The sequence below is a fragment of the Miscanthus floridulus genome, chromosome 11 (assembly GCF_019320115.1).
Source record: "Miscanthus floridulus cultivar M001 chromosome 11, ASM1932011v1, whole genome shotgun sequence".
Taxonomy (NCBI): Eukaryota; Viridiplantae; Streptophyta; class Magnoliopsida; order Poales; family Poaceae; genus Miscanthus; species Miscanthus floridulus.
In genome coordinates this window covers 87,674,885-87,745,710 of record NC_089590.1, presented here as the reverse complement: position 1 = coordinate 87,745,710, position 70,826 = coordinate 87,674,885, and the positions used below count along the sequence as shown (strand labels likewise).

The 70,826-nt window shown below is 44.8% G+C and overlaps 4 protein-coding genes and 1 long non-coding RNA gene across 8 annotated transcripts; 2 read left to right on the top strand and 3 right to left on the bottom strand.

The window, feature by feature from the left end:
* The first annotated feature begins 31,566 nt into the window (after positions 1–31,566).
* On the top strand, positions 31,567–39,321 carry LOC136491502 (uncharacterized). 3 transcript variants are annotated; one of them, XM_066487830.1, is made up of 20 exons: positions 31,567–31,854; positions 31,979–32,067; positions 32,673–32,782; positions 32,865–32,922; positions 33,188–33,276; positions 33,431–33,497; positions 33,582–33,644; positions 33,773–33,943; positions 34,061–34,154; positions 34,245–34,324; positions 34,414–34,486; positions 34,572–34,615; positions 34,749–34,816; positions 35,197–35,282; positions 35,365–35,522; positions 35,608–36,910; positions 37,317–37,603; positions 37,693–37,911; positions 37,996–38,152; positions 38,626–39,321. In XM_066487830.1, the coding sequence occupies exons 1-20, from the start codon at positions 31,743–31,745 to the stop codon at positions 38,934–38,936; spliced, it is 3,639 nt and encodes a 1,212-aa protein (XP_066343927.1). In that variant the 5' UTR covers positions 31,567–31,742; the 3' UTR covers positions 38,937–39,321. The 3 variants fall into 3 exon arrangements, with proteins under 3 accessions (XP_066343927.1, XP_066343929.1, XP_066343928.1); XM_066487832.1 differs by having other exon boundaries at positions 38,592–38,828; XM_066487831.1 differs by having other exon boundaries at positions 38,561–38,828.
* Positions 39,322–39,859: 538 nt separating this feature from the next.
* LOC136493767 (zinc finger BED domain-containing protein RICESLEEPER 2-like) lies at positions 39,860–43,383 on the top strand. Of its 2 annotated transcripts, none has more exons than XM_066489917.1 (4): positions 39,860–39,925; positions 40,208–40,537; positions 40,691–42,826; positions 42,955–43,383. In XM_066489917.1, the coding sequence occupies exons 2-3, from the start codon at positions 40,219–40,221 to the stop codon at positions 42,820–42,822; spliced, it is 2,451 nt and encodes an 816-aa protein (XP_066346014.1). In that variant the 5' UTR covers positions 39,860–39,925; positions 40,208–40,218; the 3' UTR covers positions 42,823–42,826; positions 42,955–43,383. The 2 variants fall into 2 exon arrangements, with proteins under 2 accessions (XP_066346014.1, XP_066346013.1); XM_066489916.1 differs by lacking the exon at positions 39,860–39,925 and adding an exon at positions 39,939–40,076.
* An 11-nt stretch (positions 43,384–43,394) lies between these two features.
* On the bottom strand, positions 43,395–44,224 carry LOC136493768 (NDR1/HIN1-like protein 10). Its single transcript, XM_066489918.1, has one exon. The coding sequence runs from the start codon at positions 44,142–44,144 to the stop codon at positions 43,485–43,487; it is 660 nt and encodes a 219-aa protein (XP_066346015.1). The 5' UTR covers positions 44,145–44,224; the 3' UTR covers positions 43,395–43,484.
* A 5,064-nt stretch (positions 44,225–49,288) lies between these two features.
* LOC136494098 (peroxidase 1-like) lies at positions 49,289–51,090 on the bottom strand. The gene is made up of 4 exons (XM_066490244.1): positions 50,833–51,090; positions 50,549–50,740; positions 50,087–50,255; positions 49,289–49,713 (listed from the first exon to the last, which is right to left on the bottom strand). The coding sequence occupies exons 1-4, from the start codon at positions 51,088–51,090 to the stop codon at positions 49,289–49,291; spliced, it is 1,044 nt and encodes a 347-aa protein (XP_066346341.1).
* A 12,117-nt stretch (positions 51,091–63,207) lies between these two features.
* LOC136492745 (uncharacterized) lies at positions 63,208–64,162 on the bottom strand. The gene is made up of 3 exons (XR_010768175.1): positions 63,781–64,162; positions 63,502–63,696; positions 63,208–63,374 (listed from the first exon to the last, which is right to left on the bottom strand). It is a non-coding gene; the product is annotated as an uncharacterized lncRNA (long non-coding RNA).
* Between the last annotated feature and the right edge of the window lie 6,664 nt (positions 64,163–70,826).

Here is a 70,826-nt window from a genome sequence, read left to right as displayed (position 1 = left end):
CTGAAACATGTATATGCAACATTCTCAATTATGTTTATTTCATACTTGATTGTTTGTGAATGGTAGTAGTGCAACATGTGAATGCAATATGAGTTTCTCATACCTTGAAACATGGCAACATAGTAGGAATATGACAAGTTAAAATTACAACAAAGTCATGAAACATGTGAAACATGGAATTGCAACATTAGGGTAAATTGAGTGTTTTGTTGTTTCATCACATGTGATCCTTAGAAGTTGGTGTAGCACTTGTGTAGAGTGGTTAATTATGGTCTAATAAACCTTAACTACACTTAGGGTAATTGATGGGACATTGTTCATGTGGACCAAAATGACTAAATTGCCCTCTAGGTGGAGGTTTGACTTAGGATGACCTATAGAGTGACTCTATTTGACTGATTAAAAAGTCTAACCTAGAGATCTTGCATGGATATGCACCCTTTACCAAAGTTGTAGCCAATTTATCAAGGAACAAAAGTATCAACATGACCATCTCATGAAAATGGCTAGAACATGTTCAAACAGGGCCCACAAGTTAGGTTTCCCTGCTGATTTTAGACTTAGAAAATTTTTCTAAGTCCTAATGCAGTTTCAGTTTGATTGAGCCAACTTTGGCTTGATACAACTCATGATCCATGGAGAATTAGCTATTGGTGTCTCAAGAATTGTTGGAGCCCTATCTTCACTCTACAACTTTCATGTACGTTTCTTCCACTAACTCGTCATGGTTTAAGAGATCAAACGTCGTCAAGTCTCGCTGTCAGTAGTCGCCATGGAGCACTGAATCGAAGTTTCAGAAAACCGTCAGTGAACGCCATGACCGACCGATTCAAAGTCTAGCCACCGCATGGCGTGCATGCTCTGTTAGCGCCTCCACGTCACGCGTCGTGCTCCCAGATGAAAGCCAGCACCTCGCTCACTCCCTCTTCATCTCACCATTCCCCCCTCTGCCGTTCTCTTCCATGCGAGCACGGTGACCGGGAAGCCGTGGCCGCCGCGAGCCAAATCACTCGAAACCGAGCGCCATTGTCCGATTCCCCTGAACCACAGCACCACTATGAGCCCCTCCATGTCCTCGACCTCACCGTAACCTCGTTTTCACCTCAGGTAGGGCTCATCGTGAAGGCGGCTCCACTAGGTCGCCATGACCGCCGCCGGCCGAGCTCGCACGTGGCTGTGCCGCTCGAGCCTCTTGCTATCCCTTTTTCCCTTGCTTTAGGTCCTGTTAGTGATGCTGATGCTCGTAGGGTAGACCACTAGGGCCGTGATGCCGTCGGCTTGCCGAAGCTGACCAACCCACGGCTATGCGCCGCCATGGCTATCGCCATTTCCCCTAGCTGCTGAAATTGTTGCAATTGATGGTACCCCTAGGTGCGCATGGGTGAGGTGAACACGCTGGTACCGGTGTCCTCGCCAGAGCTGCCACCGGCGATGAGCTACCGCCGTCGTTCTTCTCCCTCCCCTGTTTGTCTCTCTGACTGGCGGGCCCCGCTTGTCAGCTGACGCGCGCAGGCGGGAGCCAGTCGTGGGCCACGCTGAGTGCTGACGCGCGCGTCGCGGGCCGCCGTGTTTTTTCTGGGCCGGCCCAGCAGTAGCTGGTTAGGTTTTCCATTTTTGTTTTGTTTTATTCTTTTTCACAGATTTGGGTACAGATTCAAAAATGTATATCTCTTGGTTGGTAGATCCAAATGATGTGGTTCCAATTTTGTTGAGTTTCTGGTAATGTCTAGTTTACATTAAAAATATAATTTATGCCATGTTCTATTATGAAAAATAGAGTTGCTAATTATCTCTTTTAATCATGTGGGAAATAGGGGTAATTATATCTTTTTCTATGTAGCTCCAAATGGTATGAAATTTTTATGGTGTACTGCTCATATCATGAATAGCTTGTAGTTAAAATTTTCATATATTTTGGACATTGTATGTAGGAGTTAGGTAATTCTCTTGTTTGCATGGATGGATCTTGTGTGAATTTTCATAATTTTTCTATAGATCCAGTAAAGAAAAAATTTGGTGAGTGTTATTATTATGCTAGAATGATACTAGAAAAAATATGAAATCTGTTGCTTGACACTTTTTAATAGGGTTTCCTAATTATGCTAGAAATAGACCTGCCATCTGTTATTTTTGATACAGCAAGTTCTGCTTGTCCAATTGCTTTGAAAATTTTATGGTAGTCTATGTGAAGCATGAGGTAGCTACTGTAATTTTTGTAGATTTTTCTGTATAGTTTTACTATATGTTGCTTTAATCACCTAATTAACTAAATAAATTAGGAAAGGACATTAAATAATTTATTTAGAGGTTGGGACTATACTTTTTGATGTTTCTCTGGTATGTACAATAAGTTGGTAAACTTGGTTTGGTCCAATTATGTTTTTGTATCATCACTAAATAATTAATTTAGTAAACCTGTCATTTCTGGACAGATTCTATGTTTACTTTAATTCGATTTGGTTAACGTAAGAATCATGCTTTGATGTTTACAAATGATTTGTTGAGAATTTCATAAGCTTTTCAGAATGTCCTCTTGCAAGTCATTTGAATTTATAGAACTCTTGTTGTAATTGAATTAAGAAATTGCTCGTTTGCATGTGAAACCTTAACTTTTGATTTAAGTATGCCTTTACTATTCCTAAGCTTGTGGTAATGTTCCTAGGTGTTAGGCCTTTAACTGAAGATGAGCATATTTATCTTAGGTTATACAAGTTAGGTAAGTTGATCTTGTTCTTCGAGTTAAGTTAGATACATGTTTTAAAAGTGAATTGAATAGAGCTGTTCTTAATCGGTAAACGAGTGTCCAGTGATGTTTTCGTTAAATACTTACTGTTATCCATTCATCATGAGCATCATGTCATTCCTTATGCATCCATGATATTTATCTTATGCATCGGCATGCAATAGGAGTACCGGAAGGAGTGACACTGCTGGAATTCGAGGAACTGAGCGGGGAGCAACAGCAGCCAATACCGAAGGTTCAGGAGGTGCAGCCCTCGGGAGAAGTGCCAGACGAGGTCGCCGTTGAGTGACCGGATCACCGTTCGTGCAACTTTGTGAAAGGCAAGCCCCGGAGCATATTAAGCCTCCTAATTTCCGAAATGCAATTAAAGCATTATTGTTATATATATATATTATTGCATTAAGTTTAGGTGTTGGATGCAAACACTTGCTGCATTGGTTATCCAATCCTTGTCCAGATATTGATACCCTGAATCCTATGTAGCTCAGGCTCATGTAGTGCTTAGCCCTGCTTAAACATGGTAGAAGTCAGGTGATTTCCTGTCACCTGCGAGATATAGGGATATATATATGGCACAGTTGGCTATATTTGCTATCGTGGAAAAGAACATGTCTCAATTTGAAATGAAGACCGGGCGGAGGCTTGTCGGTTGGTAGTGACTCCGTCTGTGTCGCTTAGGACCGAATCTTGGAGCCTTTCTAGTTCATGTTGAACGCATGCCTCTCTCTTAGTTGGCCAGGTCCGGAGACCGACCACGAAGCCGAGTAGCTCACCTCAGGCCGGGAGTCGATAAGTATAAAGTGCGCCTCGGAAGGGAGCCGTAGGTGTGAGTCCAAGGGCAGGTGATTGAAAAGTCCTGATCATCCTGGTAGAAGGGTAATCCCTGAGAGTGCTGGCGCTGATCGAACCCGCGAATTTGGTTCGTGAGTTGTACCAAAGGTGACCCACGGCTACCCTTGCAAAGTATGCCAGGGTGAGAGTTAGGAATACCCCCTCGGTTGAGTTGTAATTCAATTTGAGTCGCCGTCTCTCATCGGTTAGTGAGAACTTGACAGGCATATCTCCAAAGTATATACACTAAATAATATAATGGTTCAGAAATGATGATATGATGATGACAACCTTATTATACCTGCTATGGTTAATATTGTTTGCTCCTAATAAGTGAGTGCTCTAGTACAGGTGCTAATCTAGTGGATAGGTAAATGATGATAAGCTTGATGCTAAGTTTTAATTGGTCACTATATTCATAAGCTCTTTTATGCAATTGTGTCAAGCTAGCCCACCTCAAAAGCCTTGCATGACCCTTAGTGTCCTTTATTTTTGGTTTTGACAGATAAGTCTAGCTGAGTACCTTCTCGTACTCAGAGTTTATCTCCCACCTGTTGCAGATGACTAGTTCTACTTTGGTTGCTACAAGTATTGCTTTCTTCCGGCTGGGGATGAAGACTAGACCATTGGGCGCGGTCTCTCCTAGTTCTCGTACCTAAAGATGCTTTTGGTGGGACATGACTAAGATCTGGCAATGTATTTGAAACTATGAAGTTATGTACTAAACTATGTTGCTTCCGTAAATTTGAACTTGGTTTGTAATATTTTATTTGAACTCTGATGGATGTAATCCGAATGCCACTTGTGAAATGTTGTAACGAATGACGTGTTGTGTTGAATCACTACGGTCTTGGTTTGTATGTCGAGAGTTGTTTGAAATCCGTCATGATTTCTGGACTACCGGGATTATGGGAGCTTAAGTACAGGAATTTGATCACTTCGGTGATTGTTTTTGTACTTACGTTCTTATAATTTGGTCAGTTCTATTACAGCTGGCATCAGAGTAAGATTCAACACTAAACATGTCATTTGTGTATTTAAAACAAAAGTATTTGTGAAAATTCTAAATTAAATACTAAGTATTGTCAGTGGTCATATCCTTTATGCCCAAATAAGGACTCTTAGGTGGCTTATTAAAGTACTAACTTGGGGGTTCCTACTTGTTTCTGTTTTGTTGTCCATACGTCGTGCTATTGTATGGATGTCATCCGCTTGGGTGGTAATGTATGGATCAAAATACCTCTACGCTCTGGTAAGTGGGAGTTGTGAGAGCATGACCGTCCAACCGTCGGTCTAGGGGAGAGTAGTTGTGGTTGCTCGCATACTTACATGTTCGATCATGTATCTATGAGAGTACTTAAGTGTGGGTGTCTCTGACGGGTAGCTGTCATACTAGAATATATACATCGGGGGATGTATGTATGAAAGTATTTAGTTTACTGCTTACTTTACATGCCTTTTGGGAAATTATTGGGCTGAAATGAAATTTGCTGCAGGTACACTAACAACATATCATTGTAGATTGACTAGCTACCGTATATGAGAGAACGTATGTATGCCACCATATATTTCGCTAGCCTTTAAATTTTTCTAGGTTTGTGAGGACGTACGGATCATGCATGCATCATGTTCAAGCATACATGGCATTCTTGCATTACTCCCTCCTTTAAAATTTGATGGTATCGACTAATTAAATTTCGTATCCCTTAAATGATTCTCCCCTTCCATTGCAACTTTTTGCTACAGATGGCGTGCACGAAACGCACTGCTCGCAAGTCCGCCAGAGGCAGGGCACCTCGTCACCAGTTAGCTCCTTGTGAGCCCCGCCCGGAGCCTACTAAGGAGGAAAGGCTGAGGGCAGAGCTGGCCTGGGTGACTGCTGAGAGGAGTGCAGCTCAGCAGCATTTGGAGCAAGTAACACAGGAATGGGATCACGAGACCCTAGAGGTTCAGAGGTTGATAGTTGCTCACCGCAACTGTGAACGTATGTTGATTCACGTGCTGAACCAGCGGAATGAAGCCTGGCACGAAGAGAATGTGTTGAGAGCACGACAGGTGGAGCTGGAGCAGCAGTTGGCAGTTGCAGAAGAGCACAATGACCATCTCCATGAGGAGGTTCACCTATTACACAATCAGCTTCACCCTCTCCTGCCCCCTGATGATGAGGATGAGATGGGCTCTAGTGTCATCATGGCTGAAGATGATGATGACATTGAGGTTAATGGACCTGAGGACGTTCCACCTGAAGAGGAGGAAGATGAGGAGCTAGAACCTGCTAGTGATGAAGATGGAGGAGAGATCTTCGACACTGACTCCAAGGACGATGCGTAGTTTAGCTTACTACTTAGCTAATGCACTAGAGCTAGTCTTTTGTTGATCCTCATGCATGAACGAGTAGCTTTGTAATAAGTTAATCTTTGGGATATAAATATCGAACCCTATGTTATCTTTGATGTAGGTTTGGAACCTCTATGGCTTGGATGTAACCTATCAAACGTGTTATGCTCCATGTATGTGAGCCTTTGATAAATTCCGTCTATGTGGTCTATAGATCTCGTTGTTGGTTAAGTTCATCGCATTAATGTGTCAATTGATGCGCTTGATGAGTTGTGTGATTGTGATGGATGATTGTGCCTTTGTTGATTGTATAAATTCATTCTCTCCAATGGAATCAGTTTGGCATAATTATACAATTCATCTACAAAATTTTTCACATCATCAGTGCTCATTGGCTATACATTTTGCAGATGGCTTATAACCTTCATCGCGGTCGTAGCCTTGGAGATGAGGAACATCCACCTCCTCCACCACCGCCCACACCAGCTGAGCTAATGCAGATAGTCATTGAAAGTCAGCGCATGCTAGCTGAGGCTATGCGCCAACTGGCTAACCACGATGATCGACATGTCCACCAGGGACTCGAGCCAAACCAGTATAGTAGCTTTATGGACTTCATGGACACAAAGCCTCCTATCTTTAGAGAGGTAGAAGAACCATTACAAGCTAATGAATGGTTGTGTACGATAGAGCAAATGTTTGGATTGCTCCGATTGATAGAAGGTATGAAGGCCTCGTATGTAGGACACTAGCTCCAAGGCCCTGCAGGCATCTGGTGGAACCATCATAGGACGACCTTCCCTGCAAACATCGAGGTTGTTTGGGACCAGTTCCAGGAAGCTTTCAGGGGACATTTTATCCCTCCTGGTCTCATGGCTATCAAGCATACCAAGTTTATGAAGCTAACTCAAGGCAACAAGAGTCTTAATGAATATCTCCAAGCATTTAACAACCTGGCGAGGTATGCTCCGGAGTTTGTTGATACTGATGCCAAAAAGATAGCTAGTTTCAAGAGGGAACTTTCCCCTAAACTGATGAAGTCTATGGGCAACTATAAGTGTGTCACCTTCAATGAGTTTATCAGTGACACCCTGACTCAGGAGAATAATGATAAGGTATATGCTGCTTCCAAGACCCGTAAAAGAAACTTTGAGGTAGGTGCTTCTCAGTCTAAGGCACCAGTGGTATCCAAAACCCAATATCATCCACCCAATGCTAATGTCCGGTACCGCCCACCTCAGAAGAAGAATCAAGCTAAAACTGGTTTCCACAAGGGGTACACGGTTTCCTTGCCAAAGAATACCTCTAGGCAGGGTAGCTCCAATGTCCCACCAGCTAACAGGCCATGCTAGAACTATAACAAGCCTAGTCACTGGGCTAGTAATTGTCCCTATCCCCCCAAGCAGAATGCTCAGGGAAACGTCCGTCAGGGGCGTGTTCGCTACACTACTATGGAGGAAATTCCTACTGGTTAAGTGGTCACCGCTGGTAAGTTTCTTGTTAATGATCACCCTATAGTTGTGCTCTTTGATTCGGGTGCTTCACATTCCTTTGTGAGTTCTACTTTTGCATTTAAGCATAAGATGAATGTGATTACAATTGTCAAGGGGGGTTATTGTATTAGTGCTGCTGGAAATAATATCATGACTAACCAAGTAGTTAAAGATGTAAAGATTGAGATTGGGGATCGAGAGTTCCTTGCGAATCTTGTAGTTCTGCCAAGGGTAGGAATCGATGTAATCCTTGGGATGAAGTGGATGAGCGAGAATGGAGTGTTGATCGATACATCAACCCGTGTGGTAATGTTGAGGGATCCTGTGGATAAGAAGGGTTTTCTAGTGCAGTTGCCTCGTGATATCGCTATCCACAATACAGCCAATGCTACCCTAGCCAAAGCCATTGAGGGTATACCAGTTGTCTATGAGTTTCCAGATGTCTTCCCTAATGACTTGCCTAGATTACCTCCGGACCGGGAAGTAGAATTCAAGATAGAACTCATTCCGGGTATGGCTCCTATTTCTCGAAGGCCCTATAGAATGCCGCCCAATGAGTTGGCTGAGCTGAAGATTCTGTTGAATGAGCTATTAAAGAAAGGTTTGATTCAGCCTAGTTCTTCTCCTTGGGGTTGTCCGGCTATCTTTGTGAAGAAGAAGGACGAGTCTCTGCGCATGTGCGTGGATTATTGCCCCCTTAATGCTGTTACTATCAAGAACAAATACCCTCTTCCTCGCATCGATATCCTGTTTGATCAACTCTCCAAAGCTAAGGTATTCTCTAAGATCGATTTGAGGTCTAGCTACCATCAGATCAAAATTCGTCCTAAAGATATACCTAAGACAACTTTCTCTACTCGTTATGACTTGTTCGAATATCTTGTCATGTCCTTTGGGTTGACAAATGCTTCGGCACACTTTATGTACCTGATAAATTCAGTATTCATGCCGGAGTTGGACAAGTTCATCGTCATGTTCATTGATGATATCCTTGTATATTCTCAGAATGAAGACGAACATGCTGAACATCTGAGAATTGTTTTAACTCGATTACGTGACAACCAGCTTTATGCTAAGTTCAGCAAGTGTGAATTCTGGTTGAATAAGGTACCTTTTCTAGGTCATGTGTTATCTAGAGATGGAATTTCGGTTGACCCTACTAAGGTGCAAGAAGTCCTAGAGTGGAAGGCACCTACTACAGTCACAGAAGTCCGAAGTTTCCTAGGTTTGGCTGGCCATTATCGTTGATTCATCCCGGATTTCTCAAAAATCGCCAAGCCCATGACTCAACTACTTTAAAAGGATGAGAAGTTTGTGTGGACTCTGAAGTGTGAAGAGGCTTTCCACACTTTGCGGACCTTACTAACTTCTGCTCCTGTATTGGCACAACCTAACATCGAGAAGCCTCTTGATGTCTATTGTGATGCATGTGGCACCAGTTTGGGGTGTGTTCTTATGCAGGAGGGCCGAGTCATTGCTTATGCTTTGTGCCAGCTTCGAAAGCATGAAATCAATTATCCTACCCATGACTTAGAGCTAGCCGCGGTAGTTCATGCCCTGAAGATTTGGAGACATTACTTGCTAGGTAATGTGTGTAACATCTATACTGACCATAAAAGTCTCAAGTACATCTTTACTCAACCCGAGTTGAACATGCGTCAACGACGATGGTTAGAATTAATCAAAGACTACAACCTTCAAGTGCACTATCATCCTGGCAAGGACAATGTGGTTGCTGATGCCTTAAGCAGAAAGGCCCATTGCAATTCCTTAGTTAGTGAAGACTTTCATCTGACACACCTCCTTCATCCTATAGTACTCTATAATATTACTGTGGATTGCTCTCTTAGAAGTCAAATTATCGAACTCCAGAAGACTGACATGGGTGTGTTTCACATCAAGCGGAAGATGAAAGAGCAGGAGACCAAGCACTTTAGGGTCGATGACAAAGGAATTCACTGGTTTGATGATAGGCTGGTAGTACCCAAAGACAAAGAACTTAGAAATCAAATTATGGCTGAAGCCCATTCTTCTAGATTGTCCATCCATCCTGGTAGTAGTAAAATGTATCAAGATCTCAAGCTGTATTATTGGTGGACCAAGATGAAGAAAGAAATCGTAGCCTACGTGGCAAGGTGTGATAACTGTTGCAGAGTCAAGGCTATTCACATGAAGCCTGGGTTATTGCAGCCACTCTCCATTCCTGGCTGGAAGTGGGAAGAAATTGTTATGGATTTCATTGTTGGGTTATCCACTACCAAAAAGGGTTGTGATTCCATCTGGGTTATCGTAGATCGTCTAACCAAATCCGCTCACTTTATTTCGGTCAAGTCTACCTACCACCCTCACAATTATGCTAATATTTATTTTCAACAAGTGGTATGTCTCCATGGTGTACCCAAATCCATTGTTTCAGATAGAGGACCGCAATTCACAGCTCACTTTTGGGAATGCTTACATTAGAATCTTGGCACTCATCTAATCCACAGTTCTGCCTATCATCCGCAAACATTGGGACAGACTGAGCGTGTTAATCAAATTCTTGAAGACATGCTTAGAGCTTGTCTTATCTCTTGCAAAGGCTCTTGGGAGGAATGGTTGCCTCTCGCTGAATTCTCTTATAACAACAGTTATCAAGAGAGTATCAAGATGGCTCCTTTTGAAGCACTATATGGCCACAAGTGTAGGACTCCTTTAAACTGGATAGAACCTAGAGAAAGAAGATTCTATGGTATTGATTTTGTAAAAGAAGCCGAAGAGCAAGTCTAAACTATACAGAAGAATATGACTGTCGCTTAGGCTAGACAAAAGAGCTATGTTGATAAGAGAAGAAAACCTATTGAGTTTGAAGTAGGTGACCATGTTTATCTAAAGGTATCCCCTATGAAAGGAGTAAAACATTTTGGAATTAAAAGGAAGCTTGAGCCTCGATATGTTGGACCTTACCAAATTATCGAGAAAAGTGGAAGAGTAGCCTATAAACTCGATCTACCACGTGAAATGGGAGCTATATTCTCGGTATTCCATGTGTCTCAGCTGAAGAAGTGTCTCCGTATTCCCGAGGAAAGAGTAGCAACGAGGAGAATCAAATTGAAATATGATCTTTCTTATGAGGAGAAGCCCGTGTAGGTTCTGGATACTCAAGAAAGGGTGACTCATAGGTGAGTAGTTAAGTTATACAAGGTAGTTCGGAGTAATCATAGTGATCGGGAGGCAACATGGGAGCGGGAAGATTATCTAAAGGAAAATTTTCCGACTTTCTATACTGAATGGTACGCTTTCCAAATCTCGGGATGAGATTTTTCTAAGGGGGGAGGGTTGTAACACCCTAGGTGTTTAGCTCCCACAAAATTGCATTTCATTTCATAAACATGTGCATCATCTATCTCATCATGCCATTGTACTGAAACATGTATATACAACATTCTCAATTATGTTTGTTTCATACTTGATTGCTTGTGAATGGTAGTAGTGCAACATGTGAATGCAACATGAGTTTCTCATACCTTGAAACATGGCAACATAGTAGGAATATGACAAGTTAAAATTACAACAAAGTCATGAAACATGTGAAACATGGAATTGCAACATTAGGGTAAATTGAGTGTTTTGTTGTTTCATCACATGTGATCCTTAGAAGTTGGTGTAGCACTTGTGTAGAGTGGTTAATTATGGTCTAATACACCTTAACTACACTTAGGGTAATTGATGGGACATTGTTCATGTGGACCAAAATGACTAAATTGCCCTCTAGGTGGAGGTTTGACTTAGGATGACCTATAGAGTGACTCTATTTGACTGATTAAAAAGTCCAACCTAGAGATCTTGCATGGATGTGCACCCTTTACCAAAGTTGTAGCCAATTTATCAAGGAACAAAAGTCTCAATATGACCATCTCATGAAAATGGCTAGAACATGTTCAAACAGGGCCCACAAGTCAGGTTTCCCTGCTGATTTCAGACTTAGAAAATTTTTCTAAGTCCTAATATAGTTTTAGTTTGATTGAGCCAACTTTGGCTTGATACAACTCATGATCCATGGAGAATTAGCTGTTGGTGTCTCAAGAATTGTTGGAGCCCTATCTTCACTCTACAACTTTCATGTACATTTCTTCCACTAACTCGTCACGGTTTAAGAGATCAAACGTCGTCAAGTCTCATTGTCAGTCGTTGCCATGGAGCACTGAATCGAAGTTTTAGAAAACCGTCAGTGAACGCCGTGGCCGACCGATTCAGAGTCTAGCCACTGCATGGCATGCATGCTCTGCTAGCGCCTCCACGTCGTGCGTCGTGCTCCAAGATGAAAGCTAGCGCCTCGCTCACTCCCTCTTCATCTCGCCATTTCCCCCTCTGTCGTTCTCTTCCACACGAGCACGGTGATTGGGAAGCCATGGCCGCCATGAGCCAAATCACTCGAAACCGAGTGCCATTGTCTGATTCCCCTGAACCATAGCACCACCGTGAGCCCCTCCACGTCCTCGACCTCACCGTAACCTCATTTTTGCCTCAGGTAGGGCTCACCGTGAAGGCGGCTCCACCGGGTCGCCATGACCGCCGCCGGCTGAGATCGCACGTGGCTGTGCCACTCGAGCCTCTTGCTGCCCCTTTTTTCCCTTGCTTTAGGTCCTGTTAGTGATGCTGATGCTCGTAGGGTAGACAACTAGGGCCGTGACGCCGTTGGCTCACCGGAGCTGGCCAACCCGCGGCCGTGCGCTGCCATGGCCGTTGCCATTTCCCCTAGCCGCTGAAATTGCTGCAATTGATGGTACCCCTAGGTGCGCATGGGTGAGGTGAACACACTGGTACCGGTGTCCTCGCCGGAGCTGTCACCGGCGATGAGCTACCACCGTCGTTCTTCTCCCTCCCCTGTTTGTCTCTCTGACTGGCGGGCCCCGCTTGTCAGCTGACACGCGCAGGCGAGAACCGGCCGTGGGCCACGCCGTGTTTCTGGGCCGCGCTGAGTGCTGATGCGCGCGTCGTGGGCCACTGTGTTTTTTCCGGGCCGGCCCAGCAGTAGCTGGTTAGGTTTTCCATTTTTGTTTTGTTTTATTCTTTTTCACAGATTTGGGTACAGATTCAAAAATGTATATCTCTTGGTTGGTAGATCCAAATGATGTGGTTCCAATTTTGTTGAGTTCCTGGTAATGTCTAGTTTACATTAAAAATATAATTTATGCCATGTTCTGTTATGAAAAATAGAGTTGCTAATTATCTCTTTTAATCATGTGGGAAATAGGGGTAATTATATTTTTTTCTGTGTAGCTCCAAATGATATGAAATTTTTATGGTGTACTGCACATATCATGAATAGCTTGTAGTTAAATTTTCATACATTTTGGGCACTGTATGTAGGAGTTAGATAATTCTCTTATTTGCATGGATGGATCTTGTGTGAATTTTCATAATTTTTCTATAGATCTAGTAAAGGAAAAATTTGGTGAGTGCAATTATTATGTTAGAAAGATACTAGAAAAAATGTAAAATCTGTTGCTTGACACTTTTTAATAGGGTTTCCTAATTATGCTAGAAATAGACCTACCATCTGTTATTTCTGATACAGCAAGTTCTGCTTGTCCAATTGCTTTGAAAATTTTATGGTAGTCTATGTGAAGCATGAGGTAGCTACTATAATTTTTGTAGATTTTTCTGTATAGTTTTACTATATGTTGCTTTAATCACCTAATTAACTAAATAAATTAGGAAAGGACATTAAATAATTTATTTAGAGGTTGGCACTATACTTTCTGATGTTCCTCTGGTATGTACAACAAGTTGGTAAACTTGGTTTGGTCCAATTATGCTTTTGCATCATCACTAAATAATTAATTTAGTAAACCTGTCATTTCTGGATAGATTCTATGTTTACTTTAATTTGATTTGGTTAACATAAGAATCATGCTTTGATGTTTACAAATGATTTGTAGATAATTTCATAAGCTTTCCAGAATGTCCTCTTGCAAGTCATTTGAATTTATAGAACTCTTGTTGTGATTGAATTAAGAAACTGCTCGTTTGCATGTGAAACCTTAACTTTTGATTTAAGTATGCCTTTACTATTCCTAAGCTTGTGGTAATGTTCCTAGGTGTTAGGCCTTTAACTGAAGATAAGCATCTTTATCTTAGGTTATACAAGTTAGGTAAGTTGATCTTGTTCTTCGAGTTAAGTTAGATACATATTTTAAAGTGATTTGAATAGAGCTGTTCTTAATCGGTAAACGAGTGTCCAGTGATGTTTTCATTAAATACTTACTGTTATCCATTCATCATGAGCATCATGTCATTCCTTATGCATCCATGATATTTATCTTGTGCATCGGCATGCAATAGGAGTACCGAAATGAGTGACACTGCTGGAATTCGAGGAACTGAGCGGGGAGCAGCAGCAGCCAACACCGGAGGTTCAGGAGGTGCAGCCCTCGGGAGAAGTGCGAGACGAGGTCGCCATTGAGTGCCCGGATCACCGTCCGTGCAACTTTGTGAAAGGCAAGCCCCAGAGCATATTAAGCCTCCTAATTTCCAAAATGCAATTAAAGTATTATTGTTACATATATATATTGTTGCATTAAGTTTAGGTGTTGGATGCAAACACTTGCTGCATTGGTTATCCAATCCTTGTCCAGATATTGATACCCTAAATCTTATGTAGCTCAGGCTTGTGTAGTGCTTAGCCCTACTTAAACGCGGTAAAAGTCAGGTGATTTCCTGTCACCTGCGAGATATAGGGATATACATATGGCACGGTTGGCTATATTTACTATCGTGGAAAAGAACCTGTCTCAATTTGAAATGAAGACCGGGTGGAGGCTTGCCGGTTGGTAGTGACTCCGTCTGTGTCGCTTAGGACCGAATCTTGGAACCTTTCCTGTTCATGTTGAACGCATGCCTCTCTCTTAGTTGGCCATGTCCAGAGACCGACCATGAAGCCGAGTTGTTCACCTTAGGTCGGGAGTTGATAAGTATAAAGTGCGCCTCGGAAGGGAGCCGTAGGCATGAGTCCAAGGGCAGGTGATTTAAAAGTCCTGATCGTCCTGGCAGAAGGGTAATCCCTGAGAGTGCTGGCGCTGATCGAACCCACGAATTTGGTTCCTGAGTTGTACCAAAGGTGACCCACGGCTACCCTTGCAAAGTATGCCAGTGTGAGAGTTAGGAATATCCCCTCAGCTGAGTTGTAATTCGATTCGAGTCGCCGTCTCTCACCGGTTAGTGAGAACTTGACGGGCTTATCTCCAAAGTAGATACACTAAATAACATAATGGTTCAGAAATGATGATATGATGATGACAGCCTTATTATACCTGCTATGGTTAATATTGTTTGCTCCTAATAAGTGAGTGCTCTGCTTAATGCTAAGTTTTAATTGGTCACTATATTCATAAGCTCTTTTATGCAACTATGTCAAGCTAGCCCACCTCATAAGCCTTGCAAGACCCTTGGTGTCCTTTATTTCTGGTTTTGACGGGTAAGTCTGGCTGAGTACCTTCTCGTACTTAAGGTTTATCTCCCACCTGTTGCAGATGACCAGTTCTACTTTGGTTGCTGCAAGTATTGCCTTCTCCTGGCTGGGGATGAAGACTAGACCGTTGGGCGCGGTCTCTCCTAGTTCTCGTACCTGAAGATGCTTTTGGTGGGACATGACTAAGATCTAGCAATGTATTTGAAACTATGAAGTTATGTACTAAACTATGTTGCTTCTGCAAATTTGAACTTGGTTTGTAATATTTTATTTGAACTCTGATGGATGTAATCCAAATGCCACTTGTGAAATATTGTAACGAATGATGTGGTGTGTTGAATCACTACGGTCTTGGTTTGTATGTCGGGAGTTGTTTAAAATCCGTCGTGATTTCTGGACTACCGGGATTATGGGAGCTTAAGTACAGGAATTTGATCACTTCGGTGATTGTTTTTATACTTACGTTCTTATAATTTGGTCGGTTCTGTTACAGTTTTCTTTGGAGGTTTTTCTTTTTTTCTTTTATGTTTATTTTGACTAAATCTTTGAAGCATGCCATATCATATTTCACTATGTAGATCTACTCATGTGGAGTCCAACATAAATAGATTTTCCATTTTATGAATTTTCTATGATTTACTATGATTTTTCAAAGATTCAGCCAAAATAAACATAAAAGTGAAAAAGAAAAACCATCGAGGGAAACAACATGAAGGTAGAGCGACCGGTTTTGGAAGATGAGGGAGGAACTATTTCTGGTTTTAGATTTGAGGAAGGAAAATCTGACTTTTGAGAAAGTTGGAGGAGGCAAAGTGGGCTTTTTCCTATATCTTCGGTCGTAGGCCTACAGGGAGCAGCACCACTAGTGACTTGGTGTGTCCAAGGCCCAATTACATAGCCTCACTATTGTGTTTAGGGCCCAATTACATAGTCTAGGTGTCGTGGGTTCGTAACTGCGGCAATCATCGTTGTTCGTCGGATGTCAGAAGTGTGGATCTCTAGTGGCTCGGGTACTCAACAACAGGAGAGAGACACGGCGATGTATTCTAGTTTGGGCTATCAAGGCCCTATGTCCATAAGTGAGGAGTTCTTCTTATATTCAGGAGTACCCAAATCAGGGGGTTACAATAAAGAAGAATGAGAGTTTGGTAGGTGATCGCTCGGTGCTATCCTATGGCTCGTTGGCGGTGAGGTTTCTTCCCAACGAGTAAGGGAATCAGCCCTCTATCTTGCTAGGTTTTTAGGGGAGGAACACTCTGCTGTTCCTCTCAATTTTCTTGGTGTATATAGCGTTTGATTCAAATAAAATCCATTAATAAATAGAACCATATATATATATAGCGTTTGATTCAAATTTAAATTCGAGCTTTGCTAAGAATTTTTCCTGCGCCTAGACGTTACAATTTGTGTAAATTAGTAAACCGTTAGATATATATATATATATATGTGTGTGTGTGTGTGTGTATATATGTATATAGAGATATAGGTATATACCAGTTACGTAAAGCAAAAGGCCAACCACGCGAGGAGATGAGAAACCCCATACTACAACAGTCAAACAGTTTGTCCCCCCTTGTTTGGTTGTTGAACCTTTATTTATCGGACAACACAGGATCCCGACAACTGAAGTTTTGATTATATTCTCACAAGTAATCTATCAAATATCAACGGTAGAAATATATAGCTATGGCAAGGACGCCAGGTGGCCCATGCAGTGCCAGTGCTGTGCAGTCTTGTCCGCAGTCTTGTCCATGGCCCACTCTTGTCCTCGCTGCTGCCATCCTTGTACGTGGTTTTTGTCCCTGCCGTGCCGTGTCCTTGACATTCTGTGGGCACACAGACATCGTTCCGGCCATGTTGTGCTAGGTCGCACCCGCTACTGTCTCCTACTCTCTCTCTGCTCTTTCTACTTCTTGAGGACGACAGGCCGCTGCTCTGACTTGCCCACGCCGCTCTCCACTGCCGAGTAGGCCGGGCCACGCCCCACGCAGCCGTGTCGGGCCTGTCCTGTTTTGCCTGCATCCGTCCGGGTTTTCCTCTCCATTCCTTTTTCTTCTCTGCTGTGCCGAGGAGGGAGCGTCCTAGCCCAGAAACTCCACTGCCCCACCGTTCCGGTTCTGCCGCTCCTTCGGTTCCCCTGCGTGCCCGCACCCATCCCTTTTCTCCTCCTCACGCGCGCAAGGCCACAGCGACCTCGCCACGGCTCCATCCGCTGATTCCAGCCTCCCCTGCTGCTCTGCTCACGGCGCCGCTTCTCCCTGGTGCTCCTCCACCGAGCCTCGGAGGCACCGTCTCGGTCACCTCATGTGGAAGCGCTATGCGCACGCGCCTTTCGGCCTGCTGCTGCTGAGGCGCCCTTGATTCGTGCTGCTCGCCCGCTGCTGTTGCCGCCTCAGGCTACCACCGCCGGAGCCGCTGTGTCTCGCTAGAGTCCACACCGAACCCGCAGAGCTCCTCGGCTGCTGCACCCGCGCGTCCCCTCTGCTCTCCCATGTGCCATGGCTGTAGCCGAGCCAGCCGAACCACGACCGCTCGAGCCCGCAGGCGGCTCCACCTCGCCTCACACCCCCACGGCTCCTCCTAAGCCCGCTACTGGCTGCCTTGTCCCGTGCCGTGCCTCGCGCCGTCCATCGCCATCACGGGCCGGCGTCTCCACGCCATGCTGGTGCTGCGTGGCAGCGGCTGTGCCACCTTGGCATGCTCCCCGCGTGGACGCCATGACCGCTCTATCGTCCGTTGTCGCGCCCGAGCCTCCTACGCCACCGCATGCAAGTCGCCGGCGTGTGGACAGCCGCAGTCGTGCTTTCCCCGGCTCCTCCGTGCCCTTGCCGCTGTCGTCAGCCACGGTCTTCGTCGTGCTCTGTTCGTGGAAGAAGAAAGCAAGGTGAGGAAGGGTGGAAATCCAAGGAATAGAAATACGCATGGTGTTTTCTGCAAAAATGTATGACTCCTCAAACAGTAATCTGGACCTTGGATTGATTATAGAAGAGCGTAGGGGCCACTTCGCAAAAATGCCGTTGCCGTTGTCTGGCCCTGGCTAGGTGGGCCGGCCTGCTCATCACACCGCGCTTGGGCCATTGGCCTGCCTGCCGCTGGCTGCTGCGCGCTGGGCTGGGCTGCTGCTTCCCCGCCTAGGCCGCCAGTACGCTGCTGGGCCACCTGCATCGCCTGTGCGCTGGGTCGTCTGCACCTGGGCCGCGCATACCGCGCCCCGCCTGGGCTGCCTGGATCGATTGGGCCGATTTGATAACCGCTGGGCCAGTAGTGGCCACCGGCCCTTTTCCAATTGTGAAATGTTTTTCTAAAATCGGTTTCTAGGTTGACTTGTAAAATCAATATAAAATTATGTAGGTGTCCAGAAATTATGAAACCAGTTTTATTAGTCTCCTAAAATCATGCTCTACATGTTAGTATATTTTGTTCACATAGTTGGATAATATTCTTAGGAAGCTATATAATTAATTAGAGATAATTAATGTTGTAAAATATAAACTTGTAGGAATTTCCATGATAAGTTAGTAATATTGTTGAATCTGAAAATTTTTATAGTAGACTCCTAGCAGTATTAGTTACCTGCCATATTTTTTGTAGCTCCGAAATAACTAGTTGCTAATTAGATAATGATGTCTTATTTCAAATAGTGATTAAATCGATAGAATAAAATATAGAAACACCGTTGGTTTATATAACTAAAATAATTATTGGGAAATAGTGTCTTATCCGACAACGTGTATATGTAGCCTAAGTACGGTCGTTATTAGAACTAGCTCGTTCACTTGATAGACGTAGAACGTATTTATATGAGTCACGATTGCAGTCAGTTGATCATACCCTTGCATTTCATTACATTGCATATCGTGATAGGGACGTCGATGGATCACGGAGTCATCGGGAGTTGCTAGAGAAATGGTGCTTTTGGAGATCATGTCGCCATGATGGAAAACTAACTTCTGTTTATATTTTACTCAGGCAAGCCCCGGTGCATAACCCCTACTTTTCTACAGTTTAAATTATATATGTGCATTAAGTTTTAAGGAGTTGAAGGAACCCTACTTGCATATATATCTTTATCCTATGAGTCTTACTAGTATGACAGGATCATGTAGATTGCTATGCTATAGGACTCCGATAGAAGTCGAGTGATTGCCTGTCACTCGCGAGAGATAGGAAATATATTATTGGATTACTATCACTTGGAAAATATGAAAATGGTGACCGGGCAGGGATATTGTTTGGGTATTGGTGGGTGTAAGAAGTTGTGTCACCGCGGAGGCGGATCATAGCTTGGTTACACCGTTTCTCCCTGTCTGGTCGATTAAGGACCGATCGTGCATATGACTCTAGGCAGGTCACAGACTTATTATCCCAAGCACATACTTGTGTATGGGCGCTTGGAAGACTTGTTGCTCTCTTGTCGCGGATCCGGCTCTTTCCGGACCGACTGTCTGGGTTTGTTTTTGGTGGAGGAGGTCCTTGCACCGCGCTGAGTCCGGGACTCAGGGGCGAGGGCTTGGAGTCCCAGTTTGGACGGAGACCTGGACACCCGGGACAGGAGAGTGATGGGTTGGTCCTGCTTGTGCCTAGGGTACAAGCAGGGTGTGTGTTTTCGGGGTACCCAGCTGGGGGCATTGATTCGCGAATCGCCGGGCTATTCGGTACAGCTTGTCTACAGTTTCGCATCGTAGTAAGAACTGAAAGATGAAAGATGGAAGATGGACAAAGGAAATCTGATTGCTTACCACCTGTTTGAAAGTAGCACAGGTGCTTATATAGAATGGTTAGTTAATAAAACCAATGCGGCTATTAATAAAAATCAAATATAAGGACGCACGCTTAGTAATGCTTTCTGCAAATGCAACCCACAAACCAGATAGCCTTGCATATCCTTGGAGTCTTTTCTTTTCTCCTATCGGGTAAGTCTTGCTGAGTACAATTGAGTACTCAGGGTTTTACTTCTCCTGTTGCAGGTGACAGGTGGACGCTTGAGCTGACCTTTGTGTGTGGATTCCTCCTGGTGGGCTCAGAGAGGATTTCCTTTACGCTGTGATCGTAGTTGTTATTTATAACTCTCACCAAATGCTTTTATAAATGGAAGTTTAATAATCTGTTGTCGTAGTTATATGTCGATACTTCATCATGTCATTAATAGAGGTTTATTTCCGCTGTAACTCTGTTCACATGCTTCTATTCCGCTGTTTAATTAAATTGTTTATAACTCTAATAATATGCTTTCATTCCGCTGTTATATTAATAAATATTATACTCTGCTGTTGTATTAAAAGTGATGTAAGAAATGGTTATGAATGATGTAAGCTTTATTCTCTCATTTGTAATTCTGGTGGTAAAAATGTGGATTTTCGGGTTCTCCCCTGGGGTGTGTTCGACGGAACCGAGTAATTTAGTGTTCTTCCTCGAGTGCTTAGTGTCTGATGGAAGACAAGCACTCTTGGGAGGCATTAAATTAGGTGGTTCTGCCATAGGTGGTATCAGAGCATAAATGAGGAAATAAAGCTTCGAAAACCTTTTCTAAACTAAAATTTAACAACCCATGGTTGCAAAAAGTTAGGACGTTTGTATGCGAAGTTATATAAGTAGCCCTATTACTATGGTTATGTATCCAGGATAGATGACACTCTGCTGACTTAGGTAGACTTAATCAAGTTTCTATAGGTACACTGACTCGAGCATAGTCCGATAGTATCGGCTAGTTATAGGGAGAGAACGAGGTGCCAAAAACTCTGAGAACGGTTGCCCTATATGTTGGCAACAGTGAAAGGACGTATAGGATGTGCATTCATGCATATTCTGTTTGTGCATTGTAGCGCTCGTATTGCTGGTAGATACAGCATCCATAGGTGTCACGCGTGTCGTGTTGTGCACAAATGACTCATTCCTGTTCTAGAGTTAGATCTGCACTGTGGCTTCGTGTTTCGCGTTCGCCCGTGGTTCACGCCGGTCGTGACCCATGTCTCCCCATACCCCTTTCTGCGCTCTTGTCGAACCCTTGCCCTGCAGTCGTACTAGTCAGTAATGGCATCGCACGTCGCTCGCCTCGAACATGCAGAAATTGGTCGATTCATCGTAGTGACCCCGCGCGGGAACCCTGGTGAACCTCGCTAGGACCACCGAACGCTCCGCCTTATAAGTAGAGCCTGATTTAGCCATTGGTACCACCACTCGGCGCACTTTAGCTCGCTTAGCTTTTCCTTGAGCCAGCTTTTCGCTCAGCCTTCCTTGCAACCACCGCCAAAGATGGCAGGAGCCTGGGTTAGTACCTACTGCCTGAACATTGAGGGTTTTCCCAAAATCCTGCATGCCACCCTGCAAAAGCTCGGAGTCAATGATCGCCCCGAGTATGAGGGCCGTGAGTATGAGGAGCATGGCACCGTGCGGTGTGAGGTTACCGTCTACATTGGGAAGAGTGAGGAGTTTCCTGACATCACTGAAGCCTGGAGTGTGACCGCAACCGGGTTTCGCTTCGTCGACACCTACTAGGTTGTGGCCCCACAAAGCCTTGCGGTACCTCTGCCAGATCTATGAGGAGCCCATTGCCCATACTCCCATGCGGTTCTTTCCTCTGGACAAGAATCGGCGGGCATGGAGGGCTTGCATGGAGGCTTTGCAAGGATGAGATGTGCAAGAGGACAGTCCCACCGTGGTGCACTTGACCACATACCTACTCGCTCTAGATGAGCAGTACGACCGTCAAGCCTTGGAGCTGAGGGCGTGCCTTCGGCACGCCGAGGAAGCCGAGATCTTCAACCGGATGCTCCAGGTGCAGCTCGCCGAAGCGCATGCCAGCGCTGCAGCTGCTGAGAGCCGAGAGGCTGCCATGGAGAAAGTTCTAAAGGAGGCCAAAGACCGACATGTTCATCAGCTACGGGTGGCCTATCTTGTCACCAGGGCCAAGCGGAGGACGCTGGCTGCTGAAAGGCAGGATGCCCCGATCTTAGAAGGGATCCCTATCCCCCCGCCAGAAAGAAGGAGAACTGGTGTTGCTGCACCACCAGCACCTCCACCCTCGGAAGTGTCAGAAGAAGAACCCTCGATTCCTCTCGCTCAGCCATTGCCCCGTGAGGATGTAGACTAGTTGCCTTGGTGTACCCGTAGTAGTAGTGTTTTTCGTTGCTATCCCCCTGTATTGTACTCTTGCTGTTGTTGTCATCCATAGTGTTGAGATCGCCCGACCATAGGTAAATGCTATGTCGTGAAAGGGAGCATGAGTGTTTGTACGTTGTACCCGTATAAGATTGTTGGAACGTGCATTTTAATTATTTTGCTGTGTTTGTTGCGTTCATTTACTTTAAAGCCTTGTTAGACGTGCTCCAAGTTTTCAAGGGCGATGTTAAGTGAGTTACAAGAGAAGTTGCCATTCAGATACCAGCAGATCAGCCGTGATTGGGTGTTATTGGACATTGTATCGACTAATTGTGGATGTCCCAACAGAACACTTGAATCTTTTTAAAAACAAATCCATTGTTGGATTTAAATTCCTTGTCCCTTGTTGTGGAGGAAAACCTTTGTTGTTGAATTTTTCCCTTGCGATACCCCTTACTCTGTGGTCTATGACCCCACTGCCTTCATGGCGTATAAGTTGGTAGTAGTTGCCTGGTTAAAAGCTTATGGTGCCGCGACGAAACCGAGGGCTCTCTGTGGAACAACTGCCACATGTGACACTGCTTGGCACGCGCTGGTATCGAGGTTGTTGACCAAGTACCTTTACCAAGTTACACCGCCGTACCGTTTTATTAAAAAAAATTCCTTGGAAATGTTCAGATGTTCAAACGGGAAATCCACAACGGGTTGATGCAGAGGTGTTCTCTCTAGTAACCAAGAGGAGATGGTTTGGAGAAAGAAAGTATGACATGATCTGGGTTTACAGAAAAGACGGATGTGGTTAAGGAAGGAAAGCAAAAGAAGAGTAGTAATGGAAGGGCTCCGCCGCTCGTGCAGGGAGCACACCATGTTTTCGACCTTATCTCCACAGCATGCACCGTCTGTGTATCCCATTCACTCCGCCTCTGTCGTCGGTGTGTTGCTTTCCCCTCTCTGGTTGCCTCTATAAATACCCTTGGTCCTTGCTCTTCTTCTTCATCCCCATTCCTCTCGCATTCCCAACAGCGCTACGAAATTCAGTTATCGTTGTGAAGCTAGGTTCGGCAGTCGGAGGTGATAGTGTGATCTGAGAAGAAGGAAGGATCCGATTCGTCGAAGAAGTTCAAGTTCCCTTTTTGGGTAGTCAATCTTAGGGTGCACGATGTTTTACTTCTCCGTCGACTGTTTCTGGATCTGTTGGTGCTACGTCATGTTTTGGATAATCATTATCTTGTTGTTTCTCCATTGTCCTCGTCTATCTCGACTTCTGGAGTAGGACTCGGTTGTACCAAGTTGCTCTTAACCATGTATCCCTAGATCCCCGTGTGGTTTAGTATTCAAAGTCGTGTAATCTTTCGTGTAGTCCCTGATCTACGGAATGTAATCGCGTTTCCCCTTTTCTACTTCCAATTTCGAATCTCGAGACGAGATTCTTTTTAAGAGGGGTTGGTTGTAACACCCCTGGTGTTACGAGCTTATTTAGCACCGCGATTTAGGCCTAAGTAAAATTTTCGTAACGAGTTTCTCGGAATTTTTAATTTAAAACGTATTCGACGCGATAAGCGAATCCTGTGCGACTTAGTTTCGTGGACTCAAACACACGCTCAAGTTAAATTACGCCGTACGTAGAAATATTCAGGACTATCCGATAACGATTCTAGCAAGTAAATGACGAGCGATTTGTTCTGTTAGATTAAGCAGGAAAAGCAACTTGTATAAATCAAATAAAATCCATTAATAAATAGAACCATATATATATATATATATGGTTATATATATATATATAGCGTTTGATTCAAATTTAAATTCGAGCTTTGCTAAGAATTTTTCCTGCGCCTAGACGTTACAATTTGTGTAAATTAGTAAACCGTTATATATATATACACACACACATATATATACATATATATATATATATGTGTGTGTGTATGTATGTATATAGAGATATAGGTATATACCAGTTACGTAAAGCAAAAGGCCAACCACGCGAGGAGATGAGAAACCCCATACTACAACAGTCAAACAGTTTGTCCCCCCTTGTTTGGTTGTTGAACCTTTATTTATCGGACAGCACAGGATCCCGACAACTGAAGTTTTGATTATATTCTCACAAGTAATCTATCAAATATCAACGATAGAAATATATAGCTATGGCAAGGACGCCAGGTGGCCCATGCAGTGCCAGTGTTGTGCAGTCTTGTCCGCAGTCTTGTCCATGGCCCACTCTCGTCCTCGCTGCTGCCATCCTTGTACGTGGTTTTTGTCCCTGCCGTGCCGTGTCCTTGACATTCTGTGGGCACATAGACATCGTTCCGGCCACGTTGTGCCAGGTCGCACCCGCTACTGTCTCCTACTCTCTCTCTGCTCTTTCTACTTCTTGAGGACGACAGGCCGTTGCTCTGACTTGCCCACGCCGCTCTCCACTGCCGAGCAGGCCGGGCCGCGCCCCACGCAGCCGTGTCGGGCCTGTCTTGTTTTGCCTGCATCCGTCCGGGTTTTCCTCTCCGTTCCTTTTTCTTCTCTGCTGTGCCGAGGAGGGAGCGTCCCAGCCCAGAAACTCCACTGCCCCGCCGTTCCGGTTCTGCCGCTCCTTCGGTTCCCCTGCGTGCCCGCGCCCATCCCTTTTCTCCTCCTCGCGCGCGCAAGGCCACAGCGACCTCGCCACGGCTCCATCCACCGATTCCAGCCTCCCCTGCTGCTCTGCTCATGGCGCCGCTTCTCCCTGGTGCTCCTCCACCGAGCCTCGAAGGCACCGTCTCGATCACCTCACGTGGAAGCGCTGTGCGCACGCGCCTTTTGGCCCACTCCTGCCGAGGCGCCCTTGATTCATGCTGCTCGCCCGCTGCCGTTGCCGCCTCAGGCTCCCACCACCGGAGCCGCTGTGTCTCGCTGGAGTCCACGCTGAACCCGCAGAGCTCCTCGGCTGCTGCACCCGCGCATCCCCTCTGCTCTCCCATGTGCCATGGCCGTAGCCGAGCCAGCCGAACCACGACCGCCCGAGCCTGCAGGTGGCTCCACCTCGCCTCGCACCCCCGCGGCTCCTCCTGAGCCCGCTACTGGCTGCCTTGTCCCGCGCCGTGCCTCGCGCCGTCCATCGCCATCACGGGCCGGCGTCTCCACGTCGTGCTGGTGCTGCATGGCAGTGGCCGCGCCACCTTGGCATGCTCCCCGCGTGGACGCCGTGACCGCTCTGTCGTCTGTTGCGGCGTCCGAGCCTCCTGCGCCACCGCACGCAAGTCGCCGGCGTGTGGACAGCCGCGGTCGTGCTTTCCCCGGCTCCTCCGCGCCCTTGCCGCTGTCGTCAGCCATGGTCTTCGTCGTGCTCTGTTCGTGGAAGAAGAAAGCAAGGTGAGGAAGGGCGGAAATCCAAGGAATAGAAATACGCATGGTGTTTTCTACAAAAATGTATGACTCCTCGAACAGTAATCTGGACCTTGGATTGATTATAGAAGAGCGTAGGGGCCACTTCGCAAAAACGCCGCTGCCGTTGTCTGGCCCTGGCTGGGTGGGCCGGCCTGCTCATCGCGCCGCGCTTGGGCCGTTGGCCTGCCTGCCGCTAGCTGCTGTGCGCTGGGCTAGGCTGCTGCTTCCCCGCCTGGGCCGCTAGTACGCTGCTGGGCCACCTGCATCGCCTGTGCGCTGGGTCGTCTGCACCTGGGCCGCGCATACTGCGCCCCGCCTGGGCTGCCCGGATCGGTTGGGCCGATTTGATAACCGCTGGGCCAGTAGTGGCCACCGGCCCTTTTCCAATTGTGAAATGTTTTTCTAAAATCGGTTTCTAGGTTAACTTGTAAAATCAATATAAAATTATGTAGGTGTCCAGAAATTATGAAACCAGTTTTGTTAGTCTCCTAAAATCATGCTCTACATGTTAGTATATTTTGTTCACATAGTTGGATAATATTCTTAGGAAGCTATATAATTAATTAGAGATAATTAATGTTGTAAAATATAAACTTGTAGGAATTTCTATGATAAGTTGGTAATATTGTTGAATCTGAAAATTTTTATAGTAGACTCCTAGCAGTATTAGTTACCTGCCATATTTTTTGTAGCTCTGGAATAACTAGTTGCTAATTAGATAATGATGTCTTATTTCAAATAGTGATTAAATCGATAGAATAAAATATAGAAACACCGTTGGTTTATATAACTAAAATAATTATTGGGAAATAGTGTCTTATCCGACAACGTGTATATGTAGCCTAAGTACGGTCGTCGTTAGAACTAGCTCGTTCACTTGATAGACGTAGAACGTATTTATATGAGTCACGATTGCAGTCAGTTGATCATACCCTTGCATTTCATTACATTGCATATCGTGATAGGGACGTCGATGGATCACGGAGTCATCGGGAGTTGCTGGAGAAATGGTGCTTTTGGAGATCATGTCGCCATGATGGAAAACTAACTTCTGTTTATATTTTACCCAAGCAAGCCCCGGTGCATAACCCCTACTTTTCTACAGTTTAAATTATATATGTGTATTAAGTTTTAAGGAGTTGAAGGAAACTCACTTGCATATATATCTTTATCCTATGAGTCTTACTAGTATGACAGGATCGTGTAGATTGCTATGCTACAGGACTCCGGTAGAAGTCGAGTGATTACCTATCACTCGCGAGAGATAGGAAATATATTATTGGATTACTATCACTTGGAAAATATGAAAATGGTGACCGGGCAGGGATATGGTTTGGGTATTGGTGGGTGTAAGAAGTTGTGTCGCCGCGGAGGCGGGTCATAGCTTGGTTACACCATTTCTCCCTGTCTGGTCGATTAAGGACCGATCGTGCATATGACTCTAGGCAGGTCACAGACTTATTATCCCGAGCACATACTTGTGTATGGGCGCTTGGAAGACTTGTTGCTCTCTTGTCGCGGATCCGGCTCTTTCCGGACCGACTGTCTGGGTTTGTTTTTGGTGGAGGAGGTCCTTGCACCGCGCTGAGTCCGGGACTCAGGGGCGGGGGCTTGGAGTCCCAGTTTGGATGGGGACCTGGACACCTAGGACAGAAGAGTGATGGGTTGGTCCTACTTGTGCCTGGGGTACAAGCGGGGGCATGTGTTTTTGGGGTACCCAGCTGGGGGCATTGATTCGCGAATCGCCGGGCTATCCGGTACGGCTTGTCTACGGTTTCGCATCGTAGTAAGAACTAAAAGATGAAAGATGGAAGATGGACAAAGGAAATCTGATTGCTTACCACCTGCTTAAAAGTAGCACAGGTGCTTATATAGAATGGTTAGTTAATGAACCAATGCGGCTATTAATAAAAATCAAATATAAGGACGCACGCTTAGTAATGCTTTCTACAAATGCAACCCACAAACCAGATAGCCTTGCATATCCTTGGAGTCTTTTCTTTTCTCCTATCGGGTAAGTCTTGCTGAGTACAATTGAGTACTCAGGGTTTTACTTCCCCTGTTGCAGGTGACAGGTGGACGCTTGAGCTGACCTTTGTGTGTGGATTCCTCCTAGTGGGCTCAGAGAGGATTTCCTTTATGCTGCGATCGTAGTTGTTATTTATAACTCTCACCAAATGCTTTTATAAATGGAAGTTTAATAATCTGTTGTCGTAGTTATATGTCGATACTTCATCATGTCATTAATAGAGGTTTATTTCCACTGTAACTCTGTTCACATGCTTCTATTCCGCTGTTCAATTAAATTGTTTATAACTCTAATAATATGCTTTCATTCCGCTGTTATATTAATAAATATTATACTCTGCTGTTGTATTAAAAGTGATGTAAGAAATGGTTACGAATGATATAAGCTTTATTCTCTCATTTGTGATTCTGGTGGTAAAAATGTGGATTTTTGGGTTCTCCCCTGGAGTGTGTCCGACGGAACCGAGTAATTTAGTGTTCTTCCTCGAGTGCTTAGTGTCTGATGGAAGACAAGCACTCTTGGGAGGCATTAAATTAGGTGGTTCTACCACAAGCTCTAGCTCAGGTTGGAGCCAGGCTAGAGTCAGGCTCGGGCTACCATTGTTCGGGAGCCTAAGGCCTGGCGAGCCCTCGACCCTAAGCAGTGGTCGTGGGTGTGCTCAAGCTCTACCCAACTCTGACCTAAGGGTGCGCACGAGCGTACCTAATGGGTATAGCCCTTGAGCCCCTAAACGATCCTAGGGGTTGTGGATCGGTCAGGGGATCTGTCAATCGAGAGCCTTTCTCTCGGGGATTTTACATACCCCTATGTTTGACTCTCGTCACTAGGGGCTTGCAAAATAATATTCGGAGCCTATTTGCAGCCTTGATGGCATTTTTGTAAATACAAATCTCACCATGGGGAAGAATAAGAACCTTCCCTCCCACCTCCCCTATAAAAAGAGGGAGAGGGGGAGGTGGAGAGGGGAACTCCTTCTTGCTCATCACTTGTTTGACTCCTTTCCTTCCTCTTTATCTTCGCTCTACTATTTTTGTATGCAAGTCGAGGCCACGTGCCGTGGAGAGTCGAACTTTGCACCCACTAGCTCTACATTCAATACCTAGCAAGTGCTTGTCATTGTAATGCCAAAGAATATGTAGCAATTTGAAATTAGAAATACACCATCCGTAAATATGGGAATACCTAGCATGTGCTTGTCATTGCAATGCCAAAGAATATGTAGCAATTTGAAATTAGAAATACACCATCGGTAAATATGAGTATATTTGGTAGTTAAAATTTTACCTTGCTCTTGATAACTGTGCTATTTTCATGGCACTGCATTTTAAAGAAATACATATGACAAAACCGAGTATCAGGAGCAAGCGTACTTAGTCTAAAACGTTTATTATGTTTCCACTTCCTTTGGGACTCGATATCCATTGACCACCTATAAATGAAAGGGGATGTCGTCAATTTGCATCTTTAGTTTATATGAAAATGGGAAGTTGTATTGCAACAAAATGTGACTGGATTGTTAATTCAAATCGCATTGGAGAGATTACATACCACTAGGGGTGTGGTAGGACGAGATGACTCTTACTCTATCATCGGCGACGGTCGGCGGAGAGGCTCGAGCTTAAATGTATGGTGACACAATTCTTGATGCCAACGATGGTGGGGATGGAGGACACTGGATGCGGGTGTGTGCTCCTCCTCTGCAGCCAGCTGATCGGTGAGGGCGATAATGGGATAACGCCGATGGGGATTATGCATCGTCACGCCAGGCCACGCAAGTACTGCTAGAGAAGACGTAGTCCTATCGATTATACACCGTGCGACCACCGCTGCTCCGGAACAAAGTTTTTGTCACCTGCAAAAGAGAAGTAAAGACACATGGGTCAGGAAAAGACATAGCATGTCAACTTGGGACGTCAGTTTATAGTATGTGCTAACCAACCAAAGACAACATGCAAAAGAGACCGAGATGGAGTAGCAACGTCGCCTGCACGTTGTCCTGCTCCTACCTTGTGCGTCCGGTGGTTTTTGGCCTCTGACTGACTCTATCTGCTCACGCCGGCTACTCTTGTGTCCTGACTCTCCCCAACTCGTCAACTCCATCTAAAAACTTTGCATCCTCCCCATCTAAAGCAGGCTCCGACAAATGTCCGTTTGCTGTTTCGTTTCCTGTCGTGGCCGCAGCAAAGACGCCGTTGCATAGGATACTTGGCTCGTTTCTGCACGCACCTGAAAGGTGTTTTGATAATCTGGCATACTATGTTTGTGAACTTTGAATATAGCACCGTTCTTAGTCAAAACTCAAAACTACCAAAAGCATAACAAAGTCTGGCACTTCTTTTAATGACTGGAGTGTCCTGCTATTTGTATGAACTTGATCACTTTTGTATAAAATATTCTTTTATTGAAAATATAATGGCACTTCTTTTATTGAAATTTAATGGCACTTCTTTTATACAAAATATACAAAAGTAATTATAACATAAAATAAACATAAAAATATTCTATTGAAATTTAATGGCACTTCTTTTATTTGTATAAACTTGATAAATTTTGAAATAGTTCGATTTGATACTACGCTAAATTTATAAAAAAAAAATTGACAAAAATGTCCAATCTAGCCAGGGAACAATGACTGGAGTGTCCTGCTAGTTACCAACCACCTGTTCCTTGGTCCTTGCACGGTCATAAAGAACACCAACACATTCAAAGTTTGAACCGAGCCAACATATAAGTAACACATGCATGGACAACATTGTGTGCTTAGCATAGATCATCATCATCATTGGGATTCTTGTTTCCACCAAGCAATTAATTAGGCACTGTGATTTGTTCTCTGCTTAGCATAGACCCATCTTAGTCACGTGCTCCAGGCCACAATCCCTCCCTGGTCGCCTGGTCCCACCCAAGCATGCGTTGGGCTGGTCTGTTCCCACCGGAAACAAACATCCAGATCTGCTTTCCCTGCTGCCGGCGTCCAGATCCGGTCCTCGGTCCTCCCCTCGCGCGCGGGTCCCGAATTTCGAGGCTGATTGATTCAGCAGCTTTACCGCGAGGTGAAGCTTCGTGCACAACCAGCGACTGGCATTATGCGTGCGTGATTCGTTCGTTGTAATTGCTTCGGAATTAACTTACTTTCAACCGAAGGTTCCGGTGCCGGTTAGATTTACTGCTCTCTTCGTCTAAAAAAGAATGCAAAATTCATGCCGATCAAAATAGCTTATGTTTGATCAAGTTTATAGTAAATAGTACTAATATTTATGTTTTTAAATAAATTTATTATAAAAATATATTCCATGACTAATCTAATGATACTAATTTTGCATCAGAAATGTTAGTATTAATATTTTTCATATAATTTTAGTCAAAGTTCAAACTGATTAACTTCTCGAGAAGCCAGAATTATATTCTTTCGTGGACGAAGGGAGCACTGGTAACATGGCCACGCGACAGCTTTGGTTCAATTTAAATAGGGTCGGGATTGATGCAATTAGTATAATGATGAAGCATGTGTGGAAAGTGACTTCTACAGTATGACCATGAGGCCAAGGTGTCCTCTGTGTCGGTAGAGTGAATCTGCCTTTGCGCTCACTCCCTCAGCTAATTACACTACAAATGATGCCTTCTGTATACAAAAAAAATTTGTCTTTCCAAGGTTAACTGTCCACGTGATTAAACAACCTAATTGGCACCCAATTGTTTGAGTTACATAGGTTATATATAACCAAATAGGAATCACTTCTTATGCTACTGATTGTTGCTACTTACTACCTCTGTATATATTTCTCAAACAATGCACTGCAAATCTGCAATCTACGTAAATAAATAAATCTAGCTAAATCATTACCACACAGTAGTAAAAAGTTACCGAATTGAATGACGTCATGTTCGCTTGTCTTATAAGTCGTATTTTTTTAGCCAACGAACATTATTTTTCTCTTACAACAAATCAGCCAACAATACTTTCAGTCATGACTTATCAGCCAAACAAACAGGACATGAGTAAACAGTTGATCCCCCGAGTACACAAAATACCAACCTTAACATGTACCCAAGATAGATCCACAAGTAAAGGACCACACCCATACAGATGTTCCAGTGGCAGTCCTACACGGCTACAACAGGAAGGAGATATAAAAGATTTCGAGTTCCTTAATTAAAACAAAAGAAGAAAAAATAAAGTAGAAAAAAAGCTTAAACCAAAAGAAAGTCTCAGTCTCAGACCTAAAAGGGCCCACCATCTCGTCTCACATCCTCGCAGTTCCACCCCATCCACCTCCCCTTCCCCCCTCTGCTTTCTCCATCTCGCCGGAATCTGGCCTCCGATCCGCCGGCTCGCCACCGCCGACCCGTCCCCCCGCCGCGCCGCTCCAGGGGAACCGTCCGGGGAGGCGGGGCAGGATGGAGTCGATCATAGCGCGGGCGCTGGAGTACACGCTCAAGTACTGGCTCAAGTCCTTCTCCCGCGACCAGTTCAAGCTCCAGGGCCGCACCGCGCAGCTCTCCAACCTCGGTGGGTTCCCTTCGCCCCGCTGAGGCTTTCCGTCCCGGATGCAGATTTCGTCTGTTTTTCTCTCTTTTTTTGTGATTCGGGTGCTGAGTTTTTGGTTCTGGGTGTGATTTGGCGGGGGTCCCAGATATCAATGGCGATGCGCTGCACGCGAGCCTGGGGCTGCCTCCCGCGCTCGCCGTCGACACAGCGCGTGTCGGGAAGCTCCAGATCACGGTAAGATAAGATGTCGCCACTCTCCCGCTCGTAACTCTCTGTATATCAGCTGCCTTGCTGTTTCTCTCTCGGGAGTCGGGGCTTATGGGCCGCATTGGTGGCAGATGCTTGCCCACGCTGCAGTCAAGTTGCCAACGTTTGATATGTTCCAGTGAATTTTGTTTCCCCCCTACTCTAGTTGTACTTCGTGGGCAGTAGAATGCGGTAATTGCGTTGAACTTGGGATTCTTACTGTCAGTCGCGATAGATTGTCTTCTCAGCTAAGCAAATTAGAGTTGTACAGTCGCGGTTGTGGTAACACGATGGTTCCATGAAGTTATTCTTTGTATTAGCTCCGCATTCATGTTACATTTGCTGCACTTGTGTTAATTTTTGACCTGCTTTCAGAATTATGGCATTTACGGCCGTAAAGGACGGGTTTGGCGTTTTTCTAGTTTGGATGTTTTACAGTTATAGTGGCCTGGGGGTCATCTCGGCTAGATTTTGACACTTGGCGCTCAATTTGCAGTGACTCCTGAGTTGCAGTTAACAACAGCCTCACAATGTGGTTAATAACCTTACTTTTGTTAGTTTTGGTAACGAAATTCTTTTGTTTACCACTGCAGTTACCATCTGTATCAAATGTGCAATTAGAGCCAATTGAGGTCAACATTGACAAGCTTGATCTCGTGCTTGTAGAGAAGGACGATTCTGAAAATATTTCCAGCCCTAGCAGGTGAATTTCATTTATTTATGTCGTGATTTACAACTATCGTGTGAGCAGTCCGTAATTGTACTTCTTTCTGTTATCTTTTTAGCACTGCATCATCTCCATCATCAGCAACTAAGAGCAGCGGATATGGTTACGCTGATAAGGTATGTTTCCTTGCGCTTGATGTTTAGCGCACACACTTTCCACATGTTTATGCATTCATTACCAATATTCTGATGTTTGCTCTGTGATAACTGGAATGCCAGCTCCATGATAACTGAAATTCAACTTATCCATTTTCTCTGTGATGATACCTCCTCTTCTATGATATTCTGCCGTTTTACTATTATTCCTGTTTTATACTATATAGATAACTTTGAACAATATATACTTGCAAGAACTGAACTTAATCTTCTATGTCGGGCTTAGATTGCAGATGGAATGACAGTGCAAGTAGGGATTGTTAACCTGCTACTGGAAACACATGGAGGGGCTCGCCGTCAAGGAGATGCAACATGGTATTTACCTATATTTCAGCATTTTGGTGCCCTTTTACTATATTCCTTTGCATATCTTGGTTCTTGTTTGTTTGTCTTAAATTTATTCCACCAAGTAGAGTTCGCTGCAATGTTTGTGCCTGGAAAAAGGAATGCTAATCCTTCTAACTATCAGGTCACCACCACTAGCAGCAATCACATTCCGTGATCTTGTATTGTACACAACAAATGAAAAATGGCAGGTACTCAATTGTGATTTTAAGAACTATAATTAATTTATTAAATGATTTATTTGCCATTGCCTGATTTCAGTGCCATGTTTACAGGTAGTAAACTTGAAAGAAGCAAGGGATTTCTCCAACAACAAAGGGTTCATTTATGTTTTTAAGGTTTGATGCCCCTTACTTGCTTCCAGAAGATTAATACCTGCTTTTACTGTTTCCTGATCTATTGCAAACTAAGACTGTCAAACTCAGAAAGGATTTCTGATCTCACGTATATCTATTAAAATTCACAGAAACTGGAGTGGCAATCATTGTCAGTTGATCTGTTGCCTCATCCGGACATGTTCACCGATGCAAGATTTAACTCTTCTAGTAGTCAAGATAACAAAAGAGACGATGATGGTGCAAAACGAATGTTCTTTGGTGGTGAAAGATTTTTGGAAGGAATATCTGGAGAGGCTAATGTAAGTGCTTTGAGTTTTATTTTTATAACATGTTGTGTAAAACTCTTTAACTTGTCCATTTTTACTGAACTTCCCTTTTCCGGGGCTTCTTGGCTCACACGTTGCTTTGAACGTCAGATCACGGTTCAACGGACAGAACAAAACAATCCACTTGGGCTTGAGGTTCAGCTGCATATTACTGAAGCTGTCTGTCCTGCCTTAAGTGAACCTGGTAACCAGTTCCTATCTATGAAGCTTGACCATTCTGTTCAGTACTTCAATTTCTATTTGCAAAAATTCAAACTTAAATTTTTTCGGACAGGCTTACGGGCCTTTCTTCGATTCATGACTGGGGTATCTGTGTGCCTAAACAGGGGAGACGTAGATCCAAAAGCTCAGCAGGTTTACTTCTGCGTGCTTTTGATATTGCGTTGCATGCAGTAATATAGGTTTCATCTTTATCCTTATTCCTTCCCTTATTTCTCTACCAGCTTGCAGAAGCAGCAGGATCTTCCTTGGTGTCCATTATCATAGATCACATATTCCTCTGCATTAAAGATACTGGTTAGTAGTAGGGCCAAAAACTTGAAATATGTTACCTTTTTGTCCTGCTATTGTGACTTGTTTGTTAAATCATTGGTGCAAACAGAGTTTCAACTTGAACTTCTCATGCAGTCTTTGTTCTTCTCACGGGTAATTTTCTCCAACCGCCGTTAGATTTTACAGTATAATTTGTTCACTGTTAATACTGTCTGCTGATGATATGCTTGATTTAGAATGCATGACCTCATAGAGGATTTAATTAAGATTTTTCTTTGTCTTAAAGGCGAGCGTTTCAGACGGCGAATGCTCAAAGAAATTGTCTTGCATAAAGGTCGGCGGGCTGTTTCTGAGGTACTATATCTGTCCTTGCTACTCAAGACTGCACAAGTCCTGATGTTTGTATCCATTCACTTTCAAATTGAGGCACTGTGACCCTTCATGTCTAAAGTATTAAATGTCATTAGACCAATATTATTTTGATTAATGCACAGCTGAGGTTCCTCACAGTGCTGAATATAGGATATTGGGACTGTCCATGTCAAAAGTATCAAATAGCATAAAACTGTCAATAGTAACAATGACTGTCACTTAGGTTACCCAAGGTACATATGATGTTGAAAACAGGATACTTCAAAAAATAATTTGAATTAATACAAGGGAATGTGGGATCTAAGCTATCAGAATGATTCAAGAACCTTTGCTGACCTCATGTACGGATATGTTAACTGCAGAGACACCTTTTCTCGTCCTCCATGCACATTGATACAGCCGTCTATGCAAGCAGTTTCACAAGAACCTCCACCTGTGCCTGACTTCGGTGAGTAAAGTATTTGTAATTCTTGTATCAGTAAGATATCCACATGAATATGGTTTGATTCTGATCTTGATGGTTTTATCAGGTCAAAATTTTTGCCCTCCTATCTATCCATTTGGCAATCAACTATTAGAATTCTCTGCTGGAGTTCCTTTGTTTTCCCTCTATTGTCTTCAGACCACTCCTTCTCCATCACCTCCAAAGTTTGCTTCAAAAACAGTCATCACATGCCAACCTCTTACGGTACGTCGCCTTTACATTACACTGAAGCATGTTTGTTTGGCCTTTTCTGCTTAATTAAATATTGCCTATGCTTTTTCATTCTTAGGTAACCCTCCAGGAGCAGTCGTGCTTAAGAATTGCCTCATTCTTGGCTGATGGAGTTGTACCTAATCGTGGTGCCATATTGCCTGAGTCTTCAATCAATAGCCTGACATTTTCACTTAAAGAGTTTGATCTCTCTGTTCCATTAGATGCTGAGGAAATCACAAGGTGCAGTGGAACCAAGAATACTAGCCCTCAATCATCATTTTCGGGTGCACGACTTCATGTGGAAGACCTATACTTCTGGCAGTCACCATCAGCTAAGTGCCCATTGCTAAACCTTGACAGAGATCCAGCTTGCTTCCTTCTGTGGGAATACCAACCTGTTGATGCGAGTCAGATGAAGTGGGCTACTCGGGCTTCTCACCTAAGCCTCTCACTTGAAACTTCTAGCACTTCAAATGGACAGAGGGCAGCTAGGGACTCAAATTTGTGGAAATGTATTGAACTAGATGATATCAGATTTGAGGCAGCTATGGTTACAGCAGATGGCAGCCCTTTGTTGGATGTACCGCCTCCAGAGGGTGTTGTAAGAATTGGCGTTGCTTTCCAACAGTTTATGTCCAACACCTCAGTTGAGCAATTGTTTTTTGTGTTAGGTTTCTATACTTACTTTGGTCAAGTTGCAGAGCGTATCTCAAAGGTCAGCAAAGGTAACAGGTCTGAGTCAGTCAAGTCATCTGCTGACAAGCCAGAGAATAAATTGCCAAGTGATACAGCTGTGAGTTTAACTATGAATAACCTCCAGCTCAATTTCTTGGAATCTTTGTCAGCAAGTGATCTACATATGCCCTTGGTTCAGTTTGGTGGAGCAGATCTGTTCCTGAAAGTTTCTCACCGCACTCTAGGTGGTGCCTTTGCAGTCACGACTAACTTGATGTGGAGAACTGTCTCAGTGAACTGTTTAGAAGGAGAAAGTGCTATGATTTGTGAGAATGGCACTGCAGTGACCGGTGAACACAGCATTCTGGTGCATGAAAATGGGCACCCGAAGATGAGAGCAGTATTTTGGGTTGATCATAGGAGCAAACACCAGGCTAAAGAAGCTCAGTTCCTTGATATAAACGTCACTCATGTAATGCCTTATGATATCCAGGATATGGAGTGCCATAGCTTGAATGTATCAGCTAAGGTATCTGGTGTTCGTCTTGGAGGTGGAATTTCTTACACTGAGTCTTTGCTGCATCGATTTGGCATCCTGGGTCCTGATGGTGGTCCAGGGGAAGGACTCTTGAGGGGTTTGAAGGATTTATCTTCAGGTCCACTTGCGAAGCTGTTTAAATCCTCTCACCTCACTGAAAAGGAAGGTAAATTGTTCGCAACTGTGACATTTACTTTGTTGTATAGTTCAGGGAAACAGCCTGTGTCATGATTTGAGACGTGATAATCAGATAGGTATATCCAACATTCCTTGGGCACCCATGATAATTCTAACTACATATTTTAGCATTAGCTGATACCAACTTCTCCACAATATGATCATGTTTAAATTCACAAAACTGATGATTTCAGATCAATAACCATTTTCATTTCCACCATCCATGGAATGTCTCACTTGCACCTCAGTCCAAGTAACTAGTACTATTGAAATAATGTATTATGAACAAAATGCTTTTTCCTTATTTTAGATGCAGGCCAAGTTCTCAATCTTTTGGTTTGCTGCATTTCCATTACATTAGTCATGGATTTCTTTTTCTTTCCTTAACATTACAGATGAAAGGTCCAAATCTGATGATCACAATTCAAAGTTTGATCTCGGGGTGCCAGATGATCTTGATGTATCAATTGAGCTTAGAAATTGGCTATTTGCACTTGAAGGAACTGAAGAAGTAGGAGATTGTTTTTCTCCTCGTGGAGGTGATCGTATCAGCAGAGAAGAAAAATGCTGGCATTCAACCTTCAGGAATATACATGTCTCTGGCAAGAGCAGTGACCGACTTAAGTTGGGAGGCGGAGGAAAGGTGTCGCCCAAAAAGGCTTTTCCAGTGGAACGCTTTACGGTACAACATACATGACTGTCATAATGTTGCATTTCAGCTTGGCACTTTCTCCTTTTGTTGTTCACTTGTTGGATGCTCTGTGTTTGCAGGCTGGAATTGAAGGTTTACAGGCAATAAAACCTCGTCTGAGAGATCAGCTCACTCGAAAAGGATCATCAAACAATCACCAAATGGCCAGTGAATTTAATAGTTCAAGTTCAGTTGGTGACCAAGGGGTTGATGTTGAAGCTACCATGGTCATCGGCGAAGACGAGATTGAGGGTGCCAAATGGACAATGGATAATGTCAAGTTTTCTGTCAAAGAACCGGTATGAACACATTTTAATCACTTGTCTAAACCTGTCACAGATTTGAATCTGCTTTCTGAACCGTTTATCCATTTGATCGTGCAGATCGAGGCAGTTGCAACAAAAGAAGAACTAGAGCACCTTGCGATGCTTTGCAGATCTGAAGCTGATGCAATGGGGAGGATCACTGCTGGAATTCTTCGTCTCCTTAAACTTGACAAATCTCTTGGGCAAGGAACTATAGAACAACTACGTAACCTAGGTATGGAGCTCCCCTCAAGTAATCTGGATGATACTGTTGTACATTCTCTGGGATTTAGATTTTTTTTCAGCTCATTTTTATCCCTCATAACTGTTCACTATTCATCTGAGGCTAGGCATGTAACACTGTTGCATTTATGTTGGTCTACTCTTCTCATCAAAAGAAAAATGATGCTTAGTGTGGTCTTGCAACCATGTCAAAACTTCAGGTTTTCAGAACATTGGCAGGACATGTTTCTTTTTATGCTGAAAAGAACCCTAGATATTGCAAAATAAGGTTTCTACCAAATTTCTGTTGCAAAGGCTAAGGAATTTTTTCATTGTTCTCAGTGCTGTAGCTTTCTCAATGTTTATTATTTCTATTTCTATTCTTTCACTCCCATTACATGTGCAACTTTTTACCGAGAAGAAAAAGGCTCTGCAACTATCCTTTCCTATAGGATCCAAATGTCCTTGCGAATTGTGCTATTACAGGAAGTGGAGGCATCGACAATATCTTTTCACCCAGGAGGCTCAGCAGGCAGAACAGTTTTGGTAGCATAGGCACTCCTCGGACTCCAACTATGCAAGCCATTGCGGACGTCATGGGTTCGAAAACCACACTGGAAGCAACCATTTCCTCATTGCAAGGCGAGATTTCCGAATCCAAGGCCAAATGTGTGGCACTGATTTCCCAGGCAAGCAACACTGAGGATCAAAACCGCGCCGAGGACATCAGGCAGCTTAGCGAAAAGCTCGAGAGCATGCAATCGTTGGTGATACGATTGAGAACTTTGATCAATTGATCCGAGTTGTACATGGGTTTTTGTGTACAGTACACAAGGTCGTCGTTCTGTCCAAACTTGGAAGTGGCAAATGCTGCTTCCTGGTGGTTGATTGAGTTATTCTTTTGTGTACATTTATATAATCTTTCTTTGGGTGGGGTTGTATAAAGGTAGAGGGGGTGGAATAATCGGTTGATAGGCAGCTGGAAGACAATTTTGTAGGAAGCTGGAAGTATGCTGTGTAGCACTGCATCATGATCAAACAGGTCATTAGGAAGAGTGCAGTGCCATTTGTATCATTGTATGGCTCTGTTCGGCTGGCAGAATTTTGGCTGAAGCTGGCTGAAAAACACGGTTCTGGCTGAATTGCTGTGAGAGAAAAATACCGTTCCGACTGAAAAAAGAAGCCGAATAAGCCAAATATGGGGTAAGCCAAACGGGGCCCACAGAACATTGCTTTTTGCACACAGAAACTTTTGTGCTTCCTGAGTCACTGAGTGTTCGTCTATGTATGCCACCTGCGTCAACTATCGAAGTGTCAAATATTCAGTTTATCCTTGTTCGCTTTATCCGGTAGTCAGGTCGATCCTTACGTTTTGTCAGCAGTAGTGTCTTAGTGACTGCATAACTTAAATATTTTTATTCATGTGGTTCATCCTTGATATATCGATCGGATTAATGAGCACCCTACAATATATTAGCATTTTTTTTCGAGAAGGCCCTACAGTATATTAGCAAATGCAAGGGAGAAAAGAAACCGAAAGGGCAAAAGAACAGTGAAAAGGCCGGCCTAATATGACCCAAAGCCCACACGACCGATTAGGTACTTGAAGTGGACTCGAGCCCAATCAAAGCCCCATCCAGATCGAATCGGCCCAATACCCGGCCCAATCTAACGGATGGGTTACCCTTGCCCACCCGCCCGCCCGCAGACCCAGCTCGATGCCCAAACCGTGCCCACCGGAGTCTCGATCCCCTCCCAGCGAGGACCCAAGGTTCTCCATCTCCAGGTGACCCTCTCCGCCTCGATCTCGTCGGATTTCCCATCTGATTTCTCGGTCGAGCGGCCTGTATGCGCGTGTTTGTGAACGATTTGGGCTTCCCGCCCGCCGCTTGTGATGCGACCCGTTAGTTTTTGGCGAATATTGCGGAGTGCTATGCGTACGCAGATCTTGCTCTTCCTCTAGCTGTCTAGTGTGTTTCGTTCGAGATTCCTTGCTCTGCTATGGCCGTTCTGTAGCTATCCGCATGCTGGCGATGATATTCACTTGCTTGATACTTGGATGTTGCAGTGTGTGCAGCTATGGAGCACCATATAATTCAGCAAGTCGGAGAGCATGAAGAGGAGGAGGAGGATGGCATGAGAGCAGAAGCGGCATTCGAGGGGGTGCACAGTCACAACACGTTCAGGTACAAGCACAAGAAGAGGTCCAAGGTGTGGGAGGAGTACAAGCCCGTCTTCTTGAACGGGAAGGTTCAGTTTGCAGAGTGCCTGTACTGCCGCAGCCGCATGAGCTGCAAGGACTCCAACGGAACGAGCCATCTCTGGCGGCACCAGAAGATCTGCCCGGCCAAGGAGGACGCGGCGTTTCGGCGGCTCAAGGATTCCTACTTCCCATGTGGTATGCGCTTTTGCCTATTCAGGATTCGTGCATTAGTTCCTAGATGATTCATGTTCTCCTGAGTGACTCGAGTCTATTAGTGCCGTGCTTGTTTCATTTCTTAAAGACGATTCACTTGTGGCATGCGTGTAACCATCCAGATTCTTTATGCAGTTTTGGTGAATCAGAGTGAACCGGTTACACCAAGTGATCCAGTGAATCAGATTATTTCAGAGACACTGGACGACATAAACTCAGTAATTCCCAACAGATTCAAGTCCAAGGTGTGGAGAGAGTTTTCACCAATCTATGTCGAGGGTAAACTCCAGGCTGCAGACTGTGTGCATTGCCGCAAACGCCTCAGTGCAAATAAGTTTGGGGGAAGAAGCCATCTGAGTCGACATCTGCTGACCTGTCAGGCACGAAGGGGCTACAGTAATCAGAAGGGAACGCTTTACCCTTCTAGTGCTCCTAATTTGAAGTCCACTGGGCAAGATGAGCTCTCACCTGCCTTGGCAAATGGGAAGGTTCAGATAGCAGAACACTCCAGCAAACTCTTCAGGTCTAGTATCTCTGCTGACACTTCCCCTATTGTCCGGCCCATTCAAGTTGTGCCGGCACATCAACCTCTGCCATCACAAGATTTTCCAAGCCTGAAGAAACAGAGAACCTCACTTACGACCACAACTAGTGAAATGAGGAAGGTTGACCAAGGAACAGCTTATCAAGAGCTAGCCAGAATGATAGTTTCGCATGGTTATCCGTTATCAATTGTAGAGCATGAAGAAATGAGAAGATTTGTAAAGAACCTCAACCCTATGGTTCATGCAGATGCAGTCTCACACAATGATATGGAAGGACATTGCTGTGCTCTATTTCAGAAGGAAAAGGCAAAACTTATGGATCAATTGACTCTTTCCTCCCGGCGTGTCTCTCTGTCAGCAAGCATCTGGACTCCTGATGGAGCCGAACCAACAGTAAATTACCTTTGTTTGACAGCACATTTTATTGATAACAACTGGAAAGTTCACCGAATGATAATCAAGTTTGGCATGTTTCGGTCCTCACCTACTGATGTGGAAAGGATGATACATTATAAGGAGGCTTGTGTGCCAGAGTCTGAATGTGGAGCATATAATGTCGTATGGGATGCCATTAGAGATTGGAATCTTGATCATAAGCTTTTGAGCTTGACTTCTGTTGGTGAGGTTAGGAATGATGTAAGTTCCTCGAAGCTGAAGGAAACACTTGTAGAGAAAAAATGCCTTCCTATCAGAGGCAAGCTATATAATGTTGCTTGTGTGGATGATGTCCTTAACACTATTGTTTCCAAAGTGCAACAAAATATCATTCACCTTGTCGGTGACATGGTAACACAGTTTTTTGTTGCACATACATCTTCATTGTTGAATCAACAACAGCTTATGGAAGTCATTTCACAGATGAGTTTAAAGTGTCCACAAGAAGATGCTAAGTGGTGGCACAAACTTTATTTCCGGCTTGAAGTTTTTTTTCATTTCAATAAGTCATTTCCTTCTGAAGAAGCAGCATCTCCAGAGGATGTCATAGTTGCTGAGTCTATTTGCAAGATTTTGAGGACGTTTTATCGTGTTATTGAAGTCATTTCTACCTCTAGTTCTCCGACAGCAAATATGTACTTCAATGAGATATGGAAAGTGAGAACAGTTTTGCAAGAAGAAGCATCAAGTGAGCACGCAGAAATCACTGTGATGGTTACAGAGATGCAGGAAACATTCAATGAGTACTGGCAAAATTCGTACTTGTGGTTATGCATACCTGTTATTCTAGACCCTAGATTCAAGTTCAGTTTCATTGAGTTCCGTCTGAAACGAGCTTTTGGATTACAGTCAGCAAGCTACTTATCTGACATACGCGAAACACTCCAGGAACTCTTCAATGAATACTGCAGTTCAGTGGATCAGCCGAATGGGTGTGTGCCAAAAAGCGAAGCTTTTGATATAGACTATAGTGACTCATTTGAAGATTGGGATCAGCACCTCAATGAGCAAGCGAGCAGGCAGAAATCCATGGAACTCGACAACTACCTCGAGGATGGTTTGGTTCCAAGGAAGGATGATTTTGATATCCTGAACTGGTGGATGTGTCACACCACAAAGTACCCAATGCTCGCAGCTATTGTGCAGGACATCCTGGTGATGCCAGCATCTGCTGTTCAATCGGCAGCAGCATTCACAAGCAGTGGACCAGTAATTCCAAAGCACCACAGCATGTTAAACGTCAAGACCATCGAGGCACTTGTTTGCACCCGAGATTGGATGAGATAAAGCAGTAAGATCATACTGTACTCTGTTTAATCCTAGATTTAAACATGATGTGCCGGCTTCGGAACTTCTATTCCTTACATCTTTGCCTATAAACATGAACGTGCTGCTGACCCAGAAAACTTGCCACCCCAGATTGTGTACCCTTGCTGGAGTGAACTCTGAACAACCAATGCCGGGATGCAGTTTTGTTCAGGGGATGGTCTCAACTCTCAACCAATGGGTGCACATGTCGATGATCCAGTCCCCTGCCAGGGTTGGGTGGTGATTGGTGACTCAGAGATTTGGTAGGTGTAGCTGACTTGAATTCATGTGTATATACCAGCCCATGTCATTTGTTCGATGTAGTTGCAGATGTTTCTCCAGTTTCCATAGTCAGATTCAGATTAGGGTGACTATGTATGAGGGGTCTATCTGTGGCCCAAAACTGAGCTAGGCTAATGTAATGTTGCAGGCATGCTTTATTGCTGAACTTGAACCCTTCTGGAGTAGCAGTCCTAGTGACTAAACCAGTTCATTACAATGGGTTCGCGGTTGAAAGAATATATATAGGCTGTTGTTGTGCTGTAGTTGCCACTCGTTGCTTTACAAAATCACATTGTTATCACTACTACTACAGTAATAGTAGTTAGTAGTAATCGACTCTACTAGTAGTCTCTGGTCCCCTAGAGGAAGTCTATGCTGCAGCGCTTCTGCAGGTACTCGGCCAGCAGCTGGCCGTCGAGTCCCACGGCCACCTCGCAGCCGACGTGGAGCGGGTGCCAGTGCCGGTTGCCCCAGAACGCCAGGCGCGCGCGGATCCTGGACCGCACCTTCACCGTCAGCTCCACCCTGCCGCCGGCCTCCGCCGCGTCCCGCGCCATGTCCCCACCGGCCACCGACGCCGCCACGCCCTGGAACGTCAGGGGCGACGTCGTCTTGGGCGGCTGGTACAGCGGCGCCGTCGTCAGGGCCTGGTCCTTCACCACGTCGGCGCCGCGGTACTCCACCGAGAGGTAGAACCGGTCATAGAAGAAGGCGATGTCCCGGTTCGGGTTGCGGATGGAGAGCTGCCCTGACAGCGCCACGGGGCCGCCGGCGCCGGCGCCGCCTGGCGACGACGGGGCGATGCCCGACGCGGAGAAGGCCGTCACGTGGAACCGCGGCCGGTGCGGGCGGACGGCGAGGTAGACGACGAAGAGGACGACGCCGGCGATGAGGAGCACGGTGAGGAACGCCGAGCACAGCAGCCTGGTGCACCGCCTCACGTGCGGCCGCTCTGCCGGCAGCGGACGCCGGATGCGGGCGGTGACGTTGCCTGTCGACGAGGCGGCCTCCGGCGGCATGGTGCTGGTGGTGTACAGGCGGCGCTAGCTGCAACTTGCTGGTCGATCGATTTGTAGGCATGCAGAGCCTAGCCGTGAACGTGAACACTGGCATGGCATCCGAGGAGTGACCGTCGCCCAAGTTTACGTGACAGGTCGCCAGCTATATTTGTTGCGGTTTCGATCGGTTTCCCTTTCACATGGACGTGGTGGGTGATTCTTTGACGAGCACGGAGGGAACGAAAAGGCGAGGAAGCCATGCTAGCTAGGGTAGGTAGTTTTCTCGTGTGTGGTTGAGTGTAGGGTACATATGCTACCTTTTTTTTGTTGTTGCGGCTGCGATTGGAGGGACAAAGAAAGGTGACGAAAAAGCGTTTGGCGGACCCACGCAATTTTCAAGTAACAATTGTACCGGGCTTCATCCACCGGATCGAGAAAAACAATCTTTTTTCCCTTAAAAATTATCATATAGATGAATGGTAATGCTCTGAACCAGGCGTCCGTCCACCCGGATGCTATGTTGCTGGACCACGACGCCAGCCCAATAACCCATGCTCTTTGGTTTCTAAAAAAACTGCTCATCCACTTATTCCCATCCATTCGTTCCTCTTCCTATTGTTCTTATCCACTCGCTTGCCGCCTTCGAGCGCACGGCCGCTGGCCCTCCGAAGCACACCGCTCGGCCGTTGGCTTTGCCAGGCACGAGGCACGACCGCCTTCGAGTCGTGGCGCTCGGCTGCCGTCCCTGCTTGGTGCGGCACACTGCTGCGCTCTCTAAGTCACGCGGCCGTGGCCTCCCCGCCGCTCGTGCGGCCGATGCCTCCCTTCAGCGACGTCGCACTGCCGCCTCTGGTGAACACCACATAACGACGAGCCTCCATTTTGTCGAGCAGTAAGGAGATGTTGCGTTAAAAGCGCATGTTGCAAGAGTATATTTCAATTGTTTCAGATGTTTCAGAGATATATTGTAAGTGTTTCATTTGGATGTTGCAAAAGTAGATCGTGATGTTGCACAACTTGCAATGGTTGTACACGTATGTTGCAAGCTTCTCTTCCAAATGTTCCATCTGCCGTTTTAGACGTATGTACAAGTGTGCTTATTTGGATGTTGCATATGTTTCACACATATGTTTCAAGAGTATGTTCGAAATGTTTTGGCTGTTTCAGTCTTATGTTGCAATAAGTGTTTTCATGTTGCAAGTTGCAAGTGTTTTATATTGATGTTGCATATGTTTCACACACATGTTGCAAGTGTATATTCTAAATGTTTCATCTGCTTCAGACTTATGTTACATTGAAATGCTTCATGTTGCAAGTGTTTTGTGTTTCAGAGGTATGTTCAGAGTCATGGGGGCATGTCCTGGGCGCCGAGGGAAGGGGCGCGGCAAGCCGAGAGCCGACGGATGGGGCGCGAGGCGTGCCTGGGTCTTGCGGACGGGGCATGCTCATCCTCATCTCGGCTCCCGAGTCCTGCCCGCGTGGAGAGAGAGAGAGAGAGAGAGAGAGAGAGAGAGAGAGAGAGAGAGAGAGAGAGAGGAGGGAGTCAGGGGGAAGTAGCGGCGGGCACGGGGCAGGACGAGATGGACAGGGGTGGGGTACGCGTGCGTGGCAGGACGAGGTAAACGGGGAAGGACTATAGCGATACAATGGGAGTGCGGCGTGTTTTCTGCTGGGCCATTCGGTACGTTCGATAGAATCCTATCCCATCAGACGTCCAGGCACCAACAATTCCCGTAGAGGAATGAATTGAAAAAAAGTAGAGAAAAGGGATGAGATAGGCGATTTGTTGTAGTATGTTTTTTTCACTCCATTCCCTATATGACAGTCTGGAAAGGCAATTGTTTTCCTCAATATGGAGGAGAGGAGTCAATGAGAGATGAGTTGCATGCGTTTCTTCCTTCTCCACCTCTCATTACTTTCTTGTTGTTTTATCTTTCCAATTACTTCCTTCCAACCTCATCTTCTCCGTTAGGGTGCAGCATGTCGGGGGGCTTGGCCCCCTGCCATCGTTTAATTTGTCTTGGCTGTCGTCTCATTCGTTGAAAACGTCCTTTCTCCTTTGTTAGCAGGGGTAGGCATAATTAACCGAAACCGAATCGAAAGAACAGGAATCTGAACCGAAACCGAAAACCAAACCCAAAGGTGATGGTTTCTCATTCGGTTTCAGATACCATGGAACCGAAATAACTGAAGAAATTTTGGTTCCTACTCCCGGTTAACCAAATTAACGAGAACTAACCAAAATATAGGAATTGTGCTTCACTTGTATTTTGTAGTACTATATTGGTTTATGTGTAATGTCTTATATTTGAATTGCTATATATTTGTGTTACTATGTTTATATTTTCCTTATCAATTATTATTATCTAAAATAGAGGTAGTGTTGCCCGAATTTTCTTAGAAACTACATTTTGTTGTTGTTTTAACCTTTGCTAAAAGTTCAGTTAGTTCAGTTAGAACCGGACTGAACCGAACAAAAACCAAAATGCTCGGTTCCTAAAACTTTTAAGAACCGATCAGTTTCTATTTTTTTTGTTGCTCATTAAATAGGTAATTTTTCATTATTTGACTACTGAAAAATATTTGTGCATTGTCTATTGTGGGTTGTTCTTTTAATTGTATTAGATGGTTACCTGAAATTATCTAAAATTTAGACACTTGAACTGAATGTTTTTCGACGTTTGGCGGACTAGCGTCTCTATATCTAAATCCTGGCTCCGCCCCTACCGGCAGCCACTCCTCTCTAGTGACATAGGGTCGACTCGACTACCAAATTTCTAAAAATTTAGTCACTTGTAACGCTGCGAAAACAACCAAGTGAATTAACGTAAAATAAACAGTGCCTAATTGCCGATGAATTACTGGATATTTAGCAAGAACAACAGGCTGGCAAGTGCAACCGGGGCCTGGTGGGAGTGCGAGGCAAGGTTGAGCAGTTGACCAGTTGGATGTGGTGATTTTTTTTTATTTTAAACACTTTTTATAAACTAATTTTAAATCTAACACTGTTTTTTTTTTCAAATCTAACACTTTTGACCGCGCCTATTTTTCTGGCGCGGCGAAACGCCTCTGCCGCGCCATGCATGGTGGCGTGGCGAGAGGGTTGACGTGGAGACGACCGGGGCGCTGACCGGTGACGTGGCAGGGTTTGCCGGGGCGCTGATCGGTGACGTGGCAGGGTCTGTCGCGGCACCGATCTTGGTGTGACAGTGACGCGCCCTGATCGGTGGCGCGGCAGAGCCGAATAAAGGCCCACGGCCCAGTCCTGCCTGGCCGCCTGCCTGGCCGCCACTCCCAAGTGCTGTCGGCGCCCGGCCCTCTGTTGCCGCCTCCCTCCCTCCCTTCCCTTTCATTCCCTGGCCGCCTCCCTCCCTTCTCGGCCTCGTTCAAGGTAATAACGCTATTTTCGTTTGAATGGTGGATTGAAATATTATGAATGAGAGTTAAGGTTAGGAGGAAAATTATGTTTGGGAACTATGGGCTATGGTTTGAAGGAAGATATTAGTTTGATTTTATCGATGTTAAGGTTAATTATTTAGTTAGAAGTATGTTTACCATGTATATTTTTGTTGCTATAAGTGTTGGTTATATTATTTGAGTTGCAATGCAAATGATTATATTTTACATTAATTTGCGTTGTTTTGATTGATGTTTAATTTAAACCGTTTTATTAGATGGAAGACATATTTTGGGAGCAGTTGTGGCAAAAACGGGGTCGTCTTAGAGAATTATACTCCGATGAGTCTACCAAAGATGCCCCCGTCCCTCCTGACCTCCCTGTCCCTAAATGTGACTGTGGTCGTCCAGCCGACGTGTTTCAATCGAGACTAAACTGTACTAACTAACTTTACTATCTATACTAACTTACTATATTGCCTATACGTACTGGCCCTGTTCGGCTTACCCCATATTCGGCTTGTTCAGCTTCTTTTTTCAGCCAGAACAGTATTTTTCTCTCACAACAATTCAGCCGGAACAGTGTTTTCAGTCAGTTTCAGCCAAGTTTTGGACCAGCGAACGGGGCCAACTAAACTAACTAACTTTATTAATTATACTAACTATACTTTATTAATTATACTAACTTTATTTATTTTACTAATTTACTGTACTAACAATGTCGATTCAATCAACAAATACACTAAGAGAGTACCTCTCAGCGGCGGCACGCTAGACCGGGCCGGAAGGCGCGGGCGCGGCAGTGAGAGCGGTGGCGCGGTGGGCGGCCGGAGGGGGTGGCGCGCCGCAGTGCGTGGCGAGGCCGGCGCAGCAGGCAGGCGCGACAGGCAGGTGGTCAGGCGCGGGCGGGCGCGGCGGTATTTACCTGGCTCTGCCGCGCCACCGATCAGGGCCCCGGTCGTCGTCACGTCAACCCTCTCGCTACGCCACCATGTATGACGCGGCACAGACGTTTCGTCGCGCCAGAGAAATAGGCACGGCAAAAAATGTTAGTTTTGAAAAAAAACAGTGTTAGATTTAAAATTAGTTTATAAAAAGTGTTAAAAAATCGATGTGGTGATCCATGCATGTGGAGGTAGCTTATTGACGTGTTCTTATGCTTCGTCCATCAGATAGGGTCGCTTGCGGTCAGAAGCACATTTCGGCCCATTCACTTCGCTGAAAAAACAAGCCGAAACACTGTTTTGACTGATTTGTTATGAGAAAAAAATATTACAGATTATAAGACAAGCGAACAAGCCCTTCATCCCTTCATCCTCAAGTATCTTACTCTTGCACGCAGCCACAATCGATCAATCGACTGAGGCAAAGCAACACACGGTTACAGTTACAAATGTCCAGTAATAACCAAATAAAACACCTTTTTCCTTAAAAAATAAAAATAAAACACCTGACAATCTAAATGAACAAATAAAACGCCGCTATTACATCACTGAATTTGAATGAACCAATGCAAGAAGTTTATTTGATGACATGAAAATGTTACAAACGAACTGATGAAATGAACGTACACATGATGATACATTTTGGACGCTCTGAAACTTACAACACATGCATGAACCTTTCTACACAATGCCATTGGATGGGAGAAATAAAATTGACCACTAATCACACCAATGATCCTCCTTACAATCCATCCACATCACTCTAACATTCAATTAAAGCAACGGAGAGCTATAGTACTATACATGCACACATGCATCTCTGCGCTAGTTGACGACGGCGCAGTGCCTCCGGACCTCCCCCCGCGCGCCGGTGAGCACCTGCACGCCGCCCATCTTCACCATGGACGCGGCGAAGTCGGCGAAGAACTCGGCGGGGTAGGCGCCGGCGTCGGCCACGGCTGCCTGCCGCTGGACGTAGGCCCTGGCGAAGGCGTCGTTCATGAGCGTCTGGTCGGAGGCGAAGAGCGACCGGCCCCTGGCGACGTGCCGGTAGTAGCTCGCGTCGAACGTGCGGAAGCTGCCGGGGTCCATCTCCACCAGCGTCGTCGTGTCGCCGGGGTTGCTGCACTTGCTCTTCAGCCGCGGCAGGTACCGCTTGTCCAGCGACGGGTCCGCCATCATCGTGCCGCTGAAGTTGTACAGCCGGTCCGCGAACGACGAGCAGTGGGAGGTCCCCAGAGTGTGCCCTCCTGCATGTATGCAAGGGAAGTTCATATTTGCAACAAATCTAATGCATGGCAGGAGCAAGAGAGTTCATATTTGTTTTTGGAATGATGAACTGGGTTGTGTTTAATTGTCCCTGGATTATTCTGTGTGACGTCATGTGCCAGATTTTTCCCAACTCAGTTGACTTCTTTCACTAACACAAGTTGCTTCGTAGTTAAACTACAAATGGTCACCTTTATCGGGGAATGTTGCTGCTGCAGATTTTTAAAGAACAATGGGCTACAAGAGCCAGGCGAGATCCAGCAGTATCAATCATGCATCCGGGTGCCATGCATTTTTCAACTAAAGATAAGGCATCGAATTTAGCTCCTGGAGGATTTATATTTTACTATTTACCTAGCAGAACAATCTGATCCTTGGCATCGAGGCCCTTGGGGATGAAGAACTGGAACAGGTTCCGACCAGCATCAAAGAAGGGCGCAGGGAGGTTGTCCAGAGCATCTTGCTTCACAGATCTTCTTCCATCTCTCCGCCCGGTTGGAACATCCCAATGAGGCCCTTTGGTCTGTTGCACAGCACAACAAACAGTAAAAAAGAACCCAGGGTTAATTTAACTACAGTCGTTCAGCACTTCAGTTGTAACTTTTACCAGCAAGACAACACTGGCAAGTTATCAGATAAAGATGCTCAAACTAACTTAGTCACTGCCATTTTACCGCTATTATCCTTGTGAACCAGCCAATTAGGGAGATTCTGTACCCAATATACTATATGCTTACTTATATTATCGTATTCAAGAATTAAAGGATCACCATATCAAAACAGAAATAAATGATCAAGATTAATCCTATTTCTTACCAGTACAACAACGTCCCTTGCTATCAGAGCCAAGATATCAGCACATGACACCACTCCAGGGCAGGCCCGCTCCAGCTTCGCCTTCACACGGTCGATCGTGCCAAAGCCTCGCAAGGTGAGGTTCGGAATTGCATCCTTCTCGATTGGTACTCCCGGTATGCTGCTATTCAGAAGAACAGAACCATCGCAACCCTGCAGCATAGCGTAGCACACTCAATATACCTACTGAACACAGCTGAAGCAGTTCGTCATCAGAACAGGCTCAAATGCATGATCACGCTTACATTCACAAAGCAATCATGGAAGTGCATCCGGAGCAGAGGCCCAGCGAGGCTTGGGACTTGGGAGATGATCTTGGTCATTTCATCGTGAACAATGGCCTCCGCATTCGGACACGTGTACTGGTAAAAGCCAATCCTCAGCCCTGATGGCGAGGATTGTTGTAGCCCTAGTTGTAATGGATTGGATTGCGCTGATGATGAGGATTGTAGGAAGAGAGGAAAGACAAATCCGAAGAGAAGTCTGAAAACCATGCTGGGCATGATCGATGATTGATGAGAGAGTTGCTTTCTTGCTGAATTTTGAGGCGAACTAGAAGTTGCAGCCTGCTTTATAGTTCAGTTGCTTAGGCTGCACATAAATGATAGTAAGCCAGCCTTTTTTCTTCAGTATTAGTATATAGTGGCTCCAGAAATCCAGACGCCCTTGAAGTTGCATTCTTTTCTTATACGATCATGTCACCATGTGGCCTAGGAGTTAAATCAGTCATGTCCCTGGGGATCAGTATTTTAGGAGCACTATGGCATGCGTTCCTGTATAGGATCTGAAACAATATATACCTAAGTCTTGGATCAGGCATCCGTGGAGCATATTACATTCGATAGGTAATTAATCACATGATTATCATATAGAGATTGAAGGCTGCTAGTTTACCAACAGTGCCGGTCCTAGGATTTTAAGGCCCCTCCGGCGATCTTGTCGTAACGGCCTCTCTTGATCATGTATAAAATCTTATAATATATAGGCGCTAATTTTACTTGTAAAACGAAAGCAAATTCAATAACATATTTTTAATTTAACATGTCTGATAATTATCGAGGAACAATATAGATTAAGGAATATATTTGTAGATGTATGATAATTATCGAGGAATAATGTATATTAAAAAAAATAATATATTCGTTTTCTTTTTTCACCCATGACAAATGTTTCTTAGGTAACATTATAAAATTCTAACATGTAAATTAGAAGAAAAATATGACTATATGGGTACAAAGTATTAGAAGTCTGAAATACTATACAAATAATTAATTTGAATTAAAAATAAAAAGGAAAAAAATACCTTGGGCCTAAACAACTAATCGGTGATCGCAATTCATAAGAAGCAAAGAATTAAGATGTCGTCGTCATGGAGCCCTGCCTGGTCGTCGTCCTCGTGCGCCGTGTCTGTGTCTCCGGTATTCTAGCTCTTCGCGGCGGCGCGGCTCGCTAGCTCCGCGCGTGTAAGGCGCACGTCCTGAACTCACGATCAGAGTGTGTTGTGTGCAGCGTGACTCCTCGCCTCCTCTCTACCTGAGGGCCATGGAGAAATGAAACTAGGAAAGAAATATCAATGTTGTCTTTTTAGACCGCCTAGCCAGTTCTATGTCTCTCTTCTTATTAGTTTGCTAATACCTAATGGACTATAGGACCTGAGGATTTGTATACCTGGGTTTGGGCCCCTCCTCCGCTTGGGCCCTCGGCCATCGCACCTCATGGCCTAACCTTAGGGCCGGCACTGTTTACCAACAAATTATGCATCGCCGACAGTACTAGTGTTACGAACCTTAGTTCATATCGGGCATAGAAAGGATAACCATTGCCAAGAGAAAGATCGGGCAAAGTCGACGTGGAGGGAGACTAGAATATTTAGGGGTAACTAGATTGTTTGTTGTTTATTGTTTGATTCTCTCTCAGCCGGTTACAAGATATAAATAGAAGTTCTTGGGTCCTAGCTCCTCGATTCTCTTCTAGCCATTAACTTCTTACTCCCTAACCGGCAGCTTACTGTCATTGATTGAATGCAGCTAGCTATGCATGCGCCTCCCTGGGTTTTAACCCCTAACTGGCAGCTTAACTGCCATTGATTACAGCATGCACCTCCTGGATTACCTGTAAGTGCATCTAGCCCTTTAGTGAGTTTTGGTGAATTGAATGATAACACCATTAAAGGTCTAATAAGTTTGCTAAGTGTTAAACAGAAAATTGAATTTATTGCATACACCTGTGAATTGTGAAATGAGAAGTGTATATAGGTTCAACGGCAAGGCAAACTTGATGATATTCCACATAATGTCCAAATCAAGGCTAAAGTTGAGTATTGTTGTATTGAAAGATCTTGGAAACAATCTAATTCAAGCAAAAGACAACAATACAAATAGAATCAATGAAATGGCTTCTATGTTGTGGGATATCATAGCATCATGTGAAAGCAAGCATATTTGGCAAATAGTAAATGAGACATGAGTTGATGATTTTGGATTGGTCTCAATAATGGCTTGCTTTGCATGAACAAGAAGAGTTTGATAGTGGATTAGCTTTGATCGAGGATTGAAGAATGAGTCAAGAATGCATAAGTGAACAAATACCAAGCACATGTTAAATAACAAAGGACACAACTCATATTGGATATAAGTTTGTCTCTATGTTGGTTTGCTTGTATGGATAATGATTTGAAAAATCACTTTGCATTGAATTGATCAAGCTAGAAGTATGAAGATAAATATTGAAGTGAGTGCTAGGAGTCTCAAGCCAAAATGAAAAGGATATAAAGAATCGTGAATTGGCTTGACCATATTGATGATTGATTCATATATGTCTCTATGTGAATCAAACTGAAGCTTGATTGATCTCAATATTCATATCTAGAAGATATTCAAGCAAGGATCATAATATTGAAGAAATGATTTTTCAATGGATGCTTAATATGATGTGACTTGAGTATGGCTCGATAAGGTGAAGATAGCAAGGAAAGGGCTTCGAGGGACTAAGCGAAGGTGAAGGGTAAGCAATAGCTTGAGGACCGAGGTACCATGGCTAAGGTGAAGAAGAGAATACTTGCATTGAGTCGAGAAACTAATCGAGCTATGCGGAGTCATATTGTGTTGAGAATCAAATCATTAGTAGAAGTGGCTTGAAGCCATGAGGTGAACTCATATGTATGAAAATGATTCAAATCACATGCTCAAGGTATGTTTGCTCAAAGAGAGGAGACAAAGTTGATTGCAACCCCTTATGAAGTGATATTGAGAAGAAATGGCATATGAAGACATTGAAGACTCAAGTGGTTAAAATAGTTATATTCTCTTGATCTTAAGCATAGGTATGTCATACTATCAAGGGGGATGCAATATGAATCCTAGACAAGTCTCAAGTACTCAAACAACCACAAGCATCCTCAGATTCACTGCCAAGATAGTCTACACTTCACTATTACCCTTGCTGTCTTACGTAGTGCAACACTACCGCACTTGAAGAGAGGCACAAGGAAGTTAGCCCCCACGCTGACTTCCTTGGATGGCTCAAGACGTATTAATCCATCTCGTCCGACCCCTTGGTCGCGGGATCTGGCTCGTCCGACCCCTTGGTTGCAGGATTAGTCTTGCCCGACCCCTTGGTGCGGGCTCTATCTTGCCTGACCCCAAGGTCACAGAATCCATCTCGTCCGACCCCTTGGTCACGGGATCTAGCTCTCCTAACCCCTTGGTTGTGGGCTCCAGCTTGCCCGACCCCTTGGTGCGGGATCCGTCTCGTTCGACCCCTTGGTCACGGGCTCCAGCTCGCCCGACCCCAAGGTCACGGGATCCGTCTTGCCCGACCCCAAGGTCATGGGATCTGTCTTGCCCGACCTCGAGGCCATGGGCTTCGTCTCGCCTGACCCATTGGGTGCGGTGACCGTTGAGGGCTAGGTATATATATACCTTTCTCTTTCCTCCCCAACGGCTAGTTTTTTGAACTACAACAGCTAGTTTGTTTGGGGTGGGTATAAATACCCATCCCATGCCTCCTAGTCAAGGTGCTGATGCTCAGATCACTCCCAACCCTTCCCAAGCCATTTGTGAGCTCTCTCTAACCTCTCTTTGTGAGAGTGAGTGATTAGTGATTGATTAAGTGTTAGAGAGCAATTAAGAGCAAGCCAATCCTTGAGCACTTGTTGGGCTGCATCAAGCATTCGTTGCGCATTTGTCACTCTTGGAGGTGAAGCCTCCTAGACGGCTAGGCATCGCTCCGCGAGCTCCCGTGCTTGTGGTGAGCCACAGGAAAGTTTGTATTACCCCCATTGATCTAGTGGAAACCCCTCGTCTGAAGAGTTCACTCTCTTGACTTGAGAACGAGGATAAGGGTTGCAAAGCCTAAGCCTTAGTGGCTTCCTCAACAATGTGGACATAGGCAAGCCTTGGTGACGACCTGAACCATGGGATAAATCTTGTGTTTTGTCTCCTTCATGTTTTGAATTGCATCATTCGTGTTCCACTTTATCTACTTGGTTGTGCGTGTTTATAAGTGCACGTACTTAGTGGACTTACCACTAGATATCTCCATGCACATCTCCAAGTTTGAGTTCTAGGCGTAGCTGCTGTTGAAGCTCTCTATGCTGGTGCAGCAGTGCCGCACTCTCAGTGAGGCAGTGCTGCAGTGCGGTAGTGCCGCGTGACGGAGCAGCAGTGCCACGCACTCTATTAATCCACTGTAAGTTTTATTTATTGTTAATTTTCAGTAGCGCCTATTCACCCCCCTCTAGGCGACATCAAGGTCCTTTCATTACCGTTCTTGCTGCATCTTGAGCCCTAGGACGCCTTTGATACTGGCGCCCCCACATCACATCTCTCCCCCCTTGACGAGCAGCTCGTCCTCGAGCCAGAAGCTTGATAGCGATCGATGAAGCTGACGACGTCCTCTTGGATCCCATGGGAAGAGCCCAACAGCTAGCTTCAGCTGTATGCTGGGCCTGTCCAGTGACACCAAAACAGGTGACAGAACAAAGGAGTCGGCTGGTGCTGGTGGCAGTGCCATATCCAACTCATCAAGCCTGGAGGATTTTGGTGAACGTCTGTCGCTTGTTGGCACAACCATACCCGTCGTCAGTGTCGGCTAGACAGTGTGTGTTGCGACGACACCTAATGATGCGGTGGACGGGATCGTTGAAGGCACAGGGTTGATCGCTGCCCGCATGTTCCTTGTGGTGTGTCTTAGCAGGAACCCTCTCGCTGCCGCCTGTAGTCGCACCGCTGCTTGGAGTTCATGCTCTGACTTCTCCAAGTGAGCACGGTAGCGGTTGAACATCACGACAAAGCGATCCATCTCCTGTACGAGACGGCGAGTCCCCTCAACAAGGGCAGCGATTGGCTCGTCACTTGATGGTGATGGATGACCAATAGCAGAAGCCATAGGAAAAGGATCCCTGACTCATGACATGGAGGCGGCGGAAGTCGTTGGCTGAGGCTGGGGTGGATGGCGTGGTGGCTGCTGGGTTTGGCGGCGGAGCAGAGGTGGAAGAGGAGCACCTGGAAGCCGATACCAGATGTTATAAACCTTAGTTCATATCGGGAATAGGGAGGATAAGCATTGTCAAGAGGAATGCCGGGCAAAGTCGGCGTGGAGGGAGACTAGAATATTTGGGGTAACTAGATTGTTTGTTGTTCATTGTTTGATTCTCTCTCAGCCGATTACACGATATAAATAGAAGTTCTTGAGTCCTAGCTCCTCGATTCTCTCCTGGCCATTAACTTTTTGCTCTCTAACCGGTAGCTTACTGCCATTGATTGCATGCAGCTGGTTGTGCATGCGCCTCCCTGGTTTAAACTTTTAACCCCTAACTGACAGCTTAACTGGCATTGATTACAGCATGCACGTCTTGAATTACCGTTCTGGCTGCATCTTGATCTCAGTATGGCCAGTGCACTTGTGTAATCCACACTCTCAAGATGATGCGGAGAGTATGGCGTATTGCTAAAAAGAGCCACGTCAAAGACTTGAACTGTAAGCTGCTAGCGGTGATCCCGTACTCTGTATTTTCTAGTCTGATATTTAGGGGGTAGATTGATTCTGATGCATTGTTCTCAGACTCGATATCGAACCAACATCGAATAAACTAAAGCTTATTCTGATAGTTATGGAAACTCGAAAAAGTATATGTAGTTGTGTAGTACTAGAGTCAAGAGGGGAAATGGATAGGTACCTACAAGATCTTTTTCCATGAACCTATAAATGATCACATAATATTTTCACTTGCATATACATATATGTAGAGAAAAAATTTATTCTTTTGAAAAAAAAACATAGAAGCTTTAGGGACTGAAAACTAAGCACGTGGTTGTCTACTGAATGGTTCATCAGTACAGTTTCCGGATTTATTTAAAAAAAGTAAAGCCACAGATTTCCACTATATCCTTTGTCATTTGTTCAGAATAAAACTGAGTTAATGTATTCAAGTTTTATATCTCCTAGTTGAAATGAGTTAATGTATTCAAGTTTTATATCTCCTAATTGAAATGAGTTAATGCAAAGGGGAAAAAAGAAACAAGTTTTATATCTCCTAGTTGAAATGCGAGTTAATGTATTCAAGTTCTGAACACCAAGAGCATGCTATGTATTTTAGATTATCAACCTCAAGCCAAAGACCAATATATCAGCAGAATGTATTGAAGCAAAAATACATTGATGAAAACTTATTTCCTTTTGTCCAAATAACGTTGAACAAAACGACCTTCAAGTGCATGCTGATATATTGTGCTTATTATCTCACAGAAGCAAAAACAATCAAGTACAAAAAACGAGATAGTCAAGATTAGATCAGTGCTAGTTGATCATTAAGCTTACCAAGTTGCTGCAGTAACAAAGTTGGTATACAGAAATGCTACTTCATCGTGAAGCGAAATTTAGGCCTAGTCAAACATACATCGGTACATGTAAGTCAAGAAAGACGAGAACATGGTTTATCGGTAACACTTCTTCAAGCTCGAAGCTAAAAAAAAAAAAAGAATGATGTATAACTTAGGATCATGATTGGGTAGTCTTGGTGTATTAGTCAAACCATACAATCTTATGCTACTGATGATAAAATGACGTCTCTAACAAATGTAAGCAAAGGCTCTGTTCGCTTTGCTAAAGAACCAGTTATGGCTGAAAGTACTGTTCGCTGATTTGTTATGAGAGAAAAACGATGTTCGTTCGCTGAAATAGTACGGCTCGTAAGACAAGCGAAACAGGGCCAAAGTTCTCCCATATTTCTATGTCCAAAAATTGTTGTCGGATTATGATTGGTGAGTACGCAGCTAATTTACAGTTAAACCAAGTAAAAAAACTAATAGTATTTCTGGTGGTTACTAGCACATGGTATGCATTCAACTGTTAATTGAGTAACTGAAACGTGGTAGCTTTTGGTTGTAAGACTTAGAAGCCTAAGCCATTATCAGACCATACACAATTCTTCAGTTGAGCAGTTGACCTATTGTAGCCTACAATGTTTACTCAACATAGCTAGGGTATATAATAAGCTCGTTCCATGAAAGTTTTTCATGGATCGTAAATACCCATTATACAATACACAGCCTGTCCGCTTGCTTATATACGATCGTGGATTATAAGCTGAAACAGTATTTTTCTCTCACACCAAACCAGCTAGCAGTAAATAATCCACGACCGTTTACGACGAAACTAACAGGCTGACAATTCATTCCTCGAAAAGCACAACCTAGTTAGCGTTCAGATCCACTAAGGATTACACTTTCGGTTGTTTCCTGCATATCTAAATAAGCCTGGGCGTTCGGGTTACCCGATTTTTTCGGGTCGGGTAATTTAAAATTCGGGTAATGAAAATTGCTACCCGATATTACCTCCGAAAAAACACTACCCGCAAATTCGGGTACCCGATAATTCGGGTTCGGGTTCGGGTATTACCCGATATACCCAAATTTACAGAAAACAACAAACTACACTAAATTTCAGTAGCGATCTATACATAATTTCAGCAGCAATTTGTATAGAATTTCAATAGCAATTTGTAGAGAATAATATATTACAGTCACTCATTCAAATAGAGAGAATTATATTCTAATAAAGTGATAAGTTAAATGGTTCAGCTAACAACACATGATAAATACAAAGACAAAAACAAATCTTTGGGTAGTTCGGGTAGTTTGGGTACCGGGGGATATTACCCGAATTACCCAAACTAATTTCGGGTAATCAAAATCGCTATCCGAATTTGGGATCGGGTACCTCGGGTTCGGGTAATTCGGGTCCGGGTTCGGGTAATTCGGGTACGGGTAATGGGTATCGGGTATTTTGCCCAGGCTTATATCTAAATATTCGGTAATGCTACGCGTCTTATGTTTGACACGAGCAAATCGTCGGACGCTTCCACAGGCCCACCGTCTCGTTGCTCGCTCTTTTACCCCGCATCTCGCTCTGCTCGTGAGTTTATTAAAAAAAAATCACACATCCTTATCCCTTCCGCTTCCTCCTCCCCTGTCGCAGCGCCTTGCGGCTGCCCCATCCTGGACGTGGACATGCATGGCCCTCGCTGTTGCCGCGCGCCCCATCCGTCGCCGCTCGCTTGCGCCCCGTCGCGCGTGCCGCCCGCTCCCTCCCGTCGTGCGCACTGGTGTTGGTGGTGATTGGTTCGCCCGTCGCGTGCGCCTTCTGCCCGACCGACCCAAGCTACCGGCACTGGTGGCGGTGGTGCTCGCGCGCGCAGCTGGTGTTGGATGATAGTGGTGCTCGTGCGCTGCCACTCGCCGCCGGCTCCCACCCTGACAGCCAGAATTGATCGGCACATGCACTCCTCCTCTCCTATGTTGCAAATATATGTTTCAAGTATTTTAGACGTTTCAGAGGTATGTTGCAATTGTTTCATATGGATGTTGCAAAAGTAGATCAGGGATGTTGCATATGTTGCAAGTGTTTCAGAGACATGTTGCAAGAGTTTGTTCAAAATGTTTCATCTATTCCAGGCATATGTTGCAAGCATTTTGATCTGGATGTTGCATATGTTTCACACATATGTTGCAACAGTATATTCCAAATGTTTCATCTGTTCCACTCTTCTGTTGCAGCAAGTGTTTTCATGTTGCAAGTTGCAAGTGTTCTATCTGGATGTTGCATATGTTTTCACACATATGTTGCAAGTGTACGTTCCAGATGTTTTATCTGTTTCAGACGTACATTGGATTAAAGTGTTTCATGTTGCACGTGTTTCCTGTTGTTCGGAGAGTTAGGAGGGTGCGGGGGAATGATGGTGGCACAACACGGGTGCCGGAGAATGGGGCGCGACGAGCTGGTGGCCGACGGATGTGGTGCGCAACGCACTGGGGCCGACGGTCGGGGGGCACAACGGGGCAGGGTGCGCCTGAGGGGCGGGGGCGAACGGATGGGGGCGGGGTACGCGGATGGGGCGGGTTGAATCGAGGCGGACGGGGTGGATTGCGAGCAAGTCGTACGAACGTGACGACAGCGCGATGCATATATGGGCAGGGTGAATTAGTGGACAGGAGGCAGGTTGTGTAGGCGCGCGCGGGAAACAACCGTCCGATGGAATCATATCGCAGGCAGAGCCAGGCGCCGCCTTTTTGACACCGCGACATTTAACCCCACAGGCAGCTGCTTGTTCGGTTGTTCCCACCTTATTTCTGAGAAAAAGTTTAAGCAAGGAGCTTAACAAGACACCTATGGTCAGAAGATCCCGGTACCGTGCGTTCTATTCATGGTATAGCCTCGGATCAGCTTCTACGCATGGGACAACCGCTGATCATGTGACAGTGCCACTCTTGTGCTGTGCCGCTCCTTCTGTGTCATTTTCCATAGGACTCACTAAGTGATTCCATAATATGTTATCCTAAAACACAGCTTGAAATTGCAAGCATACATAGCACATTTGATGCTGAAGTTCATTTTGGGCTTTTAAATCTTCCAAATGTGACATGGTGAGGTAGCATGTATCGGTGTCAAACTGTGCCTTTAGAAAATATAAAAAAATGGTGGTTTGGTAATCATCTCACTAAATTAAATTAAAATGCTATGTGGTAGCATGATATTAGCAAATTGACTAGTTCGAGCAAAAAAACATATTAGCAAATTGAGATACAAAAATTAGCAATTCGATAATCATCTCATAAACTAAATTTAAATTAGATTAAACACACTATGTGGTACCATGATAGCAAACTGAGATATCCACAACTGCAAAGAAAGGAGACGAGGCAATTATTCTCCCTGCTGTTAGCTCTTCAGATTGAGAAGATCTTGGCCACTTGGGGCCCAGTATTTGAATTCAGTTTGCTTTCAGGGGGTGTTTGATACAGGACTAAAGTTTAAGATGTGTCACATCGGATGTCACATGTGGTGTCGTATGGGATATTCATATACTAATAAAAAAATAAATTACAGATTCCATCAGTACTCGGCGAGGCGAATTAATTAAGCATAATTAATCCGTCATCAGCATATGTTTACGGTAGCACCACGTTGTCAAATCATAGACTAATTATGCTTACAAAATTCGTCTCGTAAATTAGTCTCAATATGTGCATTTAATTTCGTAATTAGTCTATGTTTAATAATCCATGCATGTGTCAAACATCCGATGTGACAGGAGCTAAACTTTAGCAACAGTAACCAAACACCCCCTTATGCTCTCTAGATTGAGAAACACTTGGGCACAGTTTGTTTTTGTGGAGAACAAACAACAGTACAATCATTTTGTCATATTTTTGAATGAATACTACAGACACTGCACATTATGGAAACACTGAAAAATTCAACAGGAACACAAGTTGATGCAAAAAAAAAAACATGATCAAAACAGCAATGCTAAATCATGTCACATGTCAATCAAGCATCCAAAATAAAACACAGATAAAGATAGAGAATCACCAGATATTCAAGTAGAACTTATATTGTTTCATGTAACACAAATAAAGAGATAGAATCGCCAGCTATTCAAGTAGAACTTGATAATATTGTTTCAAGCAAGAGACCATCCCAAAGGCTCACAAGGCCTCCACACATACTGATACTAGCACGATGACATATACTAAATCCGTTCCAAATGATAGTTCGTTTGACTTTTTTGACCTTAAATTTGACCACTCGTCTTATTCAAAAATTTGTGCTAAATATCACTTCTTTTGTTGTGGCTTGCTTTATTAACAAAAGTTCTTCAAGAATGACTTAAATTTGACTATGTTTGCATAATTTTTTTGAATAAAATGAATGGTCAAACTTGAGGTAAAAAAAAGTCAAACAAAATATAATTTTAAACGGAGGGAGTAGTATACTTATTCAGCTTAACTGGAATTCTGGAACTCGACCACACTTAACATGACACAAATGCCTCTAAGCTTGCAGCAAAAGCTCATTGACCACCACGAAGGCGGAGGACAAGGTGGAGGGTGGACTCCTTTTGGATGTTATAATCAGCAAGGGTGCGGCCATCCTCAAGCTGCTTGCCAGCAAAGATAAGGCGCTGCTGGTCAGAAGGGATGCCCTCCTTGTCCTAGATCTTCGCCTTGACATTGTCGATAGTGTCAGAGGACTCGACCTCCAAGGTTATAGTCTCGTCGGTGAGGGTCTTCACGAAGATCTGCATCTGAAATGGACAGAGATGTATGTGATTAACTCATTTAACATGACGAAGTCAAATCATACAGACTGTGAATTGACATGTGAGAGATTAGTATAAGTAGCCTGGGCAATATATCTTCGAAAAAGATATAATGATTACTCCGATCCACAAAAGCTGCACCTAAACTAATACAATAGAGCTATTAATCACATATGCTACAGAAACAAGCCTCGGTTATGAACAAAAATATGTAGGATGACAACAGAGGAAACTAATTTCCTGCATTGCGGCATCCAATAGATACATAAACGGCCAATGTACAAACAAAACTTTTCTCTACTAAAGAGTTCTACATATGACATGTATAGGTACAGTATTAACAAAATGAACAATAAACACATCACAACTAAACACTACCGGAGGCGGCTTCTTTGCCGAGTGCCTGAGGCACTCGGCAAAGGCCGATATACACTCGGCAAAGGGCGCTCGGTAAACAGTTTATCGGCAAAGACCTCTTTGCCGAGTGCACTTTATCGGGCACACGGCAAAGGCTTTGCCGAGTGCCAATCCGACACTCGGCAAAGAAAAGTGGCCGTGACGGCGAGCGCCACTATGACGGCGGCTTTGCCGAGTGTCAAGGTCAAGCACTCCGCAAAGGTACCCACTTTGCCGAGCGTCGTGGACTTAGACACTCGGCAAAGGTGGCCACTTTGCCGAGTGTCGCCGATAAGACACTCGACAAAGTAGCGACCTTTTGCCGAGTGCCTGGCCCGTGGCACTCGGCAAATCTGTGATGTTTGCCGAGTGCAATGGCCATTGCACTCGGCAAAGCATGTTCCTAGATAGTTCCCATATGGTCACTTTGCCGAGTGTCATGGCCATTGCACTCGGCAAAGTGACTAAAAACAGTCTTTTTTATTTATTTTTTACATCCCATCCAAACAAACAGAAGATATATATAACAAACATCACCAACATCACATATATATCATCAACATCACATATATATCACCAACACGACATATATATCACAAACGTCACATATATATCACAAACATCACATGTCTCACAATATATCACAAATAAGTTCACAAGCAATCTAAGTGCTCCATCATTGTCAACCACAATTGCAAATAGAAGTATCATTAACAATCACAAGTATCATCACTGATTTGGTGAAGGATTCGTTGAAGCATGAGCATCGTTCGATGCCGCCGATTGATTCTGCACAAAGGAGAAGAGATTGCATGTGTGAGACAAGATAAATATATATCATACATGAATAAAACTTTCATACTCCACTAGGTTTGACCGTAAGCATGAACATACAAACTAAAACATTTATACTCACAGGAGTATAATAGCGAGGAGGTGGAGGTGGAGCGAATAGCGAAGGTGGCGGAGCTACACCCATAGCGGCACCAAGACTTTGCATGTACTGAAGAATCTCCGCCATCCTCCGCTGCTCAACCTCTCGCTCGGTCTCCACCCTCTCCATCTTCGCCTGCATCTGCTCATGTATCCTCATCTCTTGTTCTAGCTGGGCCTATAATATATTCACCCCAATGTTACAATAATGCAAAGGAAAGGTATGAAAAAACCAATGAACGACGAATAAACCAGGAATAACCTTGAGTGCCTCCACATGGTGGTGTGAAGTGTCCTACCGAGGTCATATGGCCGGGCTCTTGCTCATGCTGCTTGCTCGAATCTGGGAGAGATTGGGAGTAGTGATCGAGTCGATTGCGCCATCGCCAATCTAGTACCGCCCATGCTTCTTGCCTCCTCCCACCCTCATGATGACTTCTCCATCAAGGTCCTCGGTGCTCGGATTGTACTTTGACCCATGGACCTCCCTTGCCATCGATGTGTACTCACTAAGGTGGCTGTGTACGGTCGCATTGTTGTACGCCTCGGGCCTGTCCTCTGGGTTGTAGTCGACGTCGGACGTCGCCTTGCCCTTGTGGGCCATAGTAAATGCCTTGAAGATGGAGCAAGGCTAGCCACCATGTGACGCCGAATGCGAGAAAAAATGCAAGATGATTAGAAATCATGTAGAATTGAGCGTTAGAATAAAAAAAATGAATTTGCGTACCCATGTTTCTGCATATCCGCTAAGGTTGCGGCTGCCTTGATGGTGTGCTACACCTGACATCATCAAACGCTGCTTCCGACACAAGTTGTGTGTCTCCTCCCACTCGCGTGAGCACCACCTGTCCACCATCTATTCCCAGCACTGGGGATGCGTGGCGCACCAATAAGGAATCATCTATAGGCCATCAAGTACATGACATATCAGAAGATAGAATTAAGCCTACTTAATCTCAAAAGGAATTAGTATTAATGTTCTGTATTTACCTACAGGTACTAGTCCCGGGTCAGCATCATGGATCTTGCGTCCCTTTTGGTGAGCTTCGTTCCAAGGACGGTCTTGTGGTAAGTTACGACGGCCTGGATACGCGCCTCATAATGCATGTCCATGACAAGTTTTTTACAGCATTCATTATTTCAAGAATGTATTGAGCAATGTAGTGCGAGGAAGACTTACCCATAGCTCTTGCTTCACCCGCTCCACCTTGTAGTTGAATACCCTGCGGGCCCGATCTACAGCATGGGGGGCGGCGGCGTAGTGGTCAAACGAGTAGGCCGGCCCCGTCACTCCGACGTACTCAACCAGGCCAGGGAAGTGCTCCGTGCACAGAAGACCGAGGATGCCATTGACTTGGCGTGTGTGACCACCTCCACTCGCCACAATCGTCCTGTTCCTGCCCAAGTGATTAAGAAAAAAATATTAATTTCTATTTTGATTTTCAACATATCATATAAAGTAGTGATAACACCTAAAGTTACTTACTTTTCCACCTCGGGTCGAATCAGTGGGCATCTCTCATGAGGTATCGGTCGCTGAGAGAGGCTCGTGGGACCTCGCAAGTAGACGCTCGATGAACTAGAGGAAGCAGAACCCCCCGTTGTCACCTCGTCCTCGTCGTCCTCCTACGCATCCTCCTGCGCCTCCTCATCGTCCTCCTGCACATCCTCCTGCGCCTCCTCGACATCCTCCTAGGGCACCTGCTCCTCCTCCTCCTCACGTGATGGGGTAGCAGGCGACGACTCCCTCCTATGGCTACTCCTCCTCCTACTCTCCCTCGGTGCAGCAGTCCTTGTCCTTCGGTACAAGGACGTTAGCTTCCTCATCCCACTGCCCAGCATCTTTGTTCAATCACTTGCAATTAAAAAGAGTAAACCAATAAGCACAAATAAACAAGAAGTACTTAGAAATAGATACAAAATAAACAAAATGTAATTCCAAAATAACATAGTATTACATGTATTAGAAATAATCTTCATGATCGGGATTAGCTGGATCATAAGTCTCATCATCACTATCAATCATGTCGAAATAATCAACACTATCCGAATGAGCAATTTTGTTATTGTCATTGTCTAAATGTAATCGCTCAAGCATTTATAAGTCATTCACATTTTGCACCTCATCTCCAGCGTCCTCTTCAATAACCGTTTCATTGTCTACTTCCATTTCGATCATTTCGGTTAAGTCTATCTCAAACCTCCCTTCTAGTCCCTCTTCTTGAAAGAACTCTCCGTCATATGTGTTTGGGTCTAAGTTATAATCTTCATCATTTGGGACAGGCACTTTACCGTGTGGCGATACCCTGTGCACAATATCCCAACCCCTAAGATGCCTTATGGTTTGACACACATATGGAAGATAATAAACTTACGTGGCCTGTTGGGCCATAATATAGACATCGTCTCCTAGTAAGATGGAATCATGTCGAATTTCGACTAGCCCAAGATTAGAATATGTCACGCCAAATGCTTGTTCCAAGAAAGCATCGGTCTTATCGATCCATTCATTGGTGACCTGACCCTAACTTGCACGGCCCGTGTACATCCACTCACGGTCCTCCATCCTCTAATATATATAGCGACGAGTAATATAAACATCAATTACATCTACACGACGTTCCTACTATCTAATAGGTGAGGATAGGTCCTAATCCCACGCGAGGATGCGTATGTGGGGTTAGTTTCCATGCTCTACTCCCATCCGAGACAGAATTTTGGCAGCACCTCTCCGTTGTTCTCCAAATACATGTCCTGCCAGGGAGAGTGTGTATCCGAAGAACAACAGGGAGATGATGCCAAAACTCTGTCTCGGATCGGAGCAGACCATGGAAACTAACCCACCTACGCATCCGTGGGCTGTCTAAAAACATGGACAATTCAAAACAGATATGATTTTAGATATGGAAATATCTGCATATTTCTAACCGTATCTCTTTCGAACGGGAGACGCCTAACTGGGTTACGTGATCTACGACCATGATATGGAAAGAGGGGTTATACCTAGGGTGGCGGTGAAGTCAGGCTAGCGGGGCCATGGTGGGTCGGTGCAGTGGCGAGGCAACGCGGTGTAGGCAAACCCGTAGCGGCGAGGAAGGCGATCAGGGTCGCCGAGGTACTCCGGCTCCGCTCCGACGGGCTCTTCTCTACAAAAAAAGAAACATAAAACTATCAATACAAAATTTTGGCAGCACCTCCCCTGCACGGTGAGGTTTCCAAAACCTACAAGAAAATCAACGGCACGATGGCTGTGACAGAACCGACCAATTATATGAAATTAAGTAAGAAAATCATCCACCAGAGCAGACGATTGAACAAACTTAAGCCCGTATAACCCGGTAGTCCGTGAAATCACGAAGGATTTCAAACCAACTCGTGTCCCAGCCATGATCGTAATAAGTTTAGCGGTCACCATCACAACTTACATAAAAGTTCGCATCACAGGTACATCAGAGTTTAAACATAGTTATTACAAACCAGTTCGAATAAAAGTAGCGGAAGTCATTTGTTCAAACCACACACACTCACGTGGAGTTTAAATATAGTGCCAGCGAATGATCATCTCTAACAAAAGCATCAGATGAGACATAAGGAATGACCATGCCCATGGTCCTAAGCATCACCCATCGTAGGATAAAGGCAGTTGATATAGTAGCCGTAATACATCTGCCCATCTGCAACAAGTGAGAATAAAACCCTGAGTACGAGAAGGTACTCAGCTAGACTTACCCGACATAACCAAAAATAAATGACACCAAGGATTATGAAGGGCTTTATAGTAGGGTAGCTGACTCATTTGCAAAAAGAAGCATTTTTAGCATTTCGAGAACCTTTAGAAAAGCATTTTTGCCAAGTTAATTATTATTAACCTGTCGACTAGATTTGCACCTATACTAGAGTAAACATGTGATTAAGCAGATAATGATAACCAACGATCATTAAATAACTTCCATACTACCATATTCATTATAACTGTCCAAGTGTTCCATAAACATTTACTACGATGAAGTAACTCAAGTCAAGTGCTCACTATCCAGGAGCGATGGCGATTCGAATCGATACCTAACCAGCTGGTGATTTATTCCTTACACAAACCTCACTCACCCGCTAAAGTGAGATATTGATCACCGAGTCAACTTTCCAGGAATCTCGAGTTTGCCAGGAACCACATGTACCCGGGGGCTGACCGACTGCACTTTGGTCTTATCATCCTGCCCCCATGTCCTACCACACCTGCTCCGGCACAGTGCGTTGCGGGCAATCTACTCGGCCTGAAAAAATCTCCTAGCTTCGCGGTCGAAAGGTACTTTATCCGGCCAGCTAAATGTAAGGCATGCGTTCAACATGACTTGAGGCCCAACAACGGTCGGTCCTTAATCAACACAGACGGAAAACACTACAGTCCAAACCTCTGCAAGTCTCCGTCTGGTCTCAACTTCATTTAACACTTAGTTATACCATGACTTCATAGTCATCCAAGCAGATCCAGGTAACCACCTATAGCTCGCAGGTGACAGGAAATCACCTGACTTCTACCGGTCTAAGCCAGCTAAGCATTGACTCGACTGCGGATACCAGGGTAACAAGGATATAGTATAACAAAGGTAGACAAGGTATAATGCAGCAACGGTTGCAAACAACTCCTGAACGTAATGCATCAATTAAAGTAAAGCATTTAATTAAATAATCGCAAACCAGGAGAAAAATGCTCCGAGGCTTGCCTCTCTCGAAGGAGCTCGGGCGGTGATCAGGGCACTCCGGAAGTTCCTCAATGTCCTCCTCGTCGGCTTCTGGCACTTCCTGCTGCTGCACCTCGAGCTGCTCCTCGGGCTCCTCGGGTATGACGACTGGGTTCTCGGTTTGCGATCCTATATGATGCAATGCGCGTAAGTGATTATGCAAACGGTGCATCGAAGGAGATGAATGCAATGGATATGTTTAAATGCAAGGTAGTCAACATCATCCAAGAAATTATACTACAAGCACATGTCATCTACTGCATTCTCTTCTACTACTAATATGTTAAGTCAACATATTTTATGAAATGCCTCAAAGATACACCAAAGATATTATTATTAACTAATCTTGTATTAAAGATGATTATTTTTAATTCCTTTTAAATTAGGGCTACAACAACAATCTATATTTCTGGTGCTTATAAAAATCTGAGAAAATTATAGTAGCATGTCACTATTCTAATTAGACTACCATCAGATTTTCATGGTGTTTGAATGTGTGAATTAGCCTACACAAAAATCACAAACTATGACATGATTTTGTACATAAAAATACTTTGAACTGTGAAAAGTGTCAAACAACAGAATTAATATTTTTCCTAGGTTCTTCATAGCATACAATGACTGTACAAAAATTATCACATGCATGTTTTATACAAAATTTGTTCTCTAGCAAAAATAACAAAACTCAGCCATTAAAAGTACTTGAACTACACCTCAAAATTTTCCCACAGCACATGCATGAAACATATTTTTCCTAGGAAGTACATGACATAATAAGATTAACAAACTTGGAATCATATTTTTCTGAAGACTATAGATTTTTCTACACATTTTTCAAGTTATCAGCAATATCCATGATTAAATAAAACCCTACAGAAGAGTATTTCAAAAATGACATGCACAATTTTTTCCCAGTAGATCTGATGATAAGAAACCTAGAAAAGTTTGTTTCAACAAATTTGGAGCAAGTTTGATCACCCAAACATTTTTCAAACCCTTTTAGATTTCAAATAATAAAGAATAAAGGGAAATCAAATCACTTAAACGTTACTGGGCCAGCCCGTGGAAACGAACTGGCCCACGGCCACAACCGGCCTGCGTGGCCCGAGCGCGAGGGAGGGGGAGATGGCCCAACAGGGCGTCAGCCCATGGCCTGGCTCGGCCTGGCCGGCTGAGGCAGAGGGCCCCGCCGGCACGCGCGCTGGCGCGGCGGCGCGGCTCGGCCAGTGGCCGGCGGCCATCTCCGGCCACGGCAGCACAAGCAAGCGAGCGCAGGAGGTTCGCGAGGCATTGGCGAATGCGAGCAGGCAGCTAAGCAGGGTGGAGAAGGGGAGGAAGGGGGAGTCCCACGACGGCCGAGCACGGCGGCGCCATGGCCGTCGGTGGTGAGGCGCGGGGAAGCTCACCCTGGGCTCGGAAGGCGGCGCAAGCGCGAGCGTGAGTCGAGGGAAGGCGAGGCGGAGTTGTGGGCATGAGCAATCGGGGAATGGCGCGGTGGTGCGGGAGCTCGACGCCGGCGGAGCTGCGGGCGCGGCGAGCGGCAGAGCTCGAGCTCTCGGCTCTGGAGAGGAGGAGAGGAAACGCGGGCGGGAGTGAGCGAGCGCGCGGGCACCAGCAGGTGAAGGCGGGCGCGTGGGCGCAGTGTCAGGCCGCGGCTGCCGCGCGGCGGGCGACGCTGGCGTGTGGTCGCCACGCGGCGGAATTTCTCTGCCACGGTCACGGCGTGGCGCAGCGACGGGCGCGCGAGTGCGGGCGAGCGGCAGGCGCGGCGTGGGCCTGGGCCGGTGAAGCGGCTGCGGGAGCAAGGCGCGGCACGAAGGTAGGCCGGGCCGCCGGTGTGGCTGGGCCGAAAATGAGGCGCAAGGCCCACGAAGGTAAAAACAAGATTTTTCAAATTAATTTGAATTCCTTTTTCATTCAAACGAATTTTTGGACTAAATCAAAGCAGTTTCAAACTTTGGGCCAAAAATAAAAGTTGCTCAAAATTTTATCCTCTACAACTTTGATTTTAATACCAATGTCCAATTCATTATAGATTTTGAATTATAAAATTAAAGTAAATTTTGACTTGAACCCTAATGTTTGGAGAATTATTTTTAAAGCAAAATTTGACAATAATTCAAATACAAACCTTGCTCCAAAAATTGTGATAAACAATTCTAGATGATTTACAATCATAACCAAACAAGTTCTACTAACCTAGCAAACAAAATCAGGGCAAAACAATTCTAACAAAGGCATGCAACATTCTGGTTTCACAACATGTTTCAGATGTTTCGAAGCAGTGTTTCACTTGTTATTCACATGATTAAGCATGTATGATTTGGATGCTTGATGATGCATGATATGCGTGATTTGCAGTGCCTAAATGTAGGCATAACACCGGGGTGTTATAGCCCTCCCCCCTTATAAAAATCTCGTCCCGAGATTTGGGTTACGAACCATTTGTTATAAAATTCTTCATAAGCTTTTTGTAGATACTCTCCTGTTTCCCAAGTTGCATCTCCCTCATCATGATGATCCCACTGTATCTTGTATGTTTTCACCACACTATTCCGAGTAGCACGTT

Bases quoted from the DNA above. Each gene is read 5' to 3' on its own strand.
- LOC136494098 (XM_066490244.1), bottom strand. From the start codon at position 51,090: ATGCCCAGCATGGTTTTCAGACTTCTCTTCGGATTTGTCTTTCCTCTC. The intron at 50,741-50,832 runs GTAAGCGTGATC...GCTATGCTGCAG, and splicing joins TCCATGATTGCTTTGTGAAT to GGTTGCGATGGTTCTGTTCT. The intron at 50,256-50,548 runs GTAAGAAATAGG...GCTGTGCAACAG, and splicing joins CAAGGGACGTTGTTGTACTG to ACCAAAGGGCCTCATTGGGA.
- LOC136491502 (XM_066487830.1), top strand. From the start codon at position 31,743: ATGGAGTCGATCATAGCGCGGGCGCTGGAGTACACGCTCAAGTACTGG. The intron at 36,911-37,316 runs GTAAATTGTTCG...TTAACATTACAG, and splicing joins TCACCTCACTGAAAAGGAAG to ATGAAAGGTCCAAATCTGAT. The intron at 38,153-38,625 runs GTATGGAGCTCC...GTGCTATTACAG, and splicing joins AGAACAACTACGTAACCTAG to GAAGTGGAGGCATCGACAAT.
- LOC136493767 (XM_066489916.1), top strand. From the start codon at position 40,034: ATGCGACCCGTTAGTTTTTGGCGAATATTGCGGAGTGCTATGC. The intron at 40,077-40,207 runs GTACGCAGATCT...TGGATGTTGCAG, and splicing joins AATATTGCGGAGTGCTATGC to TGTGTGCAGCTATGGAGCAC. The intron at 40,538-40,690 runs GTATGCGCTTTT...TTCTTTATGCAG, and splicing joins GGATTCCTACTTCCCATGTG to TTTTGGTGAATCAGAGTGAA.
- LOC136493768 (XM_066489918.1), bottom strand. From the start codon at position 44,144: ATGCCGCCGGAGGCCGCCTCGTCGACAGGCAACGTCACCGCCCGCATC.